The following is a 72,089-nucleotide window of genomic DNA, read 5'->3' as shown; positions in this document are numbered from 1 at the left end:
GTCGGGCTAAATAAGGTGAGAGTCTTAAACAAAGCTGAATATGAAATTAAATGAATAATATAGATGTCATTTCTGTGTTTTATAATTTAATTTTAATAAACTAAAATAAAATGATTTTGTGTGAAAATATTATTTAAAAAAACAGATTCATATATTTTGTTTATTAAGTTTTAAAAATGTTGTTTCCGGCCATCTTGTTAAATAACATTATAATTACAATTTTAATGAATTAAATTTCAATTTAAACAATGTTATTTTAATTTTTCTAGACTTTACTTTCTATTATTTTCTTGAAACACTATAAATTTTGTTGAATACTTAATTAAACAATAGCCTGGAAAGAAGACTGTATCAGATCCTGTTGAATTATGTTTTTTGATAATAATAATTCTCACAAACAGCATTTACATGCCTTGATACAGCTTAACAGTCGACTGATATAGAGCCCTCCCCCCCATCCACGTGATTTGAACCAATGACCTTTAAATTGGTAGATGAGAGCTGTACCTCTACTCCTTTAAGTTTATAACAGGAGAAATTAAAATAATAAGTTAATACTTATATTCCACTTTGAGTTCAGTTATCTACTGTTAGGTTTTGTATATAATATTGGGGCTCCAGTGTTTATCAATTAAAATAATAAACGAAATTTATTGAAAATAACTAACTCAGTTTTCTTCTAATTTAATTTTTTTATATTAAAAGGGCATGATTTTATTTGGAATCGATGGGTTTAAAAAAAAATTGCATTAAATTAGTTTTTTTTCTATGCCTATTTACAGAATAAAATATCTTCTGGTCTGTCAATAGTACTTATCTTATACAGGGTGTCAAAAAATATCTAACTTCTGTTGGTGATTCTTAAGATAAAAATAAAACAAAAAGTTTCTATGAATATATGCCCTAAAATACTTCCCGAGGAAGTTACAACCCTCGAAAGGGTAAATAAAAATAATATACCTACTTTGTTTATTCTTAGGATGTTGGTAGACAGATTTTTTTTTAAATGTAGTCTCTTACACACATTTCTGAAATGTAGTCTCTAATGCGGCCCACACACAAGCTACTTTCATGGCTTTCTGGCAGCTAGCGATGTCGCGTCCAAACCGCTCAAAAATCGCAAGGAAAACGCCTGTGCGTGCTTGTTTGCTGCCGCGCTAGCGAGTCGCCCGGCGTCTCTGGACGTTCGTCGCCGAGATCCAACTTGTTTGATTGTAAGTTGCCTATCTATTTAATATTATAAGTATTTTATCTATGCTAACATGTATTAAATTGAAGGATTTGAAGGACATGTTTGAAAGAGTGACACATAATGCTGTCTTAATATATAAATATTATTTTCAATTTATTTCTGTAATCTGTACATTTTCTGTCTCCTCAATAGCCTGTAAATGTGAATGTAATTACTCTTTGAAGAAAAGGAATACCACCTAAAATACCCACTTTTATGCAAATGCCTAATAATATTATCGTCCCTTAAAATTTATTTAAGAGAAGAAATTTTGAACTTAACCAACAATTCGTGTGGTCTGTTTGTGTTTGCATATTTTGTTCATTATTTTTAGTTATTTACAGTAACTTTCTTAAATTATAAGAATATTCTCGTTGATTATTGATTTGAAATAAATATGATAATGTGCTCCAATTAAAATTCGAGCATAACTCTAATAATTCTAATTCTGACCTAGCAAATGAGCTAGATGCTTTACTTAGACCGTTATTTAGAAGCTATAAATCTATCGATGAAAATATACGTGAAAATGTACTTCCTAGTACACAACCAGAGAATACAATATCAAGTTTACTATAATGATTTTCTAAGCTTTAAATCAAAAGTTTCTTGGTGCTTGTGCGATCCTTACCACTTTTCGTCTCGCTAGCTCATGTGTTTTTTTTCACCTCAAAAATAAGCTTATTTTTTTTTAATTATTTTATTTTAATCCATTTGTTACTTTGTTACTTATTCAAGGTTTAGTATTGACTTAGAGCATAAAATGTGTAAACTACTGACTAGCCTGATTTTAGTTTAAAACTGTTGGGTGAGCTAATAGGCATAAATAAATAACAGGATATATCGCTTTTATTCTATGTTTGTAGTGTCCGTGTGTCGTAGCGCTGCTTTAATTAGAACCAATTGATTTTTATTTATCGCTTGAAACACATTTCGTGTTTAAAGTTTCCAGTAAAAAAACTATTAATGATTTTATACGATAAATTTGCTTTTTTTATATATTGGATTAGACCTCAATAGTAAATTTAACCGGGCCGGCCGATATAACTTTCTATTTCAAATTTACAATTACAATTTTTAATAATAAATTTTGAATTTTGGGGTAGTCAACTTATTTTAAAACAATTTGGACAATAATTTACGAAATAATTGCTTGGAAGTTTTCAATATCATTTCAGATTCGCTGATACCGATAACAGATAAAAATTAACATTCATACGGCTCACCCGTATAACTTTTTTATTTTTTCAGATAAAGAAACGAGATATGCTATATTAGTATATGACATAAATTAGGATTGATTGACGTATTCAATTGTTTTTGGTTACTTCCTGTTTCACCGGAAATTACTACAACTTTTGATTTTTAAATGGCACCATCAGTATTTTTTTACTTTATTCGATAGAAAATGACATTCTGAATAGAATGACACATCATATGTCAACTTTTGAGATTCTCGCTTAATAAAAAATCGTATTTTAAAATTCAATCTAGAGCGCCATGGGTATGTTAAAAACATTAATTCTTAATCAAGAAGCCTTGGAAAAATAGATTTGATCGTCTAATGTTTTAGTGTCTTGTCCTGGCCAGATAGAAAATGCCCGTAAAATCGTAAAATATTTTTAATCATATCTCAATTTTTTCAAATGAGAAAAACGGGGTGGCTCATTAGCATATTTGGAAAAAGCATTTTTTACAAATAATTTGCACTTGGTATTTCAAGTCAAACTTACGTTACGAACCGCTAGTTATAATTTCAAATAAACCATGAGTAAATGGGTATGCAAAAATGTCAAAATTTGATATATGTCATTCTATTCAAAGTGTTATTTTGTATCGAATAAAGTAAAAAAATACAGAGGGTGCCATTTAAAAATAAAAAGTTATAGTCATTTCCGGTGAAACAGGAAGTGACCGAAAACAATTGAATACGTCAGTCAATCCTAATTTATGTCATATACTAATATACCAAATCTCGTTTTTTTTATCTGAAGAAATAAAAAAGTTAAAAGTGAGCCACTTTTGAGACGCACCCGGTATATAAGCTTATTTGTCCGTATCCAGTAAGTAGCTAGCTCTGGATTATCTGGAAACTACTGGTAGACTAGCCCTGGTATAGTAGTGGCACTATGTAAACACTTTTTGAAAACCGTTGACGTTGTTTATAATAGACGTATCTGCTAAAAACTAAAGTGTTCTACAACGGTTGCATTTAGATATTTTAAATTTTTTCACTTTTTACATTTTTTCTTTGTTGTTTGTGTGTTTTTGCTTCCAACGACGCTACGCGGCGACGGGAGGAGATATACCTTCTATATCTCCTCCTATCCTATTTTGTACATTTTCTTCTAGTGGCGAAACACCCAGTCTATATCCGCTCAATACCCAATATAAAGTCTTTTTTTGAAGAACTCAACCCACCACAGAGGTATAGAGATTACTTTTTTGTACTTGCTCCCCTGCCATATTTTAAAACTACTGTAAAATATTTTTATTAAAAAATAAATTAGGAAGAACAATATTAAGAAGATAAGGGTATCAGCTCCTGCCGAATTATGTTTTTTGGTTATGCTCGTAATAGGAAAAAATATTTAATATTTAACATACTTTATCTACGTCAGTGAGTTAAGAAGCTCTTAACCCACGCGTTTTGAGTGAGTTAAGAGCTTCTTAGCTCACTCATTTTCATTACCGCATTCCTTGTTTAAATGACTACCAAAGAGAAAAAAAATATTTTGTAAAACATTTATTTTGCACTAAATTGGAAAAATATGTTATGAGGACCTTTTCGTTTCCATAATTTTTTTCCGGTGGACCATTTCTCATACTTCTGTTTCGATCTTGCTGGAAGCAATCCAGAAATGGCTCTGGATGCCTCTTCTTCAATGTCAGAGGGAATACTTTCCCAATCGCTCATTTTTTAAACTAGTGACATCAATATTATTTACTGTCATATTGCCATGCATGGTGCCATGGTGCCATACATTGCCTGACATTGCCATGCATGGTGTTATTTGAGCAAAGGTAAGGGTATTTGATTTTTAGGATAGGTATATAGTTAAGTACAATAATTCTTAAAATTCATTGTGTGTTTTTATAGTTAGACGTAGATTAAATATCATAAAATAATAAAAAATAAATAAAAATCAATCAAATCATAAAATAGTGTACAATACACGCGAATTGACTCCATTAAGATACTTGTGTGGTTACACAACCCATGCTACGCAGTCGTTGTGCAAGTTTCACACGCGTATCTTAATGATGCTGTTAACTAATTATAGTATAAAAATAGCATGCATGGAAGGCGGAGAATGACGATACTGTCATATACTGGGATACTCCGATTATAACTGTCACTGCGGTGCCCCACAATAAACGGATATAGTAGTTATTGACAGAAAGAATAACTATGGACGAATATAATTTAAGGATTTTATCTAGTAACCCATCTTCTTCATTGGTTCTGTTTCGAGGGGTTGAATTATTTATGTGGGACACAATAATATTTTTGAGCTCTATAGCAGTTTGTTGTTTATGCTTCTCTAGGTTTCTAACCTGTGCAGCTAGATCATTGCTAGGAGTATCAATTGTAGGCGAAGTTTTAGTACTAATAATATTATTTCTAGTATTTCTTGACATTTTGGACACTATAATCAAACTATTGACACAAACTTATCACCATTTTACTTGACCATTGTAGATACTAGCGAATTAAATGTTGGAGCTGTCTGACACACGTGTTCATACAGCGATCGCCATATTCAGATATGATCTTACTTGTACAATATACTTTCTACGTCAATGGATAATTGAAAAAATAACTGTAGAAAATAAATATATTCAATAAAACTGAAAACCCTTTTAGGCTGTTTGTTTTTCCTCTCTACCGCGCTTAAAAAGGATTCGATTTGTTTTCAACAAACGCGCCACTCGAACGCAAAAGCGTAATTGAGAGAAATGAAAAGTTTCCAAGAGGTTACTTGTGAATTTTAAGCATCGGTCGACTATTCTAACTAATAAAAACACCACTTTAAATCTTTATTAAAGTTTTAAGCGTTGTCGAGAAACTATTCAAGTTATTTAACAAGAAAATGTGTTCGCGAATAGAAGCAATGTTTCCTACCGATTGAATAAATTATAAAGCAAGAAGCATTGAAAAGTAATTAAAAACTTATTGTTTCGAAGAAATCGGATGATGGCTTTAAATATTTGTAACATCGCAGGAACTGCTTTTTAGAAATAAACTACTATTAATTTTAAAACTTTGTACAGAAATTCGTCAGATAAAAAATATCACAACCAGAACTCAGTGTATTGCTATTTAATATTCAGTGTTCGATTTTCTCCATCTTTAAATAAATTTCGCTTCAAAGTAAAATTTATTTTTACTTTGACGAATTTTTCGCCTCTGACCTTTTTATTTTTCACCAACCAGATTATTTTGCCGCCGTGGTAACTTTATACCTATCGACAGAGTGATTCTCCAACTTGGCATAAATTCATTAAATCAAAAATGTTTTTGTTCGGATATAATAGTCGCACACGCGATTTTATAGGGTGGATTTTAAATAAGTATAAATATTTTCAGGGCTGGTAGATATCGATAAAAGAAACATATTTTCTCTTTGCCGTTTTTTCAAATAATTCCAAAATAACCGAGTTATTTTACTTTGAAAATTTCCAAACGAAAAATAATATATTTCTTGCTTTCACTGGATATTTTCTGGGTTTTGTAAATTTCATCTATTACTTATGTTGCCATATTATCGAGAAATTATGTTTTTTAACTAAAAATTAAAAAAATCAAAAAATTCCAAATTTTCAATAATTTATTTTACGAAAAAAACCTCATAATCGTGTCGAAATATACAACCCCTAAAAATAGTTGTACTTATTTAAGACTCGCCCTGTATGTATTTAAAATTGCGTACATTTTGAGTATAAGAAAATTTTATACTCCTTGTGTTTATACTAATTTGAGAATTGACGTCGTCAACAATAGTTTTATAAGGCAATTCTATTATTCATAAAAAATGTATCAACATAACGCATATGTGATTACGTATGCATGCCAAATTAAAAATTTTCATTAATATGAAAATTAAGGCAAATATAGGAATAAAAGACAAGAAGGAATAAAACAAGATTGTAGACTAACATCTGCCAAAGTAATTATAAATTTTCAAAATGACTTTTAATTTTAGGTAGGGACGGCACTGGACAGTATTTTGAACATTTTTATTGAGAAAATAACCAGTTCATTCAGTTTTTAAAACTGCATAATAATAAAAAAAATGTTTGGTAAACGTCTTGAAAAAAGGGGAAAGTTAACCCTTAAAGCAGTTATTAACCCCCCTCCCTAACATTGTACATTCTAAATATCTTTTATATGACGAGGATTCTGATACTTCGCACGCATAAGTATCTTGATATAACCCTTAAACACATCTCAAACTTAAATATAATAATTGTATTAAATACGCTTACATGAGCGCTATTTAATATACTAATCGACATGTCAAAATATATTTCTAGACAAAAAATATCTATGACTTACTGGGACAACTACTTGGGACATTCTCTTGTTATGCATTAAAATTACTGTAAAATATTTTTATTTAATAAAAATTTCAAGAATTAATGTTGAATTAATAGAAAAGTGTATCAAGTCCTGTCAAATTATGATTTTTAATTAAAATAAGAAACAATATTTTATATTTCAGGCACTTCTTTAATTCAGATATTTGTTAGATTTTACTATATAGATACTTTTGTAAACAATGTTTGTTTTATTGACAATAATGACAATACTAGATACTAGGCAAGTCAGTTGTGTATTAATTATAAAAAATCGAGGCAAATATCGAGGAATTGAAAAAATAATAAGACGAGAATGTAAACTAATATTTACCAAAAATGTTCCAAATAATTTAAACATTTAAGAAAGATATTGAGTTAAATTCAACTTTCTAGTTAGATAATGATAATGTTTGGTTAAATATCTTTTAATTGACAAGAAATAAAACCTGAAATATGGCCGGCACAAAAAAATTTATTAAACCTTAAAGAATAGTAATAAAAATTTGAATTTTTATAAAAAAGTCTGCTTCCCAAGTGGAAACCATTTTACAGCTGAACTCATAATGTATCATGTATAGTTGTAAGTGTCATCAGTGGAAACTGCCCCACGGGGGTAAACCTTGTGAGATGGAAAATTTCTAACGACGGCTGCTGCAGAGAATGCAGAATGAAAAGAGAAGTCATAGAGCATCTGCTGTGCCACTGTTCGGCAATGGAATACCGATGCTTTAAAACTTTAAGGTAAGGTATTTTGGAGGGACTAGAGTAAGCAGCAGAAGCCAATCATCGACATCGGGAACTTTGCAAAGAGCTGAAAGTGCTTTAACAAAAAGAAAGAATAAGAGGAAGGTTTGGTACAATAAAACAGGGGTATCGCAATAGGCCCAAGGCCTCCGAGGGATCAAGCAATAAAACCCAGCAACCTAACCTAACCTACAGCAGAACTCAAGAACCTGGAAGACTCCATCCGTAACCTGGAATAGGAATCCTCCAACGCAACGGTCTAAAACACTCGAATAATTTTTTCAGATCTTACGACCAAGAAAAATCAAAGATTTTTCCTAATTTAGTGAGAACGATCTTCGGATTGTGTGTCACGGGTTTTTTAACAGGACACTGTCTCCTCAATGAACAACTCAGTAAATTGAAGCTAAAAAACAAGGGCGAATGCAGACTCCATGGTGAAAATGTGGAAACACTAAAATGCCTCATCGCTTAAAGCGCCGAGACGACCAACCAAACCATTCGTGTCACAACCAAACCATTCGTGCCATAAACTTTGGTAGGACTGCAAAAACATCTCAGGTACTAACTTTAGTCACGTCCTGAGTCTGTATCGAATTTCAATTGAATTGTCGATCAAACCAAATCAAACGTCTTAAAGGAGATGTTTTAAACATAAAAATCTGCAGTACATCCTCTACGATTGGTCTCTCAGAGGATATATTACATCATAAAAGCGCGCACATTTTATAAATCGTTTTAAAGTGTACCATCCATTCTTGCACTTAGAGATAGATATTTTGCGGAAATTTTCCGGAAAATATCGTATAATCTAGGAGAAATTTGTATTTTACTTTACATTTATCTTTACCTCGTTGTATTTATAAAGATTTAGTACATTCAGTACTTTTGATATTAATTTTACATGCTGAAGGGAAAATATTTTTAAAGGAATTACACCATAAAATATCCTTAACCTAAAAATAGTAGGACTGACTACTAATCCTTGACGGTGACATTTCTATCTGTCATTTGAATTCACAGGCAAATTGCATTTTCTGTACTTATTTGGGTGTCTTTAGTCGAAATATTTCCTGAATCGTTGTATTCCCTGAATACAAAAAGTAAATTCACAATAAATAGGTCCGATTCTGCTTTGTTTCGTAGTTTTTTTTTTAACTTTTTTTTCTTGTCAAAACTGCGTAGGCCGTTTAATGCCGATTAAAAGTGGTATCTCAATATTGCGTCCATTTCGGTCTCCTTCATGGGATAAACGCAATTTTATTAATTACAATTAATAAAATAAAATTAATTAATTATTTATTTAATCTATTTTATTAGTAAATGTTATTAAAATTTATAACACTGATATTCAGTGCTACCTACAGCAAATTCAAGAAAAAAATAATGGTATTTAAGATAACCACAAAAGCCCTATTTTTAGAGTTTTAACATCCGGTTACTCGCTTACTGTGCATTTCCCCACCTATATTTAATAGTTATTTTTTACACAAGACGATAAAATGGTATTTTATCGTCGATCGAAAAGATTAATTCACGAGCGATGAAATCTCCCCACGAGAAATGGCACATATTTTTTTGAAACACCCTGTATTTATAAAATATATAAAAAATGCCAATCAGTAGATACCCCTTCAATTAAGCAGTATGATTGTAAGGGCCGATTTTTTAGGGTAGTTTATACAAGGCAAGTATAAACTCGGAATAATTATTCTCCGAACATTTTATACTTTATTGAACGGAAATTTTAATATATATATTCCAAGAATTGGTTATGTATTGGTATACAGGGTGGTGACAATTTTGATGCTCAACATTGGCATCTCAGAAACTACGAGAGATACGAATTCGGTTAAATAAGAGCGTAATTGCGTAATTAGAAGTTTGACAAACACCTATGAAGAAAACCCCGGTATCCTAATTAATTTCGGGTTTATGTCAAAAAAATGAAAATAATACGTTTATTTTAAATGACAACATTTTCAGAACTATTGTATCTATTACAACGTAAGTTGGCAGTTCAAGTCTGCCTTGGAAATCCAATTGACACTTTATATGACAGCAAGTTATTTTTTGTTTATATAATAATAGCTCCCGTATATAGCGTTTGACGCCTTGGGAGTAGCAAGGTACAGTTTGCTATACTAGAGCCGTTCGGTATACAAGGAAGGTAATGTGGCTAGCACTACGCTTCAACCGCCTATTATTACCTCAGGGTTGTGAATCCCAAGTACTCATTTAAGGCTGAGTCGACCTAGGTACCCAAACTATTTTTATTTTAATAAAAATAGTCGGCTGATGGAATGCCGGGTGTGGGAATCGAACCCACACCTTGAGATTGGTAGACGAGAGCCTGTACCTTTACGCCACCGGGCACCGGTTATTTTTTGTTTAATTTATTAAATGTCAAATCTGGATGCACAAAAATTGTATATTAGAGTCATTGCCTGGAAACTTATATGGTGAAATTTTGATAAAATAATTTAGTACACACTAAAAACACGGTACGTCGCTAGTGGTAGGAAAAATATTTTTTAGAGGTTACTAGTTTATTGGGTTGCCTGTGAGATATACATATACAGGGTGTTTTGTCAACTTGACAATGACTGCTGATAAATCAAAAAATACCTTTTCAGTGAAAAAAGCATGATTTTCGCAGGAAATTTTTTTATTTTTATTGAATTTGGGCCTGCGTTTGCAAATACTCGTTTGTTTTTTAATTTTCTATCTATCTAAATTTTAAATATCATAGTCAGAAATAGTTTTATTATTTATTAACTGTAAAAATGGTGTTTTCTCGTTGTGTTGCATCTTGCAAAGAAACTAACAAAACTGCAAAAATGTACGTGTTTCCAAAAGACGATAAGGTATGTATCTTAGATAAAAGAAAAATATATGGTATGTATTTGCTGTTTGATTTTTTTTCGTTCGCTTTAAAATCTATAAATCTCGGTCTATTCATTAGACAGCCAGTCGACTTACGATCATTTACATGAAACTCTCTAGAATAAATAAAAAAATAAATTGTAAAATATATATATTCTTATGTTTTATTAAAGTTACGCTGATATACTAATATATCAGTGTAACTTTAAAAATAAATCCTTTGAATTCAAATATAAACATAAAAAACATTTACAGCAGAAAAGGCGAAGGCGCTGGGTTAAACGTAGTCTCCACTAAAAACACGGAGGGGCGCTTTGAACCAAAATTTTACTATTAAGTTTCATATCTATCTTAATAGTAGATTATTTTCTTTTATCTATGATTAGAGTCAATACAGCTCAATACAGAACCTAAAATTTTATTGTCAAAAACACGTTCAAAAAATATTTTATTTGTGGTCTGGTTACTCTAATTAAATGAGGATTTTCTTTTGCATAATAATGTGATTTTTTTCTGTTAAATGTATTGGAATTTGTAAATAAAGATTCATCCATCCATAATATTTTTGTAAGCTCTCTTGAACATTTTACCGAAACCATCTGCAAAATTGTAATCTTCTCTCTTGATCACCAGCAAGAAAAAAATATGTAAATTTGGTACACATTTAAATTTAAAGTTGTGATATTTATGTTTTTTGATAATTTTCCCTACATAAGAATCACTTATACAATACTCGCGACTTATTTTACGGCTAGAAGATTCCGGATTAATTTCAGTCTGAGCTGGCACATTAATATCATTAAGTCTTTTAAAATATTGCTCCCTTGCTTTTAAAGCTACCAGCAACTGCTAAATTTCTTTAAATCCTTGCAAAAATAGTACGATGAGGCTGTGTCCTTTCAGGATACAATGTTCTATAACTTGCGCATGCCATATCGGAATTTCTATTATTTTTTCATACATATCTCGTGTTTCCTCACTTGTAAACATGTTGTTGACTGTTAATACACTTTACACTATCTACTATATTTTTTTGTGTCCAGATTTGACACTTAATTGAGTAAACAAAAAATAACTTGCTATCAGATAAAGTGTCAATTGGATTTCCAAGGCAGACTTGATCTTTTAAGCGAATTTTTAAAAAATCTATTTTTTAGGTGAATTTACATAATAATGAATATAAATCATATACCACCGTATAGATTATTTGTTGCTCTATCTAATAGTATAAAAATTCAAAATGGCGGCCATAAGAAAACAAAAACTTGACTGTTGTTGTTCGAAATCTAGAAGGCTTAGAAATTTTCTGAAAACGGTGGCAGTCAAAAATATAGAACTACCAATTTATGTTGCAATAGATACAATAGTTCTAAAGATATTGTCATTTAAAATAAACGTATTACTTTCATTTTTTTGGCATAAATCCGAAACTAATCGAGATACCGAGGTTTTCTTCATAGGTGTTTGTCAAACATCTAATTACGCAACTTTTGTCCCATTTAACCGAATTCGTATCTCTCGTAGTTTCTGAGATGCCAATGTTGAGCATCAAAATTGTCACCACCCTATACAGGGTTGTTCACCACATACGACACGGAGTATTGTAGCTAAACGATTATATTTTTACAAATTTCAAGTTCTGGGTTCGATGAAGGACTATTAGAGGTACAATTTAAAAATAATTTACAAGATACAGAGTGTCCCAAATAAGTAAAAAATATCAAAGTTGTATTTTTTTAAATGGAACACCCTGTATATTATTACATTTTTAGTTTCTACGATTAAAATAAAGGTAAATTTGATTAAGGTTTATTACACTTAAACCTTACCGTTTTTGAAATATATTCAATTTTGTGAAATTGCAGTAAAAATTTTAAGGCTTCATTTCTCCAAGGGTATCAAAGTTTTTAATACTAAATATGTACTGAAGTTTATTTATTGATCAGTTATTGTGTTGCAATAATAAAAATAATACTACCTTATACAGAGTGTCTAAAAATTTATTTTAAATAATTTATAGCTTTAAACGCCAATAACTTGTTTAATTTAAATGGAACGCCCTGTATATTTTAGGAGAATCAGATGCACAATTTAATTGTCTATCAAATTGTACTATACCATTTTTACCTATCCCTTCAAGTTTTCGTAGAAAATGCATTTTCTTATAATTTAGACCTCATTCATCAATATACCTATGGAATATTGACATTTTATTATTGACACCCATGGAATATTGACATCATATATTGACATTCTAGTAATATTATCGTTTTGCTAAAAATAATAATGTTGTATGCAAAAAGAAAACTATTTAAATCTTTATAAGAGTATACCATTAATTAAATATAGCACCATTATTTCCGCCCGTATACTAATTAATTACATACTTAATTGTATTCGTTAATAAATTATTCTAAATAAATGTGGATTTGAGTCAGAAATCAATATAATAGTAAGTTATCAAAATTAAAGTCTCTGTTGTTATAAATAAGCATTTATTAAAAAATTAAATATCATTTTAAGATGTTACTTTTTATCACACTGTCTAATACCCATACAAAATTCAGTTTTTTTAGCATTTGGAACAATTATTATTAATCAATGCAGTCAGTTAATGTAGTTTGAATACTGGAATCATATTAATTGGTCCTCTTTAACAAATATTTAAACAGTTTTTTTTTATTTTTTAATGAAATAAACGAATTATATCCACAATATTAGTATCTGTACTCTTTAAAAATTTGGTACATCTTTAAAAATAATCTAAAATGTCAATATTCCATGGGTATATTGATAAATAAATTCTAAATTACAAGAAAATGCATTTTCTACGGAAACTTAAAGAGATAGGTAAAAAATGGTATAATATAATTTGATAGACAATTAAATTGTGCATCTGATTCTCGTAAAATATACAGGGTGTTCCATTTAAATTAAACAAGTTATTGCGGTTTGAAGGTAATAATTATTTAAAATAAATGTCTTGAATGAACTCTGTATAAGGTAGTATTATTTTTATTATTGCAACACAATAACTGATCAATAAATAAATTTCAGTAAATATTTAGTATTAAAAACTTCGGTACCCTTGGAGGAATGAAGCCTTAAAATTTTTACTGCAATTTCACAAAATTGAAAATATTTCAAAAACGGTAAGGTTTAAGTATAATAAACCTTAATCGAATTTACCTTTATTTTAATCGTAGAAACTAAAAATGCAATAATATACAGGGTGTAACTTTGATATTTTTTACTTATTTGGGACACTCTGTATCTTGTAAAATTATTTTTAAATTGTACCTCTAATAGTCCTTCCTCGAACCCAAGACTTAAAATTTGTAAAAATCTGATCGTTTAGCTACAATACTCCGTGTCGTATGTGGTGAACAACCCAGTATACTTGCTTTGTAGAACCGACCCTTATAGATAAATAGTTACAATTAAATTCAGTTTACTTTTACATTTTCTAAGTACATTATTAATATTAAGAGTTTTGCCGCTATAATGTAACACTCCAAAATAAATAAACATGAAGAATTTACACTTCTTAAAACAGATCTTAATCAAAAACTCTAGAAAACAATAAAAAAGTTTTCTCCTTACTAAACCTATCATTTTTATTATAATAGTTGAGGCGGATATGCCAAAAGAAAGGAGAATAATTCGCTTAAATGTAGTTGTTAACGGGAAATACGAGAATATACTTTTAACTTTATTGCCCTTCTTTTCGCAGCACGTGCAAAGAAAATAATTGTTCCTTTTGCGAAGGGAAGAAAAGGTAACATTTTTTTATGTGTATAATGGACCGAAGGGAAAATGCCGTCTTTTCGCGACGTTTCTACGGGAAATTTTTTGTTTTATTAAATTTCATAACGAGTCACATAAAACATGAAATGCCGAATTTGCAATATTGTATTTTTATACTCCAGTAAACGGTCTTGTTTGACAAAGTAATAAAACCTGTTTTTTATGTTAAAATTTGTATGTTAATATTTACATCAGATAAAAATAAATTTCACTAAATTACACAGGGTGGATTGTAGCTTTTATGGGAGGGGGAAAGTTAATCACCGCGGCCTTATGGATCTGTTTTGTCCCCCTTTCTTGAGTTATAACTCATCTTACAGTCTCAGAGATTTTACAAAAGCCAGTATCTGAGCCGGTTTTCAGAGGTTAGTTCTCCATCTCCGATATCAATCGTACTAAATGTTAAGGCATCAATGGTTGTCGCTTCGTCGTATTTAGTTGAGGTGTTCTGGTTATTTTCCATTTTCCACATAGAACCTGCATTGGCCTTTGTTCCTTAGCTCCAATCTACTGAGGTATTCATTGAGGAGACAGTGTCCTGTTAAGAACCCCATGACAATCCGAAGATTGTTCTTACTTCGAGTGTTATAGACTGTTGAAGATTGAACTTTTTCTTTGTTGATAGTATTACTCAGAGGTATTACTATTGCAATTAAAAACTTGTATTAAAACAGCGGACGTATTACTGACAACTTTATTGTTCCGCCATCTTCTTTCGTCTTTTTTGACAGACAGACTCTTAAGGTCGTCCCACACGTACAATAACTAAAGGCAACTTTACACATAAAAATAGGAAAACAGAAAACAACAAAAACACTGAATGACTATTAAACATGCCCCCGGCCTTGAAAGAGTCAGCTTTCAACCTCAATCGGCAATACACAAAACTTGGCAAAACTCCGTTTCACAGTTCCACTTGATGTCTTGATAGTAGCTACTCGAGCGATGCCGTCTGATCCTGGATGAAGTAAGACGATTCTACCGAGTTTCCATTGAAGTGGATGAGAGTGGTCATCTTTGAGAACAATAAGAGATCCAACTTGAAGTGCTGCTTGCTGAGTTTTCCATTTGGTGCGTAACTGAAGCTCGCTAAGAAACTCACGAGTCCAGCGGGACCAAAAGTGTTGTTGGCACTGCTGCATCAGCTGGTATCTTGAAAGGCGTGACGTTGAAATGTCTCTAAGGTCTGGATCGGGAAGTGATGTTGCCTGTTGTCCGATAAGGAAATGAGAAGGGGTTAAAGCGGATAGGTCATTGGGGTCTGAGGACATGGGAGTGATTGGACGAGAGTTTAGGATTGCTTCAACCTCTGCCAATATAGTGCAATACTCTTCAAAAGTAAGTTTTACGCTACCGATTATTCGAGTCAAGTGTCTTTTAGCCCACTTAACACCGGCTTCCCAAATTCCTCCGAAGTGAGGTGAGAGTGCGGGTACGAAGTGCCAATTTACTCCAATATTAGATATACTATCTTGTAAAGAATGTTCTTGCGATTTTAAAAATTGAGATAATTCTCGTAACTCTGAATTGGCTCCTACACAATTTGTTCTGTTGTCGGAATAAACATTACTTGGCTTACCACGGCGTGCTACAAACCTCCGGAAGGCAGCAATGAAGGCGTCCTTTGATAAGTCACTCACCAATTCTAAATGAGTGGCTTTGGTCACAAAGCACACAAATAGCGCAATATACGCTTTAGAAACCTAGGCTCCTCTTCCCTTTTTTGAACTCAAATATACTGGACCTGGGTAGTCTATGCCAGTATTATAAAAGGGTGGAGCAGGAGTAACACGCGCTTTTGGAAGATTACCCATGATTGGAGAAGGTTGCAGTGGTTTGCAGCGGTAGCATTTTATGCAGGAATGAACAGTTTGTTTAGCTAAATTGCGACCAGCCAGTGGCCAATAACGTTGACGAATTGAATAAAGCAGTTGTTGTTGTCCAGCATGGAATAATCTTAGATGCTCGTGTCTAAAAAGCAATTTTGTAAGATGGTGCTTGGATGAAAGAAGGATTGGATGTTTGACATCAAAACTAAAATTTGATTGACTAAGACGTCCACCAACACGTAAAATACCCTCATCGTCTAGAAAAGGATTTAGAGAAAGAAGCTTAGAATGCCTTGGCAACGCATGACTCCTTTCTAACGTTTGAATTTCTTTTGCAAAATCATCCTTTTGAGAAATCGTAATAAGGTATCTAGGAGTATCAGATAAATCCTTTGCCTTAAAAGGTTTAAATTGCTTGTCAGTGGGATTTCGACAATTGTATATGAATCTAAGACAATAAGCGACCACCCGTTGAAGTTTCATTAAGTTTGAAAATTTATTAATATTAATCCAATTTGAAGTTTGAAAAGCTGCGAGAATTATTTTTTGTTTCTTAACTTCTGGGAGTTCTCCTTCAAAAGTAGCTGCAGAATAGGGCCATTGATCTTTAGGTTGGCTAAGCCATTGTGGGCCATTCCACCACACAGTACAATCCAAAAGAGCCCTAGGCAAAATACCTCGGGAAAGAAAGTCTGCAGGATTGTCGGCGGTTCGAACATGATGCCATTGGTTAAGTTGTGTTAACCTTTGTATTTGAGCGACTCTGTTTTGAACAAAAACTTGCAAAGTACTTGGAGAAGCACGAATCCAGGCAAGAGAGACAGTGGAATCGCACCAAAGAAATATAGCATCAAAAGTAAAAGTCATTGAATTTTTCACTCGATCAACTAGCTGAGCTAACAAGAGAGCACCGCACAGTTCTAATCTTGGAATTGTTAACGATTTTAGAGGACTAACCCTGCTTTTAGCTGTCAAAAGCCTTACCTGAATCTCTCCGCTGGAAGATAGACTACGAATGTATGGACATGCGCCATATGCTTGTAAAGAGGCATCGGCAAATCCGTGTAACTCCAACTTAACGATTGACGTATTTGAAACAAATCTGGGTATTTTTAAAATGTTAAGTACTGGTAGCTCTTGCCGTAATTGCCGCCATTGATTGTCTATTGTAGCTGGAAGAGATTCATCCCAGTCAAGCTTTAAGGACCAAAGTGATTGAAGAAGAATTTTTCCTAAAATGATACATGGGCCCAAGAGTCCCAAGGGGTCAAAAATCTGAGCTATATCAGACATTATAGTACGCTTGGTAAACTTATTTAAACTGATAAAATCAGCAATAGTGTACATTAGCTGATCGTCTTCATAAGACCAATACAAACCTAGAATCTTGGTTCGTTGATCCTTGCCAATTTTAAGAATAGTAGAAGGATTTTGAATGTGCTGAAGAATTTTGGTACTATTAGTTGCCCATTTTTGAAGTTGAAAACAGCCTGAAGAATAGGTTTCGAAAATGTTTTCTATTTATCAGGGCCGTATCTACCTACGGGCTGTTTGGGCTGCAGCCCAGGGCCCCGCGAAAAACAATAGACCCATAGGTGGGAACTGTTGAATCGTGAAATAAAATTAAAATTCAGGTTAAAAGTTTAAGCCAGACAACCATGCCACTATGATGCTGTCAAAGCCTTAAAAAATAATTATGATGACATTATAAAAATGTTCAAAAGTTTCAGCGAAAAAGAGGATGAGAAAGTTGATTTCCGGAAAGAGGCACGAAATTTATTCAATAAAATGGCGAAACTCGAGACTGCAATTTTGATTATCTTTTGGGAAGAAGTTTTGGAGAGATTTCATTTAGTTAATAAAAAAATACAGAGCCCTGGTTTAGATTGTGAAGGCAACAAGTTAATTGTTTCTTTAAAAGACTTTGTGAACAACATACGACATCAATCAGATCAAATGTTACAGGAATACGACGAAAAAGCTAAAAAATTAAGTACTAGTATAATAATAGACTACAATTACATAAACAAGAGACGCATTATCCCAAAATTTTCAGATAAGTCTACAGGTGAATTCTCAGTATACGGCGCAGAAAGATTTAAAGAGACACGTTAAAAGTTGCGTTGGATAAGCTGATTATGGATTTAAATAAAAGGAGACAAGTCTATGAGACATATAGCAAAAAATTCAAATTTTTAATGGATTTGCAAGACAAAAATATCGAAAACATAGATTTGGAAATTGCACTTCATATTATTGATTACCATCCCGATGACGTAAACGAGCATTTAGTGAATGAGTGCATTCAATTAAAATCGTACTTACTCCAATCTATGTCTGAGTCTTACACCTCTTGCAGTGACATTTTTATGCTCATGTATGAAAATAAACTTATTAACGTGTTCCCTAACTGCTATACCATTTTAAAGATTTTTTTAACATTGCCAATCACTAGCTGTGAAGCAGAACGCTCCTTCTCCAAGATTCCTATGTAGAAAATAAATATAGGACAACAATGTCGAACCATCGACTAAATAATTTATCACTTCTTTCCATAAATTGTGATCTAACAAAAGACTTGGAATTTGATGACCAAATAACTGTCAATTTCTGTGACTACAACCTATCAATTTATTTTAGTAATTCATAATAAGTAAATAAATAAAATTGTTTTATTGTTTTTTTATATTCTTATAAAATATCACTATTTCGGTTTCTCTCTCACCCAAAGTTTACCTGGAAGAGATTGCTACCACAGCAATAAGGTCGCCTTTTGTACAACTAATACTTGCGTAGATTTATAAGTAACATAAACGTTACTTAAATCCACATATCACAAATACCGAAGTCTACAGCAGAATAGGCAGAGAAAGAGAATTGCTCAATATAATAAAAATAAGAAAAACATCATACTCAGAGCATATATTGAGAAATGAAAAATACCACGTCTTACAATTGATAGTTAAGGGTAAGATTGAAGGAAAGGGAGGTCTCGGCAGGAAGAAACTATCTTGGTTGAGAAACATCAGAAACTGGACTTACCTAACTTTTGAAGAACTTATAAGGAAAGCCGAGAATCGTGAAGATTTTGCCAATGTGATCGCCAACCTCCACGAAAGAGACTCCGTAAAGAAGAAGAATAATAATATATCATTATAGAAACAGTTTTTTGATATGGCTATTAGTTGAGTACTTATGTAGGCCCCTAAGTAGTTTCAGCCCAGGGTCCCACAAATTCACGATCCGCCCCTGCTATTTATGGTGTATCGTTTCCATTTTGTGTCAAAAAAAACAGACACAATTATTTAAAATGAACAAACGAAACATTACTAAAATGTGTCCAAAGATGCTACTTGGGATACAGGAGGACCATTTTTGTAGGTCATTACCTAAGCTTTATTTTTTATTCCAAGAAAAATTTTGTAAATTGCACTTTTCGTAGATACTTGTTAAAAACTGATTTTTCAGCCATTTGGGGCCATTATTTCAACCAAAGCTGACCGAGCACGGCGTTACAATATTTTCTCGTAAAACTAGTACACAATTAAGCCGTGGTTCATTTATGGACTATATATATTATTACACACTTTAAAATGAAAATGACTCAAAATCGCGGTCTGATACATCTATATTATAATTATGTGACCCGTGCTTCAGTCATACGAGCATCATCAGATGAAAATAATATTAAAACCCCAGCACACACACGTTCACATTTTATATAAATTATTTTTTGATCTTTTTATTTCTTTGTCTGATGATGCTAGTTTGAATGGAAATCGTGTCACATAGTTTTAATAAATGAGAGATTTTGAGTCTTTTTAGTTTATAAATCGGGTCTCTTTGAGAAAAATGGACGCCTCTTTAAATTAAACTTAATTTTTTTATGAAAGGGTAAAATTATGTGTTTTGTTATAATCTTTATTTGCACACTTTCAACGCGCAGTCTAAAACCTTACACTTTATTTACAAAGAATGTTTTTTTTGCAAACGCTATTTTCTCCCTTTTTAGAGGAAACAAAACTTTTTCTCCTTGAACTCGGTTTACAACCAACAATTTGAGACAAAGTCCGACTGAGCGTCTTCAGAGTGCCAGTTAATCTCCTTCTAGAGCCTTTGGACTTGTATTATTTCCTTTTCTTATTTTCACCCTCTTGTATTAGTACGTTTTTTATTTTACATTTTATGACAGTTGGCAACTTTGAAAAAGAGTAAATTAAAAATTATTTAAGATACGAGAATATTATTTTATTCTTCTAGGTAAAAAGTAGTTGGATTAAATATTTTGTTAATGTATAGGGTGGTCGAAATTGATCTGTTTTAACAGAGAAAACCTATTTCCTGACTAGATAGAGCAAAATCGACATAGATGTCGATTTCTGAGACTTCGGTTCGATTTCTGAGACACGTTTAATGGCGTAAACGGCCTGTCGATATTTTAACTGCCAACTGAAATACGGGGCCTTTTTGAATTGTTTACCATTTGGAAATATTCTCATAACTTTTGTATTTCGCGGAATAATACAATTCTGTAGAAACGTTTTTAAGGCACTTTTTTAAGCACAATCTAGTGGCATAGTCAGTTTTTTTCTATACTTGCTCTTTTTGTCAGAAATAATAAAAATTATAATTTTTTAAATGGAAATCATAGTAGTTGGCTATGAACTTAAAAAAATGCTAGCGTTTAACCCTTTCCAACGATATAAAGTTATGTGTATTTAGTTCTAAAAATGAGAGAAATATTACGTTTTCTATCTTTGTATCGAAGCGGGTCTTGATTTTGTGTTGACCTAGTTACCTAATTATTTTTTATCACAATTTAATAATAGGTTTTTTTCTATATTATTATTTATATATCTGCATAATTAAAGACGCCCAGGGTTACAACTGAACTATTTTCGGAGAATTTAGAGAGAATTGGAAATTAAAAGACCTTATATATAAGAAAAGAACCACTGGGACGAGAGAAGAATTGCAGAAGGCTACTAGGTAAGCTTTTGGACTTATTACACCAGTTCGCCTAATAAATCGTTGTAACTCACTCAACTTGGTGATTTTTTTTAGAAAACTATATTCGTCACTAAAAAATACGTTATTTTTAGTTTTGGTCTTTGTTTATTGTATAGATTTCAATTGTAATTACTAATACTAATATAGAATGTTGATAAAAAATTATTAAGTAAATAGGTCAACAAAAAAGCAAGGCCCGCTTCGATATAAAGATAAAAAATCTAATATTTTTCTCATTCTTAGAAATATATACCCATAAGTTTATATCATTGGAAAGGGTTAAATGCCAGCATTTTTTTAAGCTCATAGTCACCTATGATTTCCATTTAAAATATTATATTTTATATTATTTCCGACAAAAAGAGCAAGCATATAAATGGTAAAAAATTCAAAAAGACCCCGTATCTCAGTTGGCAGTGAAAATATCAGCAGGCAGTTTGAGCTATTAAACGTGTCTCAGAAATCGAACCTATGAGATCTATGTCGGTTTTGCTCTATCTAGTCAGTAAATAGGTTTTCCCTGTTAAAACAGACCAATTTCGACCACCCTGTACAAATCATATATTTGTTTTTACCCAACATATACAAGCAATATGTAGACAAACTGTTTGATGATTTACAGATTTATTTGACAAAAGACTTAATATTATCTTTTTTTCAATATTTGACAGCGGTATGGCCTAGTTTAAGGTCCCTATTAAAAATTGTATAAAAGTATTAAATAAATGTCTCTATTTGCGCCAAATGTATTTATAAATTACATAAATAGAAGTTAAAGACTAACAATACAGTCCTGGCTTTAATAAACATTCATAACGATAACAAAACTAACGATATTAAAGAAAACATCTGTAATATTCAAGTATAAAAACAGAAGAAAAAAATTGTAAAAAATATGCCCTAATACTTTGTATTGCCCCCCTTGATTACTACAACTGCCTGTATACGTCCGTTCACACTGTCATTGAGGCTGCATATATCTTATTGTACTATGCTTTCCCATTCTTCTTTAACTTCTACTTACTACCAAGCGAAGTTCATTTAATGAAGCTGGTACCGCTTCGCGAATTCTAAACCTCCTGCCAAGCATACCCCAAACGTCGAACATGATGTGCAGTTCGTAGTAGTATAGCGTTTATAATAATCACCAAAGCCGTCTTATCATATTGAAAATTAACTTCAAAAAGAAATGATTGAAAAAATTGCAACTTGTTGGTAGCAAGTTCATTTCGCTCTTAAAAATTAACCAAGGCATATATTGACATGATCCAAAAAACAAAATGCTCAGGAGACATGGTTCTCACCCTAAAATTATATTTTAGAAAAATTTACACACGAAATTATTGCACAGGGTGTTTTAAAGTTAGGGTAAAAAACAACCTCTCGTTTAACTCTGTATAATATGCCAAGTACTAAAGTGTATCAGAAACTGAGTTTACGAATAATTGATATAATTATATACAGCTTGCTAAAAAATCATGAAAATAGAGCTAAAAATTACAAAAATATAGCACTTTATATTTGACCAAAAATTTCTCCGTTGCGTTTTTGTGCATCTGAGTTCCAGACAGAGATCCAGACATGAAACCTGGACACTTAAAACCGACATTATAAAGAAACTGCAGGCCACACAACGTTCGACGGAAATGATAAAAACCGTAAAAAATAGAGTTGATACGACAAAAAATCGAGGTAAACAATGTCATTCACAGAATTGAATATCTAAAGTGGTAGTGGGCAGGACATCTGGCAAGAAAGACAAGAATATGGAACAGAAAAATTACTACATTTATGTTACTAGAGAATCCACAAGGAATTAAGAAACCTCGAAGAAGACTAAACCAAAGATGGAACCAGGATATTATTAAATTAGCAGGGATAACTTGGACCCGCATAGCCAACAATAGACAACAATGGGCTCAATTACAAAGACATTATCTAAATATGTGAGGGAGGCTACACAAAATGATGATGATATTCCAAACAACCATAGTAGAAGATAACTTCTTGTGAGAACTTATTGTGAATATTTAATTTTAGAGGATTGCATTTTTATGCAGTATTATACGTTTTAAATTTATTTCAAAAACGCTTCTTCAATTTCTCGTAGTTAAATATTTGCTATAAAGCAGTAGAAAAATGTATAATTATAAAGTTTTACGGCAAACAAGAAAGGAAGATCTGACGAAGAGAAAAAGTAAATAATTTGTTAAATACATAATACTTATACAACATAGAGTATCTTAGATCTTTCCTTATAGCAGACATTTTTAAATATTGACATTGTACGGAACAGTTGTCGCTCCTTTTGTCTCCTTAACAAGGTTCTTCCAAATTAACGTTTAAAAAAGATATTTTTTCTATTTAAAAGAAGACATTATTATATAAGTATAATTTACTCAATACTACAGCTTTCTGAGTTTCAATTAAAATATGGTATAAGATTGTTTTTCTTGTCAGAACATCTGTTCCACTACTATATCTGTGTGCCTCTCAAAAGTGGTTCACCCCCTATAACTTTTTTATTTTTTCAGAAAAAAAACGAGATTTAGTATATTTATAACATAAATTAGGATTGATTGACGCATTCAAATGTTTTTGGTCACTCCCTGTTTCACCGGACTACAACTTTTGATTTTTAAATCTTTTGATATTCACTAAGTATATATGAATCTAAAACAGAATTTATAAGTTTTATGAAATAATAATAAGTTTTAAGAAAGCAAACAAAAGACTTAACTATAAACGAGCAAAAAATAAAAGAAATATCTGAAGGCAATTACCTCGGCATTAAAATTCATAACAATTTAAAATGGGACACGGATTTAAAAAAAGAAAACGCCATAACAACTGCCACACTCCAAAAACTTAAAAACATAATACCACCAAATATAAAGAAACCAATATATCATACATTATTGTCGTCAAGGAATATATATTTAATGAATACGTGGAGTAATACAACACACAGAAAAAAAACTTAAACATGCTACAAAGACAACAAAATAAAATACTAAAAATAATATTTAACCTAGATAAACTAACACCAACAGAAGAAGTATACCAAAATACAAAAGAACTAAACAGAAGACAACTATGAAAATATCATAATATATTACTTCTACACAAAATCAAAAATAAATTAATAAAAACAAATATTTCTTTAAAAACTAACAAACAAATACACACACGAAACTAGGAGAAAATCAGACATAAGAACTGAAAAAAAACTTTCACAAAAACTAACAACAGAAACTACCACAATATATAATATGTTACGAAAAGAATTAACACAACTAAATTATAAAAATTTCAAGAAAAAAATAAAAACATGATATTTGAGAGGAGCGTATAAACGTAGACGACATAGACCAATTTATAAAAAAAAGAACAATGCCTTCGATACCCCCTGCCCAGAGAGAGTCTTAAAAATCTTCAAACTATTGCAGATGAAGATGGACGCACCCAACAACTGTCATGAAGATAAAGCTTAATACTGTTGAATTGTATATTTTTAAACAGTTGTATATATTCTAGTTAATAAATATTATATATGTATATTTGAAAAAAAATGGCACCCTCGCTATATTTCTACTTTATTCTTTATAGAATAAATAATAGAAAATGATAATCTAAATAGAATGACATATCATATGTCAGCTGTTGACATTTTCGCTTAAAAATAAATTGTATTTTAAATTTCAATCTAGAGTGTTGTGGTTGTGTTAAAAACACTAATTTTTAATCAAGGAGACTTGGAAAAATATTTTTAATCGTCTAATGTTGTTCGTGTTTTGAGGCCGGTTAAAAGATGTCCAAATCGTATTTTTAATCAGATCTCAATATTTTCAAATGGAACAAGAGTGGATCATTATATTTATAAAAAGCATTTTTTTACGAATAATTTCATATCACACACTTGGTATTTCGAGTTAAATTGTCATTATGAACCAGTTGTAGTAATTTCCGGCGAAACAGGAAGTGACCAAAAACAATTGAATATGTCAATCAATCCTAATTTATGTCATATACTAACATACCAAATCTCGTTTTTTTATCTGAAAAAAAAAAATAAAAAAAAAGGTGAGCCGCTTTTGAGACGCACCCGGTAGAGTCATTATAGTATGTCCAAAAACCAAGAAAGGCTACAACAGACGACATCAAAAAAAAGTGACAGAAAATAAATATGCCCATTAAATAAAATGACAGACACAAGTGCCACTGTCCTGAATCCTGTCACTGGACAGGCTATATATCAAAAGCACATAATTTATCTAATATCTCTTCTGAGCTTCTGATTTAAAAGCTTTTTGTTTACTAAAATCCCAAAATCGTATATTAAAGAGTGCATATTTTTGTAACTTTATTTGTAAAATATATTTATATTATGTGTGCAAATTATTTGGACACAAATGGGAAAAATGTATGTTTCATCTTATGTCACCTAAAGTTTCCTGTAATTTTATTTTTATCTAGTTAATTTTTTTTCTGTTTTTCTTTCTGTGGATTACTTCCAAAAAAATTCATCCTTGGTAGAGATTCCAAATTCTTGTAAAGCTAAAGATATTTAAGGTGCAACGGGAGGGTTATGTTACTCGTCCCATAAAATATGTTGGTAAAGTTTAATCCATGCAATTTGTCACGTTCAGCTTCGCTTTTTAAGAGCTAAAGCAGGTGCTAAAGTAAGTGATTTTGTATTAAAGAGTTTAGAAGTAATCACAAGAAGAGCTTCGGCTTGGACGTACAAGATGTTATATAATATATTTCTCGTTTAACTTCAACTTTAGTTTTAAAGCTAACAACTTCTAATGGGTGATTTTAGACTAAAGTGTTCATAACTGACAATAATCTATTGATGAACTTCGATTTGGACATACAAGACATTAAATGTCCTTTTCATTAAACAGTAAATTTATCTGTAAAGATTTCAAAAAAATATATTAAGATTTTGATAACAAATTTAAAATACTTAACGATTAAAGGCAAATTAAAAATAGGCAATAATAAATAGAGGAAAAGTCAATCACTAAGCTGTAAATATGTAAAGAATAGACATAATTTAAATTTAAATAAATAACAACTTAAAGTTTCAGATGACTCGCCTATTTAAAAATAAACATATTTCTCTAAATTCAGTAAAACAAATAAAACATTCAGTTTTAAGACACTCTGTATACATAAATCATTATTGATTTTTAAAATATCTATATGCAAAGTAGATAGAGAAAAATCAGACAAAAAACAGAGATGATAGGTGTTAGGTAATAGCTTTGAGACTACCGTTCGAGACGCATTGATGTTATTTTGTTTAAGTTTTGGTTATAGTGACAAATAATGATATTAAAGGTAAAGTAAATAATGTTTCCTCATTATTTAACTACTGTTAACTAAAACATATATTTTATTATTTATTTCATCTGAGAATTATACCGGGTGCGTCTCAAAAGTGGCTCGCCCCTATAACTTTTTTATCTTTTCAGATAAAAAAACGAGATTTGGTATGTTAGTATATGACATAAATTAGGATTGATTGACGCATTCAATTGTTTTTGGTCACGTCCTGTTTCACCGGAAATGACTACAACTTTTGATTTGTAAATGGCACTCCCGGTATTTTTTTACTTTATTCGGTAGAAAATGACACTCTGAATAGAATGATATGTCATATGTCAACTTTTGACATTTTCGCATACGGTTTTTTTGATATTATAACTTGCGGTTCGTAACGAAAATTTTTGACTCGAAATGCCAAGTGTGTGGTGTCAAATTATTCGTAAAAAAATGCCTTTTCCAAATATGCTAATGAGCCACCCTCGTTCCATTTGAGAAAATTGAGATATTATTAAAAATACGATTTGAGCATTTTCTCACTGGCCAGGACAAGATACTAAAACCATTAGACCATCGAATTTATTTTTCCAAGGCTCCTTGATTAAGAATTAGTGTTTTTAACACAGCCATGGCACTCTAGATTGAAATTTTAAGTTACAATTTTTTATTAAGCGAGAATGTCAAAAGTTGACATATTCATGTCATTCTATTCAGAACGTCATTTCCTATCGAATGGAGTAAAAATATAGCGAGGGTGCCATTTAAAAATCAAAAGCTGTAGTAATTTCCGATGAAACAGGAAGTGACCAAAAACAATTGAATACGTCAATCAATCCTAATTTATGTCGTATACTAACATACCAAATCTCGTTTTTTTATCTGAAAAAATAAAAAAGTTATAGGGGTGAGCCACTTTTGAGACGTACCCGGTATTATACATGATCGCTGTTGTATATGGAAACGGTCGATTATTAGGTAAAATATAAGAGGTACCGCAAAAAGTTAAATACAAAAGTTATAGAATCTTTAAATATATATTATCAAGTAATAAATTTCAGTATACAGAGTGGCACATAAAAGTTTTATTTTTTTTTAAATAGAACTCCCTATACAGGGTGTCCCAGAGTGTTTTAAAGGGTGGTAGATCTCGATAAACGAAAAATATTTTCTCTCTATCGTTTTTCAAATAAGTCCAAAATAACGGAACTATTTTACTTTGAAAATTTCAAAAAAAAAGGTTGTTTTAATAAAATTCTGAGAACCACTGGATCTTTTCTGGATTTCCTTTCATGTAAATTTAATCTAATACCTATGTTGCCATATTATCAAGAAATTATGTTTTTTAACTAAAAACTAAAAAAATTTCCAAAAAATTTCGAATTTTCAAAAAAAATTTTTCGCGAAAAAACCTCATAGGCGTGTTTCTGGGGTTAAACTATACTACCAGTTAAAATACTTGCGCTTATTTCTGGGACATCCTGTATATTATTGCATATTTCAATTTTTCCTTCAATTTCATATATTTCTTCATATTTCAACTTTTACTTGTGAATTCCAGGCAGAATACGGCACTCCTTTCATCTCATTTAAATAATAAAAATAAATAGGGCTATTTACAAATTTACCGTTTAATTTGTGTAACCTATTCTCAAATTTTCCTAACATTGCTTCTGTCGAGCGCATCCGAGGTAAGTCGCAATATAAAATATTTTAACCCAACGTAGATTCCTTTATTTAAATTGTTTTTTATGCAGTTGGCCAAAATATTACCTCTTCAACTTTGTTGAACGACCCTGGGCTCTTATATTACAAGTTTTTAGTTAAGAATTTGATAACAATGAATTAACATACAGGGTGACAATTAACGAACAGTATTTAATATTGCCTCTACCGATGATAGTATGAAAATTTTGCGAAACACGTAAATTTACATATCAAGGGGGACAATTTTTGAGGCATTTGTTGTCGTGTTACTATCAACCCCTTGACCCCCAGGGCACCTACCCCTAAAGTTTTAAATAGCAACCCCTATTTCTTTTACCATGTTCGTGTTTCTTATAGAATTCTACATAAACTGCATTATTTTTTTGAGAATTTTATAAGGAACACAAAAATGGTAAAAGAAATAGGGGTTGCCATTTAAAATTTGAGGGGTAAAAGGGGCCCTGGGGGTCAAAGGGTTGAAAGTAACACGACAACAAATGCCTCAAAAATAATCCCCCTTGATATGTAAATTGACGTGTTTCGCCAAATTTTCATACTATCATCGGTAGAGGTAATATTAAATACTGTTCGTTTTCAAATTGCCACCATGTATAATTTAGAACTAGTAGTAACTACTAAAATTTATTATATACAGGGTTCGGCAATAGTGCGTCGGGTATCTGTAGCTCATAGAATAAAAAACTTGAGAATTTTGTTTAAATGCAGACTTAAAGTATGTACCAGGATGTATTTCAGGAAAATATTTTAACTTGTATAGGGTGGCTCAAAAAAGTGTGAGTGGACCTGGATATTTTTTTTAAATGGAACACCCTGTATATTATTGCATTTTTGGCTTCTTTTCAGATCACTTTACATAACCCTAAGATATGAATAAATATATTTCGATAGTTTCAGAGATATTCAAAAATAAATCAAAAATATATATTTTTCAGCCTTTCTTAAAAAAATATTAAAAATACAGGAACTGTTCTGAAATCAAAACTATATTAGGTATTTACTTTAGATGGTCTGTACTTACTTTGCTATAAATATGAAAATCGTAAATCATACAGGATGTTCAAAATTGTACGCCAAACTTTCTATAATATAAAATAATTTTTCATCGTTTATTTAAATGGAACGCCCTGTATATTATTTTTTCAGTAGAAGGACAATTAAAAAATTAACATTTTTTGTGTTTAGAGTATTTCAAAATTTTTAACGGTTTCGCAGATATTTGCGATTTTATATTTCATATGGCATTTTCCACAGTAAATTTTTATCAAAGCCACCCAATGATTTTTCTCTCGTATTTTACCATTGAAAGCGCCATATGAAATAATACTGCGTGTATCCGGAAAACTATTAAAAATTTTGAAATACTTTAAATTCAAAAAATGTTCATTTTTTAATGCTCCATCTAATAAAAAAATAATATACAGGATGTTCCCTTTAAGAAAACAAAGAAAAATTATTTTATATTTTAGAAAGTTTGGCGTAGAATATTGAACATCCTGTATGATTTACGATTACCATATTTATAGCAAAGTAAGAATAGACCATCTAAAGTAAATACCTAACATAGTTTTGATTTCAGAACAGTTCTTGTATTTTTAATAATTTTTTGGAAAAGGACTGAAAAATATATATTTTTTATTTATTTATTAATATCTCTGAAACTATCGAAATATATTTATTCATATCTTAGGGTTATGTAAAGTGATCTGAAAGGAAGCCAAAAATGCAATAATATACAGGGTGTTCAATTTAAAAAAAATCATCCAGGTCCACTCACACTTTTTTGAGCCACCCTATAGACCCATATAACACAACACAATCCTATAGATATCTTGAGGATATCGACCAAAGATATAGTAAATATCTTAGGGATATCCAAAAACCAGAGGAGGATATTTATGGGATATCCAAGTGGGACAAAAAAAGGCATCTTCAAGACATCCCTAGGCAAACCTTTTACGATTATTTAGGATATTTCTAGGATAATACAAGGATGATGTTGGGAGCATTATAGAATATTTTTAGGGCATTATATGAGGACTGTTATTTGACAATACTTACTTCATCCTTAGTTTATAGTAAAAACGTTTGCGATTTAGTTTTATTTAGCCACATTTTGACGTTATTCATTGGATATTTTTATTAACAGCTCTAAAATATACCTACATATTATGTCAATGAATTTTGCGTCAAAATTTAGAAGTTTATTTGTATGAGTTAAGAGCTTTCAATTTATGCTGTACCATCGAAAAAAAACGGCGTTCAATTGGCTTGAAAATTACGATCGATGACATTCCTCCTATAATTTTACGTACAAAATAACAGCAATCTTCATTTCCAAGCCACCTCTGACGCCGTTTTTTTCGATCGTATGGTATTATACCAGATTATACTACCCTTTATGGAGTTTAGCAGTTTATGTCTAGCAGCAGAGCTAGCAGCAACAGTTTACATCAAAGTTAGCACACAGGATACAGGTATAATTTCTAACACCACACATTCCAGAAACTCACAATTTAAACCCAAAAATAGGATTTCTGTTTGAATAGATCAAACACGAAAATGGGTTTAGAGATAAAGAACAAGCGATTTTCAACAAATTTTCACCTATAATTTTGTCACAAATTCTTCATTGTGAGAACCTGAGTTGTTCGTCGTTTTTTCGACATTAGTTGAGGTTAGGATAGAATTTCTGCTAGAACAAGGCTAGAACTATGAGTATAAGAAAAAAACTAAGTCAAACTCAACCAGTTTTGTTAGTTTCAGTCATTTTTAAGCCCATCCAATATCGACAAACGACCGAATTCACCTCGAATTTCACTAAATCAAAGAACTGAATAATACACGATGCAAAAACCATCAAAACTAAACAACTGTCGAGATGGACTGTGGGAAATTTTTTGCGCGGGCGTTTTAAATTCTCTGTATTACTGGGAGTGGCCAACCTCATAAATATCCAGATTATCCAGAAGATACCAACAGGATATTTTGTTGCCTTGACGTAATATATATATATATATCTATCTGTATGGTTTATTGCATTTTATGTAATATAAAAAGTAGTACATTATTTATTTTTCCTAAATATCTAGACGATATTGTTAGGATATTTTATTATCATGAGCATGTTTGGATATCTCAGCTGGATGTACATTAGATATACGACAGAGACATCCATAGGATATTCTATTCTGAGACATCTATAGGATTTCAGGATGTCTGGAGGATATCCTATAGATGTCTTTATAAGATGATCTTATAATGGGACATTCCGACATTCTATGAATATCCTGCGGATATTGTGTGTTATATGGGGAAGTTAAAATATTTTCCTGAAATACATCCTGGTACATACTTTAGGTCTGCACTTAAACAAAATTCTCAAGTTTTTTATTCTAGGAGCTGCAGATGCCCGACGCACTATTGCCGGACCCTGTATAATGAAATATTTATTTTTTACAGCACATCCTTACTCAACTAGTTGACTTAATTGTCTTAATAGACTTAATTGACATAAAAGTCGACAGAATTTGGAATAAAATCACACTGTATTCAACAGAAAAAAAATATTGGTAAGTATGAAAGAAAACTAAAATATATTGTTTGCATTTCGACGATAAACTAAAAACTTTGTTGTTTGAAAATTGATAAAAAAACACGGTGCAGATTGCTATAAGCTACTAAATAAGAATATTTTTTTTAAATCTCGGTTTTTTGCTAATGGAAAATAATTCTACAGAAAAAAAAAGATATTTTTGTAACCACCACTGCATTAGATCCAAAAGATCGCAGCGCAGCACCAGCGCAGCAGTGTCATTCTGTAAGCTATCCAAAAATATTTAGTTATCATACTATAGGCGCCAAAATATCATCTATTTATAGTTGACTTGTTTTGACATTGAAATTCTTGGTTATGGTATGAATCATAGAGTCATAGATTTTTACAATTCATACCAAATAAACTTTTAGTCACGTGATTAAGCTTGACCGGCACAGCGTTGCCCACTTTTATATCTTTTCTTTTAATTAAAATATTTTAGGAAACAAAAATAAATTAATTATAAATATATAAACAGTTATTATTTACATCAACAAAACTCACCTTCTTAACAGCACTTAAGGGACATAAAGGGCCATTACTACCGCTCTCCCGTTCAAAATATTCTAATAAAGTTGCCATGAGTTTTTTACGCCTATTAATCTATCTTGTACACTTCGCACTAAAAGAGGTTCTAAAAAGAACAGTGCTCGACTGCAAGGTCTGCTAAAAAAATGTTATACCTTAAAGTACCACAACATTATTTATTTAAACCAAAAACTCGTAATACAAAACTAAAGTGTCAAAACGTATGACAATGTCAGGAAATAAATAAATATATGCGGCAACTTGACATTTTTTACAGCAGTGCTACCACCTGAACCCCTAACGGGAAATTTAAATTCCAGTTAGTCAGCCCGGCACCGAATATGTCCATGGTTGGCAACAATGAATTTAAAAATCGCGCCATATCAATGATATATGAGATTTTTTGTTTGCTTTTAATTACAACTTGTTATGTTCTGTTTATTTATATTTATATTAAGAAAATTTATGGTCTAAAAGATATTTAAGAATTTATTTACAAAATTCTATTTTTAAAGAAAATACTTTTAAAGAACAAGAACTCTCGTCGACATCCCAAATTAAAGTCCTTCATCAACTACAAGCCGGCGATTATCAAGGAACAAAGAAAACCGCGTATTTGCGCCTTCACAGGACTTGTTTAAGAATATTCCACTCAAAAACAGATTATTTCTTACTCTATCCGCTGTATTCAGCGAGACGTCTAAAAAATGCACGAAACGGACTATCCGTTTACATTTAAAACGAAATAATTTCTGAATAAATTCTCTTTTCCTTTCAGACAAATAAAGTTCTTTTAGTTCTATCCGAAAATCCTATTCATTTGATACATGATGCACTTTGTAGTACAACGTTTAATTATTAGAAACGTTATAAAGTTTTAACGAACGAAATGTAAAATTTATTTTTAGAAAAATAAGTGTAATTTCTCCCTTCAAAATTAAAATACACTCACCGGCATGAAAAACGGGCGCTTTAATATTTTGATCTATTTTAAAGTTTAATATATTTTTTTCCATAGCAACCGTTAAAATTGCCTTGACTTTATATCTTCTCGCGCGTTTTTTAATTGCTTCCATTTTTGAAAAAATTTGTATTCCTTTTCATAAGTTATTCGGAATTTAAATGGGAGTAGTTTGGATATGGCGTTTGTCGCCTCAGCCTGAATATCTGTTGGTAATTTACTTATTTCGTTTTGAGCCATTTCTGGCTCCAATTCAATCAGCAATCGACACGAAAGAGAATTAAAAAATATAGACTCAAAACTGACAACTAAAGAGACAACTTTATTTATTTGTCAAATTACATAGAAACCAACGCCAACCCAGCACAATATTTTTTCTACTCGTAATAAATTCCTTGAAATAATAATCTGAATATTTTTTAAAACTCGCTACGGAAAAAATATCGTTCTATACACGACGATAAAATAGGATTATCGTCGCCCGAAATTAATTCACTCGCGATTTCATCGCTTGTGAATTAATCTTTTCTGTTGACGATAAAATACCATTTTATCTTCTTGTTTAATAAATAACTATTAAATACATAGTAATATACCCCGTTATATACATTAAATACCTTTATGTGAAATCCAGTTTAAAATGACAGCAATTATATTTAATTATTACAAAGAACGTTTTCATAACCAACTTACATCGTGAAATGATTATATCTAACAACTAAATTTAATTGAAAAAGTTTCTTAAGTAAGCACAATATATGCTCTGTTTGCGGGAGTTATACAGCAACTCAAATATTTCGCTATTATTTGAACAGTTAAAACAGAGATATTCAGAGTAGAACCCTTTGCTTGGTTCATACTAGTAGTGGGAACTATCGAATGAATACTATCGAAACATTCGATAGTTGCAATTCATTCGAATAATTCGATAGTTAGTAAGAAAACATTCGTTGAAAACTATTCGAATAAAAATTATCGAATAGATCCGTCATCTGCCTTGAAATATTGTATTCTAGTAATTCGGCAGCAAAAACCATTCATTTATAAAATTCATTCATTTATGAAATTCATTCATTCGTCAGGATCGATTATAATAAAATATTAACTGAATTTTAGTTGTCGCCCGGCGACGTAGGTTTCTTTCCGAGAAACCCGGCAGCGGTCGGTGGCAATGCTATGAAAGAAGCCGGCATCTTTGATTTTGCGGAGTCAGATATAGATAAGGACACATTATATTTTTTTATTGAGGTGCTAGTATTTACACAGAAAATACATTATGAAAGGCGCTGTTGCCATATTTTGGTATTAGTTGATATTAGCAAAGAATTTTATTGTTTGGCTTTAGTTAATTAGGGATAGTATGTCTATATATTCTGCATTTTTTATTAATATTCTGTTGTTACACTGCAATAATACTTGTTATTTTGGATGTAGGAAAATTATTTTAATGTTTTTAGCAAAGACTGGTTTAATAAATAATAATAACAGTAATAATTTGTTATACCTATTAACAACAAAATTTAAAATCATTTAATATAAATATTTTCTTTTAAGTAGTAGCAAAATATAAACAACAAATTAGATGTCAAAATTATTTATATTAGATCCTATTTAAAAATAATATAGTCTCTAAATTTTTTGGCAACGTTGGTTTATTAATTAATAATAATTACAGAACTAATTTTTTATATTAACAACAAATTTTAAAATCATGAAATATAAACATTTATTAATTTTCTAAGCATGCAGTGTAATGGAAGGAAAATATAAATAAAAAATTAGAAATCAAAATTATTTATATTAGGTGCTTTATATTACTATTTAAAAATTATATTTACTTTTACTGGCATTTACTTTAAAAAATAAATGAAATATTTTTTCTTCGCAAAAAACTACATGTAAGAGAATTAGCATAAATAAAATACAAACATCGTCAACTTTTTTTTTTAATTGGCACGTGTAAAACTTTCATTTTAATTTTCTCACCCCATAGTTTGAGTTCGATAACCATTTACTTAAATATGATTATACAACCACATTACTTAAATATGATTATTAAGTTCAACTAATTCATATTATTAAAACATCTAAAATACAAATATGTATTTTTAAAATTAATTGTAAGTTCATCTCATCTCTCTTAAAAATTGCTACTTCTCAAAATTTACCATTAAAAAATAGACCATATACCATATAAAATTAAATAATTGAAAGATCGGACTACGGAAAACCACACAAATTTTTGGAAAAATTTTGACCACCTGCACATGCACACAATCGTCAATAAATAAAATTAAAAAATAACTACTGTTTTAGTATTTTAACTATTTTAATAAACGCAAAAATAGCACAGTATTTATACGGCGAAGTTATAAAAATTTGGAAGAACTAATAATGCACTGACGCATACAAAAATCAAACGAATACTAAATTTCATTTATCAAAAGCATTCGATAGTCGTGGCTCAACGATAACCATTTAGTCGCACGGCGAGGTTGTCACATATGCTTTAGTATACAAATGAATGAATGATTTTATTCGAATAAAACCATTCGATAGTTGAAATCATTCATTCATTAACCATTCGATAGTCTAATTCATTCGATAGTTCCCATCGCTAGTTCATACTGCTTTTACAAATAATTATAATAAAGTTTAGTATTTACTAAAACGATTATTAACTATAATGCTGGAAGTACATACTCGCCGAGGGGACCCGAGGCGCCCCGAGACATTGCGCAAAAACACACCAATAAAATTTTGCAGTACATAAATAAACATATTCTGAAGAATAATTTTGTTAAAATAAAAACAATCAGGCGCTCAACGAAATAAATTTAATAACACTTTTGAAAAAATTTGGGCAAAAATTTTTCTTAAATCTAATAATTTAAAACAGACTTGAAAGTGGAGAAAATAAAAAAAACAGTTAAATCTACAAAATCAAATTGCATATTATTAGTTTCAAACACAAAAAAGATCCGCCTGTGATTATTTTTGTTTTCATAATATTTTTGATATTTTCTAGAAGCATACTCATCTACGCTTTGTTTTTTGATCCTTGGCTGTTGCGTCACCGATTATCATTCTATTGTCCGTGTTTGTCATGAAAAAATCACGAAAACCGATATAATGTCGAAAATGATGACGTAACTGCCAAGGATCGAAACAAACTGTATTTTCGACTTTATGGTGCCGAGGTGAGGTGTATGAAAATTTTGCATAAAATCGTAAAATATTTGCTATTTTACCTAATAATATTAAATTATTTATTAAATTACCTAATAATGTTAATGATGACAAAAAGCGAAAACAGTGTCTAGAAAGTCTGTATCTTGCAATGGTCTAAGACACTCGAAGAAGTTTCTGAGGGCTTATGATCAAGAAAAATCACAGATATTCCTGGGTCTGAGTAAGAACAATCTTCGGATTGTCACGGGGTTTTTAACAGGACACTGTCTCCTCAATAAACACCTCAGTAGATTGAAACTAAGAAGAAACGGCGAATGCAGATTCTGTGGGGAAGATGGGGAAACACCAGTACACCTCATCACTGAGTGCGCCGAGACGACAACCATTCGTGCCATGAATTTTGGGACGACTGATATTGGAGATGGAGAACTACCCTCTATAAAACCGTCCCAGATACTGGCTTTTGTCAAAGCCCTGGGACTGTATGATGAGTTATGATTCAAGAAAGGGGGACACAATGGATTTGTAAGGTCGTAAGTGATTAACTCCCCTCCCACTCATTCTAAATTCTAAAAAAAATTCTAAAGTCTGTATCATAATATTTTTCGGCTCAACTTTCAAACGAAAGTTGAACCAGCTAAACAGCTGAATTTTTATATAAAAAATGACTTTATATGTGCATTCTAGAAGGCGTTAGGAGTACAAATATACAAAAATTTTCCTGCGGAAATGCGTCATTTTCATTGGCTATAGCCAAAATCTGTTACATCAAAACTAGTCTTTGGGGTGTGTTTTAGACATTTTTCTAAACATAAATAATAAGGATTATTTGTAGAGAAAAGCACAATAATAATATCACAATAAAATCACAAAACATGAGGAGTAAAACTATTAAACGATCTCCTCCCTACTCGCGAAGTAAGCCGAAGTAGATTAAAGTCGAATAGTGAAAAGCAGTTAATTCAAAATCAGCAGAGCAAAATCAATCATACAGCTACTTTAAGATTTATTTTAAATTAAGTTCAAAAATAAACCTCTAATATGTACGAAAAAATTTTAAAAATGTATGTTGTAGGAGAGAATGTTAAGAAAATTAGATTTAAGTAAATTAATAACTTGTTTAAAGAATATTTTCAATATCTACTGTTAGCAACGCGTATAAAAATGTAAGCTAATTTTTCTAAATATTTAATATAAACCTCCTTTAATATTTCAAGAATGTATGGAAATATCGCGAGTGTCATTTTCATGAACGTAATTTCATTATAAGGATTTATGCCGAGCTAAAGTCCCTAGTATTTTTTTTGTCGTTAACTTTATGACACATTGATAATCTGCCCACACATTTCTCAATCATTCAAAAAACTTATTTTAAATAGAAGGATACAGATTAATTAAAAATCGATTACATACTATAAAAACAAATCTCTTTTTTGTATTAAAAAAGTAGAGTTTTTTCTTTTAACAATATTAATAAAATTATAATTAATAGTTTTTAATAACCTTTTAACGTATAAATGAATTTTTTTTAACATTTATATAGAATTAATCCATCTATAATTTGAGCCCTCAGTGTTATAAGTTATTAACATATTAGTATAACACAATTTATGAAAGATATTTTTAGTTTTGTTATTCTATTTCTGCCTGTGATCGTCGGTTAGTTTAGCCTCAAATAGAATGCTAATTTGTTTTGAGTTTACCAAATATGTTTTTGAGAACCCAACCCAACTAAACCAAAAAGTATTTACAAATATTCATATTTAAAATTTTTGTTTATTTTAATTTACAAAGTTTGGATGTGACAGTTTGATATTTCTGAGAGCAACGACGATTGAACTTATTTCCATGGCTAACTAAGTGAAATTATTTAAGAATTATAAGAATTGGTTATAACTCAGTATTTTTTCGAAAAAAAACATATTATAGTTTATATCACTGAAAATCTTAAAAAATGGCGCTTTTTAGTAATGGCCAACTATGGTTTCCAATTAAAAAATCATAGGTTTGTGTCATATCGTCAGTGAAACGTGATAACCTGCTAACTCCATTTTTTACGTTAATAAGTTTTTTTATACCATTAGAAAGAGAAAAAAATACTCTATAAATAGGGAAAGCAAACACATTTTTTCCCATTAAAGAAAATTTTTTATTTTAACTCAATAATATCTGCTAACTCCTAGTGATCTGAAATAGCCACCGAAATGCTGCTATCTCCGTAATTTCCGTTACGATAACGCTAAAGCAAAAACACAGATTTTTAGTCGTATGTTTTTTTAGTACAGTACGTCGATCCAGGGTCGCGCTAGGCCAAAGGGGCCCGGGCGGCAATGTAAGGAGGGACCCGTGTGTTTTTTTGCGTATTTTTTCGCCTTACGTTTTGGTCAATTTTTCCCTATTATATACAGAGTGAGTCTTAAATAAGTGCAAATATTTTTAGGGTAGTATATTTCGACCCAAGAAACACGATTATGAGGTTTTTTGCGCGAATTTTTTTTTTAAAATTTGGAATTTTTTAAAAAAAAATTGAATTTTTTTTTAATTTTTAGTTTAAAAACATTCTTTGTTTGTAATATGGTAACATAGGTAGTAGATTAAATTTACAAGAAAGAAAATCCAATGATTCTCAAAATTATAGCAAAAAATTGGAAATTTTAAAAGTGAAATAACTCGGTTGTTTTGGATTTATTTGAAAAAACGGTAAAGAGAAAATATTATGTTTCTTTTATCGAGATTTACCAGCCCTGAACATATTTGCACTTATTTAAGACTCACCCTGTATAGAAATCGGGGAACTACCCTAATGCAAGGTAAACCAATGCAATGCAAATTCCATAACGCTATGCAAAAGCAAATATTGTTAAGAATAAATAATAAACTATAGGGGGGTCCGCGAAGGCAGCCCCCCCCCATAGTTATCTATATAATATGGCCAGTCCGACTCTGCGTCGATCCGTTCTGTAAATACGGGGTATCCGTAAAGGGTAAGGGAAAAAACAAAATTCTCTATATACGAGCAATTCATCGGCGTGCTATAAATAGTTTAAATAACATTTCTTACTTGTACAAGAATTCCCATAATACCTAATCAGTTTTATTTTTTTCATATAAATGAAACATAATTTTTATAAAAATTAAAAAAATAAAGAGAAAAGTAATAAAAATTTAATAAAATCACGCACTGGTCTTCCAAGCTCGGTCTACTGCCGTTGTATAAAAATTAGGATAAGCATGGAAGGATTCTACCATATTTTCTAAGAATTATAAGTTTAATTTTTAAATTATTTTCAACCTAACCTACTTCAGTTCTTGACAAATTTATTCGTTTTTGGACTTGTACTAAAATGATGTACTTGAAAAAAATGACGTAACACGAAATATTGAGTTTTATTGTTCCCCAGCAAATAAAATTCTTATCTCTTTATCATATTAACGCATCAAAATACTTCCTACATGTATACATATTTTTTTGTACCGTTTTTTGCTCTCCTGTAAAATTAGGAATAATGGAGTTAGCAGTTTATCACGTTTCACCGACGATATGTCAAAAATGACAGATTTTAGAAAAAAAAAGTAGAACACAATCTCATTAAGGATGTGATTATCTATAACTTTTATCAGAAAACTTTTTGTCTAAAATAGATTATAATGGAATTAGAGACCATTTTTAAAATAACCGAAATTTGTTTTTTCGAAATATCTAGTAAGCCATGAACTTTTTCAACAATCTGAAAGGCGCATATTTATGACCCCACAAAACTGCAATTCTTTTCCCATTTAACCCAGTCTCTATCTTCAGTAGTTTCCGAGATACTCATAGAGAACATCGTAGAAAACTCACCCTGTATATTAGCAAATATAGTTTGTATAAAAGAATGAACTTTCCAGAAAAATATAAATAATTGTAAAAAATGGGGTTTTAAATTAATACATTTTAATATGATTTTGTTAACATTAATAAAAATTAATTTAATAAAAATCAGCAAGCCAGATGACATAACATATTAGTTTCCGATACACACCTCTTATTAATTGAATACATACTTATGGCGATATTTTTTCAATTACAACTACTAAATAATAAATGCTAATATTAACTTTTTGTTTTACCCAAAAATAAATATATCAAATTTTTATATCATATATTAAATCATTAATATATGATATAATTATTATCTATTTTCTTAAGATATTTTTTATTTATATCAAATATTATTTAATTTTAGAGTACGATGCTTTTAGCTACATAAATATAAAATTAGTCTCTAATTCACAGCTCTATCGAAACAGTATACATAATAATACAGTAAAATTTGTCTCATAAATGGTTACATTTCTGTTTGAAAATTTCTTTGAAATAAAGACAAAATAAAAATCCAATTAACTCCCAAGTTAAAAGAAATAAATATTAAGTGTTTTCTTTGTAAAAAGTTGTTTATGAAAATTTTAGTAAGTTGTCTTAATTATTTTTCTGAGGTGTTTGTTGGATTTACAAGGGCAATATTACGTTTAATGTTAATAATATATTTATTCAAGAAAGTTGCTGTTTTTTTAAAAAAACATATTTCTTGCGTTTTCTTCAGCGTTTTGACAAGTGTGCTGATTAATCTGTATAGTTTGTAACCGTGTGTAATGTTCAGTAAATATTGTTTTGGTGGATTTTGGTAAGGATTTTGTATTTTTTCTATTGGTCTGATGAAAGGTTTGTAAAATCGCTTATTTCTGGGGCTTACTCAACCGGGTCTCACAATGCAAATTCACCTCAAATATCCATTTAGTTGGTCATTGGCAAGCACTCTCTCATTGTACATGAAAATAACAAAACAAACATTTACTGATCTGGATAAAATTAATAGTTAAATAGTAAGACTCACCCGGGGGTACTCCGCCCCTAGCCACTGATATATTCTATTCAATATATCCCATTCCATATTTTCCATCTAATTCAAATATCATTCGGTTATATATTGGTTAATAATCTTCAACAACTAGCTAGTGTCACTTGAAATAGTATAGGGGCTTCTCCCGGACGCAACTCTGCCGCTAAACAGATTCGCATCCCAATCGAATAAGCTAATTGGGGTACCTCACTAGTCTCTCTACCCCAACGCCGCATCGTGTCAATCGAGAAGACAAGGGAGACCTCAAACTCTCTAGACCAACCTCGAAGGAAAGACGTCACCAGAGGTTTTCTTCCGGTCAAACGACCCGTTGCCTTACAGTACTTGCAACGTTTATAGTCAAAAGACTCTCAACCCCCAAATATCAGCTCTATGACAAAACACAATACAACAACCGGCTGGCCAGTCTACTACTGAACCGCCGTAGGCAAGCTAAGCCTCCTCTTACATCACAATTTTACCGGATCGTAAATGTTTACATTACTTGCCAATAAATCATACTATTTTCTCTAATCGACTTTAAAATAGAGTGTTTTAGCATTACTAGATAAATAAATAGAGAGTTTCCGAATTATAAAACCATTATTATAACCAACTTATTTTCCAAGTTTTACAGGTTACAACTTAACTTTATTGTGTTTAATTTTTTAATATGTCGAAAATATCTACTTAAACTTACGGATTTAAATAATTATTTAAATTACACTTACGGATTTTTCTGTAAATTTTTGATTTTTTAGTGATAATATAATATTTACAAAATACAAAAAAAAAATAATAAAAAAAAATTATATAAAAAATAAATTAAATAAAACATATAACATAAAAACTAAAACATAGCTGGAACTTAGCAGTCTCCCACTCATAAATTTATAATTCAGAAATATTACACTCAGGAATCTTTATTCTTTATTTTAAAAGTATACATTCTCGTAATTTTTTACATAAAAATATCTCTTGGTAAAAGTTCTTTTTCTACGAACAACCGTTCTCAAGATATTTAGAACGGAAATAGTCAATACACGTCATTATTGACAAAAAATAAACATGTTGAGTAGACAGTTATTTGACTGAAATATGAATTTCGTAATTTTTTATTTTTTTAAATTAATCATAAATTTTTCTTTGAAAAAATTATGATAAAACAGTTTCTGTTAACATTACAAAAACATTTCAAATTTAAGTCTAATAATTATTTAGGCATGTTTAATTTAGATATCAATGACGACAGGTATTGATAATTTCGATTCCAAATATCTCGAGAATCATTACTCGTAGCGATTTTTACCAAGAGACCTTTTTTACCTAAAAAACGACGTAAATATATATATTTTTTGACAGAACCTGCACATCCCAAGGTTTAGATGCTTATTCAGCTTACAACGCCCTGTTAGTAGACCCACTACACACAGCTTTGACTGTTTTTCTGTTTTTGCTTATTAGGTCTACCGTGAATATGACGAATGTTCTACTGTGAACTTTTTCATCTGTCTCTGCCCTGGTGAATTTCAATATACAGGGTGTTTCAAAACAAATGCGAAAAACTTCAGGGGGTGATTCCTTGTTCAAAATAAAGGGTAGTTTGCTTTATAAACGTTGGGTCAAAAGTCAACCATTAGGGAGATATCGCGGTACAAAGATGGCGGAAAAATAATGTTTTTATTTTTTATCTTGAAAACGAAAAGAGATAGACTAATGAAATTTTACGGAAGCATTACTGTTATGAAAACACACTTTCTGGTACTTTTTTCACTTTTTTAAAATGAGTGGAAGGGGTTGAAATAAACTACCCCTATCATTCTTGTTAATAAAATTTAAAAAAAAATCTTATCAAACACATGCAAAAAAAAATAATTTTGATAGTTTAGTTTATTTAGAAACTTTTTTATCTCTTGTATTTTTTTGATAAAACTCACCGATTTAAAATTAAAAAATAAAATGTAAAGCATTACATGTCAGGACAAAAAACATTTTTAGATAAAGAAGCTGTAATTTTTTTAGGAAGAAATCTAGTAGGCCGCTGTCACTTTTTAGGATGTTTCTAATATTGTTTTATTTGACATTACCCTACTGCAATACGTTATTATCTAGATTATTATTATTATCATTATTATCACTAGATTTTTAATCTAAAAATATTTTTAGTCCTGACATGTAATGCTTTACATTTTATTTTTTAATTTCAAATCGGTGAGTTTTATCAAAAAAATACAAGAGATAAAAAAAGTTTCTAAACAAACTAAACTATCCAAATTATTTTTTTGCATGTGTTTGATAAGATTTTTCTTTAAATTTCGTTAACAAGAATGATAGGGGTAGTTTATTTCAACCCCTTCCACTCATTTTAAAAAAGTGAAAAAATTACCAGAAAGTGTGTTTTCATAACAGTAATGCTTCCATAAAATTTCATTAGTCTATCTCTTTTCGTTTTCAAGATAAAAAATAAGAACATTATTTTTCCCCCATCTTTGTACCGCGATATCTCCCTAATGGTTGACTTTTGACCCAACGTTTATGAAGCAAACTACCCTTTATTTTGAACAAGGAATCACCCCCTGAAGTTTTTCGCATTTGTTTTGAAACATCCTGTATAATATGGTGAAATAGAGAATACTAATTATTATGTATAAAAGATTGAGTTATTGTTTTTCAAATTATTTTTCATAATTATTTCCAAACACAAAACATATTTTTTAGTTTTCTCTTAAATTATAACATTCCTGTATTAAAATAGTTTCCTTAAAACAAGGTAAAAATATAAATCCAATTAACTGTTCAATTAAAAGAAAAATAAATAAAATATTTCCTTTGATAAAAGTTGAGGAAAATTATAGCAAGTTTTTTAGTGTTCTTGGAAAGAATTATTTCTGGAATATTTGTTAGATTACTGAATCAATATTATTAATTGCATTTATTTTTGTTCTGTATATAATTGTTAATTTTAATTGCTTATTAATAAATAAATATTTGTTAACTCTCCAAGGAAACAATTAGTACCTACTTCAGAAATATTAAGCCAATACACATTACTTAGTACCACTAGATATACCATTTTCATTGAATTTTAAGTACAAAGTTATTACTTTATATTCTCGAATCTAACATTATAGATATGCTGATATATTATACAGAATTTATTAAAATAGATTTTAGTACCGTATGATTGAACAAAATGGCGTCCAGTTGGATTGATGAACATCTATGGCATTCCCTATACCATTTTAGATATAAATTGACAGGGATCTTCATTTCATAGCCATCGCTAACGCCATTTTTTTTCGATCATACGGTATGTTTTAACGAATTTTCTTTATTAATTAAATAGATAATCTAATATTTTAATCTGGTGTATTAGATAATAAAAATAATAAAAAACTCAATTAAATTCTTAAATGGCCATATTATAAATATAATTAAACTACTAAATAATTATTTGTGTTCACTTTATTTATATTTTACTGATACATTTTCCTGAAATAGTTTAATTAAAACTTATAATTTATTAAACCTTATGTCTTTTAGATACTTTAATTAATCGATAGCATGTAGAGCTGTCTAACATCAAATATATCAATTAGTAACTCATGATAATACTGAAATGTATAAAATAACAAATGGTTTATAATATAATTACGATAATTATTAAATGCAGGGTTTAAAGGAATAAGTGCTAAAAAATTCCTGAAGCAAATGCTTATTCAAAAATAAAGACTACAAATTAAACCAAAATCACAATATACATGTCAATCTTAATTTATACAAATATGTTCACAAACCAAAAAAAGTCTAATGTTATGTAAGGAATTACTAGGTCAAGATTTTTTAGAATTCATTGTTAGTTAGATTACTACTACTATTTTATTTTTTTAATCTGCTCTATCCTGAAATATTAAACGTTAAGCAGCTTTTGTGAACATTTCGTATATGAAATAACCAGAATACTAATTCCGTCTAAAAACTAAATTTGATAAGTGACCTCCATTTTAATTTTTTTAATGTAAACAGTTTTTTTTAATTCAAAATGGTTACATTTCTGTTTTGAGAATTTCTTTCAAATAAAGACCAAATAAAAATCCAATTAACGCCTGAGTTGGATCAAAAAGTAAATGTTAAGAGATTTCTTTGTGAAAAAAGTTGTTTCTAAAAATTGTAATAAGTTGTCTTAAGAATCAATATTTTTTTCTGAAATTTCAATATTAATATGATTTTGGTTCACACTATACAGAGTGTTTAAATAGAATCAGAAAATATAGAAAAAAGTTCCTATAAACATGAAACCAAAAATGCGTAGTTCTAAAGATACAGGATGTTAAACTTTTAAGAAAAAATTATTTTTTTTATAATGCTCTTAAATATTCTGTAACCGACTTTTTTTAAATATGTCAATATTAGTTTTAGTAATAATGGCCTATGAAGAACTTTTTTCAAAAAAAATAAAACCAATTTGTAACAAGTCTCTGGACCCAATTACAAAGTACTTAAAAATTAATTTCAATTGGCAACCATTGTAAAGTTTTAAAATACTTGATAACAAATTACAATTAAAAACATTAATGTTCAGTGTTACCTACAGCAAATTAAAAAAAATAACGGTATTTAAGATAATTACAAAAACTGAATTTATTTAAAAATGTTAACATCCTGTATCTTTAATATGCCCTTTTTTTTCTCAGGTAAGATTTCGACAGACGGTGACAGAAAAAAAACAGATAATGTCCATACCAATCTATTTATTTCACTATAAAAAAAGTTTCTAATATTTCTTAAATTAACTATGGATGGGTTTATAGATAAATCCGTCATGGCGTCGTCTCTTGTTGTTTTAACCAGTTTTGTTGGTTTATTTAAAAAATGACAGATCATATTTCAATATTATTGGCTTGTTGGAACGATGAACGACAAAAGGACGCCGATGCGTATGAACTCGACTTAATATTTTTGAGAGTTGTCAAACTCTTGCCCAATTATAATCATATTATAATTTATAATTTTGTGTCAAATTATGTCAAATAGAATGTTGTTACGTGTGTTTTATGTTTTTTAAAATTAACTGGAGGAAAACTCGAGGAAAAATTAAGTGTTCACCCAGACAAAAGTTTACAGTTAATATTCGGTACCCAGAGACACGGTTTGCCAGAGACAGAGCCAGATACTTGTATTAGCCACAAATAAAGTTTGTATATGGTACTTAAAACTGGAGTATATGTAAAATAACATGACACGATAGGTAAATAATAAATTTTAGTACTGCAAAGAGATAATGTCAAAAGATACTGGTTTAATAAAATTAAGATTAAAGTCAATTAACCAACTTTTAAAGTATAAAATTCAGTAAGTGATATTATTAATAAAATATTTTGTTTTATTTATGTTGTGTTTTATTTATTCCTTTGCAATATTATTTTTTTTACTTGTACATATTGATAAATGTAATAATAAAACCAGGAAGTTGCTTGAGCTTGATAGTAGAAAATAGTTCTTTTTTATATATTTTTGTATGTGTTGTTTTGTTTAAAATACACCCTTTTTTGTTTTGTATTAACACATACCGTAATTTTTTTTAATAAAATAACTTGGTTAGTTTTTTTTCAGTTTTATACAGTTTTTTTTTACAATATTTTGAAGTAATCACTTGTCCCTCAAATTTTAAATATATTAATTTTCTGCTATGCCTTCCAGTTGTACCAACTTATTTCTTTGTAAAATCAAAATAAACTACTTTAAAATTAAAATGACAGACACGTCTATCACTGTCAAGGATTTTGTCTTTGGATAAACTATACTCTGCATTTCCGAACTCATGTTTGAAACTTTAATATTTTTTTTATGGCGAATCCCTCTAAAGGAGAAAAACCTTCTAAAATTTATTCTTGCATTTTTTGAACACTTTGTATATACAAATATTTTTTCGGCAAACGTCAAGTTCCATTATTTTATACAAAAAAAAATATTATTTTCAAAAAGACATTTTTGCGCATTACATTATGTATACAGGGTGTTTCAAAAACCATGTGCCATCTCTCGTGGGGAAATTCCTCACGTAAAAATAAGGTTTATTTTTCATATCAACATAGGTCCGATTCTGCTTTGTTTCGTGGCTACAGGGTGTTATAGTCTTAATCCCCCCCCCCATTTTTCGATTTATTATAATTTTCCTCCAAGTACTTTTAGTGATGCGAACGAAATTTTGAGGCTAAAAGTTACTATGAATGCTACATATCTTAATGCTAAAAAAGTGTCGATAAATTCATCAAGGACGTCGATATGGGTTATCACCGGAATAGTAAGTGTAGGCCGTTTAATGTCAATTAAAAGTTATTTCTTGATATTTTGTTGAATTCGGCCTCCTTGATGAGATAAACGCAATTTTATTAACCACAATTAATAAAATTAAAATTAAAATTAAATTAATAAATTAATTATATATTTTACCTAATTTAGTATTAAATATTATTACTATTAGTTATTATTACTATTAGTCCAACATACAGCCATTTCAAATAGAAAAATAATGGTATTTAAGATAATTACAAAAAACCTAATTTTAAAAAGTTTTAGCATCCTGTAACTCTAAAACTATGCATTTCCATACCCATGTTCACAGGAACTTTTTTCATATTTCTTTGATAAGGAATCAATGAGTACTTATTTAAAACTTTCGCAAGTTAATGATATTAAAATTTTTTAAATGTTGCTATTAGACTTGGATCAAGGTAAATTAATAAAATTCCGTTTATCTCATCAAGGAGGCCGAAATCGACAAAATATCAAGAGACACTTTTAATCGATATTAAACTACTTATACTATTTTGCTAGCAAGAGAAAAACAAGTCAGTGGCGTAAATGCTTTTTTTAGAAAAATATTCCCATTATAACCCATATGCGCGTCACTGGTGAATATGTCGACACTTTTTTAGCTTTAAAATATGTCGCATTTATAGCAAATTTTACCCTAAAAATTTAATTCAAAACAATAAAAGTACTTGGAAGAAAATGATAATAAATCGAAAAAATATAGACTTTACCACCCTGTAGCTACGAAACAAAGCAGAATCGGACCTATGTTGATATGAAAAATAAATCTTATTTTTACATAAAAAATCTCTCCACGAGAGATGGCACATTTTTTTGAAACACCCTGTATATAGATTTTTTTTCTAAATTATTGTAAACAAATCTAGAGATATACCTCTGCCAGCAAACGACTTCTAATCCCCAGATCGCAAAAAATCAGCCTCGCGCCAAATACCACTTCCGCGAAAACTAGCGCGATAGAGCGATAAAGTCTTCGTAAACTATTCGAGAATTGAGCGTGACAAGTACAGACCGGCGCCGCGTTAGAGCCGCTGGTCGAAGCACAACTGGTCCTCCCTCGCCGAAGAGGGCTGCCGCCGGCCGCCTCCACCTGATGCTTCCATTCTTCGGCGCACTTTGCCGCTTACCTCTGTGCCTCTATCTCCTAAGCTTCTAAGGCCTCTATGCTAATGCTTGGCCGGCTTATCCGGATTTCTCTTATTCCAGAATTAAAGCGACGCGATGTTTGTCTTTATCGTCGTTGTACATTTGTTGCGGTGCCGTTTCTGTTATTTAGTAAAGTCAGTATGCTTCATAGATTACAACTACTTTCGTGTTACACGGAGTTTTTTTACCAGCTATCGTCACAATGTTTTACAGTTGTATAATATGATGGAATTATCAGCTGATTGGAAATTATTTTCACAAAAATATAATTAGATATAATTTACTTATCATAACATATTACTCACCACATACGACGAGGAGTATTGTAACTAAACGATTAGATTTTTACAAATTGTAAGTTTTGGGTTCGTTGAAAGATCAGAGCTACAATTTAAAAATATTTTTACAAGATATTGAGTGTCCCAAATAAGTAAAAAATATTATAGTTGTATTTTTTTTAAATAGAACACCCTGTATATTATTTTATTTTTAGATTCTACGATTGTAATAAAGGTAAATTTGATTAAGGTTTATCACACTTAAACCTTACCGTTTTTGAAATATTTTCAATTTTGTCAAATTGCAGTAAAAAAATTAACGCTTTATTTCTCCAAGGGTATCGAGTTCTTAATACTAAATATTTACTGAAGATTACTTATTGATCAGATATTGTGTTGCAATAATAAAAATTATTCTAAATTTAAATGTGAATCTGACTCAGAAATCAATCTAATAATTAATTATCTGTAGTTATAAACAAGCATTCATCAAACAATGAAATAAAATTTATAAGGTGTTACTTTTTACCACACTGTCTAATACACATACAAAATTCAGTTTTTTAGTATTTGGAGCAATTATTATTAATCAACGTAAACAGTCAATTAATATAGTTTAAATTCTAGTATCATATTAATTGGTCCTCTTTAATAAAACATTTCAACAGTTTTTCTATTTCTTAATGAAATAAGCAAACCATATCGAGAATATTAGTACCGTATGATCGAAAAAAAATGGCGTCCAGTTGGCTGGGAAATGACGATCGATGACATTTCCCATATAAATTTACATATAAAATAACAGCGATCTTCATTTCATAGCCATCGCTGACGCCGTTTTTATTCGACAATACGGTACCTGTACTCTTTAAAATTTTGTTACATCTTAAAAATAATCTAAAATGTCAATATTCCATGGCTATAGTATATAAATGAAGTCTAAATTATAGGAAAATGCATTTTCTACGAAAACTTGAAGAGATAGGTAAAAAGTGGTATAATACAATTTGACAGACAATTAAATTGTGCATCTTAGTGAAGTAAAATATACAGGGTGTTCCATTTAAATTAAAAAAGTTATTGCCGTTTAGAACTAGTAATTATTTAATATAAATTCTTGGACACTCTGTATAAGGAAATATAATTTTTATTATTGGTACACAATATCTGATCAATAAATAATCTTCAGTAAATATGTAGTATTAAAAACTTATACCCTTGGAGTAATAAAGCCTTAATTTTTTACTGCAATTTCACAAAATTGAAAATATTTAAAAAACAGTAAGGTTTAAATATGGTAAACCTTAATCAAATTTATCTTTATTTCAATCGTAGAATCTAAAAATAGAATAATATACAGGGTGTTCCATTTAAAAAAATACGACTATTATAATATTTTTACATAGGTATTTGGGACACTCTGTATCTTGTAAAAATATTTTTAAATTGTAGCTCTAATAGTCCTTCAACTAACCCAAAACTTACAATTTGTAAAAATCTAATCATTTAGCTACAATATTCCGTGTCGTATGTGGTGAACAACTATGTATAAAAGCTCAAAGTTTTTTTTGTCGCTAATTTTTAAATTATATTAGTTTCGAAGGCTAAGTTTTAACATTGAAAATGTTTCTGTTATCCTATATAAGGAAGCCCAAATCGAATTAAAATGCTACATTTGCCACACCATGACGACATATATACAAGGGTATAGGAAATCTCGGCGCAGCGGCGGCAGTCGGCCAGCGCGCGCAAAAACCATTACATCGCTAATTGTTTATTGATATATCTTTATTAGTTTAAAAGCAAAAAATATGGGGTTTGCTTTGATACCTTGTCACGACATAAGCGAAACTTTTAAATTGTTTATTTTTTTTCATTTAGGCCTTCGTTTTCGTTAAATGAAAGTTATATTTAAAAAAATCTATTTTTAAACCAAATTTTCGCATGATAGAAATGATTATTCATGTTTAAAGTTTTTTGGTCATAAGCGCTAATGGAAATGTTTTTTTTGTAAATAATTATAAAAATTACTCCCTACGAAGACTTTATTGTGTAGTGGATCAAAAAATAAGTATTTGTTTTCTCTATACGGTGGTATTAATATATCGATTTTTGATGATAGTGCCCTTTACCCGGTCTAATTTTGTACTACTTTCGGAATAAGGGTCCCCATATCATGTACTGTACTTCCATCCCTGAAAAATTCAGCTTGTGACACCGAAGTGAGAGGTAACGTCAAAATAAGCTTTAATCTACCTACATCATAGGTAGGTGTAGGTACTCTAGGTATATTATACCTAGACAGTAGCTGACAGTAATAATTAATTTGTTATCCGATAAGTAGTTGTCATTATATAAGTTTAATCATCTTATACCTCCTATAATGGCAGGTTTTGGATTTTTCCTGATTGGTTTGTTAAACAAAAATATACTGGGCATATAAATGTCTGTTACAGGTTAATTCGTTAAAGAAATATGTTACACACATATTATTTTAATAATAATAGTATAATAGTAATGGCTATATTATGTTATAACACATACATATGTATTGAATGTACTTATTTTAACCAATGCATTGTTTTGTTTTTTTAATCTCACAAATAAGAAATGTTTTATAGTTTTTATTATAAAAAACAGTGATTATACAATTTATTTACACCCCTTACACTGTTTTCTGTAAGGGGTGTAACCAGGAGTATATTTCGTAACCTCTTACGATATAAGAGGGCACAAAGTGTTTTATTACTTAATGCTTAAAATTTAATAATATATTTGTACATAAAATAAAATAGACTAGAAAGTCAATTAATTAATATTGACGTAATTACTAAATAAGTACAAGATTTTTTTTCTAATTATTTTAGTGTATTTTTAGTCACCTAATTATAAAGGAGAGATATCCAACCATTGCATTATTTTACTCACAAATAAATGTTTTATGGTTTTTATTATAAAACAACGATTAATTTATTATACACCCCTTAACCCAAACACTCCAAGGAGGATATTTCGTGACCCCTTATTTAAAGTGGACAAGCTTTATTAGTCAATGTTTTAATTACCCAGCGTCTTTAATAAAAATCTAATGTAATTTTTCATAGAAATGATCTGACATAAAAAGCAAATTTTATCAAAAAACTTTTTGATTATCTACAAGGAGTAAACCGCTGACAAATGTCTGTATACTAATGCCAAAGTAATGCCAAAAATACAAATTAAATACCAAAATTTCTCATATAATGCCCCACTAATGCCAAGCTGATTCCAATATAATACCACTAATACCACGAATAATATGTAACACATTTGTTTCACGAATTAACCTGTAACAATACTGGTAGGTACGTGCACAGATTTTTTCCTAGGTAACTTAAAAGTCGTTAAAAAGTCTAATTATATTTAAAGAAGATATAATTCCAACAAATTACATTATAAGGCCAATAATGCACAAGTAATACCATTAAAATTTTAGCGTTTTTAACTTGTGTAACATATTTCTTTAACGAATTAACCTGTAACAATAGTGGTAGGTACGCGCACAGATTTTTTCGCTAGGTAACTTATTAAGTCGTTAAACAGGCCTATAAAAGCTATAACAACATAGGTAACTAATATTTATAATTTAATTCGAGTTTTAATCTCAAATAATAAATGTTTTTACTGGTGTATTTCTGAAGTGTTCATTATTAAAAGTAGATATTCTTCAAGTTATGCGAAGTAATAAGTAATGTTTCCGGTGAGACCGCGTATATGTCACCGGATTCTGGTTAGTATAAAGACTTTTTCTATAGAAAGAGTTTTTTCTATATTTTCCTTTCAAAATAAGACTAATTTCTTCTTATTCTTTTAAATATTACAGTGTTTCTTTTTCCTAAAATGTTATACTTAATTTTCGCTTAAAATTAAAAAATCACAAATGGAGGAAAATATACGTTATTGAATAAAGTTTATACAAATCACTTTACCATAACAAAAAAGTAAAAACATGTCATGGCGGAAGATATTCAGGTGGCATTTCACACATTTATCTATTAAAATCGAGATTAAAATAATAAACTTGCGTAACATGTTATACACGAGATAGAAAGTTTCAGAATCGATTAATACGCAATACGCTACGCAGTCAACTTATTCCTATGCGCGGATGAGCGTCTTCAAGACTCTTCCTTCGGCCAGGGTCACGACGCCGCCGAAGAGGAATCGGCCTACGTTTGGCTAAACAGGCTGGACACGGTGGAGTACGATATTGGCGAGTCTGAATATTTATAAAAATTTGCAAAGTAAAATATGTTGGAAAAATAATTAATCCATACATATATAAAAGCTCAAAGGGTTTTTTTGTTGCATCCATCCCGCCGAAACCGCTTTACCAATCTTGATGATTCTTTTTTTAAATGAAAGGTATATATGTGTAGATTTGTTATGAAGTATTTTTATAGTGCTTAATGGCTATTTCTTTGTGTAAAACGACTAAATACTAAAACATACCTGAAAAACACCTACACACAATACCTCCAGAAATAAATTATTTGTCATTGTCAGTGGTGTGTCAGTTAGATTATATATTACGTTTTTAGATATTTTAGAGTGAGTTCATGCCGCCAGCTTTAGATACATAAATATTAGCACAAAGGTTCGTTTAAACGACATTAGTGAATTAGCTACACAAAGCGATTTTAGGAAATTCATCCTCTTAGAGAGTAAAATTATCTCGGAACAGTTTGTTGTATGAAAATTCCTTACTATTTGGTCTAGAAGAATGAAATCCTACAAAAAGAATTAGAAGAAATTTTTGAAATTCATCAACCAAATGGGTAAAGTTAGTAAAAATTTATATAAAACTTGGTGACCTCTGGATTATACACACAAAAAATTGGCACAAAGGTAAAGCGAATTTATGAAATTTATACCCTTAGGGAGTAGAATAGGGAATGAAAGTTTGCTGTACGAAAATGCAATATTATAACATTATAAACCAGACAGTATTAAATTTTATACAAGGGTTTATTTAGTGACATCATAACGAAATATATCTTCCTCAATTATCCTTCAAAGAATAAAAAATAACCTATAAAGAGAGTATTAGTGCTCTTAATAAATAAAAAAATATGAAAAATAAAAAACATCTATATGCTCACTAGCTCTCTATAAAGAAGTAAAAAATCATTTAAATCAATGCATGAACGATTCGAGGTGTAACGCGAACGTAGTCGCGAGAACTTTTAATTTTCATTGAAAAGGAATTTTTGTAATTCGCCACTATATTAGTTAAAAACTAACAAACTCATATCAAATTTAAGTTTTGCGATTTTGACCTATACTTTTTACAAAATCTGAACACATTTTAAAAGAAAAAAAGTTTTTGATAATATTTGTGTAGATTGACTACAAGTTGTATAACATAAATTTCTACGACCGGTCTACCTAGTGGTCTGCAGCATCGCCTTGTGGTGCAAACGTGGGCCTGTTAATCTGTGACGTGACGCACAACAGCCAAGAAAAACAGAAGCGTGGTTAAGAATTTAGTAATTTAAAAAAAGTCTTTTAGATACAGTAGTAGGTATTAAAAAGTTTTGTGTTTAAATGGGGTTTGCCTTTAACAGTTAAAAAACTATATCGTAAAGTGTAACTTTCCGTAAGAATTCTTTATCTGTCATTGATCATGATCTGTCATCATGTTAACCTGATGTTTTGTATGTTATTTTTGTTTTTTCGAGGTTTTTTTGCTTGCTTGTTTTACGGATAGGTGCGATCGCATAATTATTATTGATAATGTTTTATTTAATGTTAACATTACTACTTTTTCAGTGAATCTTTAAATCTGTTGTTTTTTGTTAAGTTCGTTATTTAAACATATGTATGTAATACACTCATATTAACACTAATCATATTTTTACGTTTTTATTCATCATTTTCAATGCCCCCCCGGTTGCATCTTTGTAAAGGACTGTGAATTTTTTTTTAATTAAAGGTCTCTATGCCCAGATAAATAATCAAGCATTTTTATAGTGTTTAATCGCTATTTGTTTACGTAAAACGAATAAGTATTTAAAAATATATAAAGCGACATCTTCACCAACGCCATAGTGTTATGCAAATGCAAAAATCCATAATAAATCTGTAAGGTCGCAGTGATTAACCCCCCTCCCACTCATCCATTCTAATGATATGTCAGTTCAATTATAATGTCAAGCTTTTAATTATTATTGTTTTAGAGCTTATTTTATACAGGGTGTTTCAAAAAACATGTGCCATCTCTCGTGAGGAGATTCTTCACCTAAAAATAAGATTTATTTTTTATGTCAACATAGATCCGATTCTGCTTTGTTTGATAGCTACAGAAAGATAAAATTTTCATTTTCTTTCCATTGTTATAATTTTCTGCCAAGTGCTTTTAGTGATTCGAATGAAATTTTGGTGATAAAAAATATAATTTGTTAATTTTACTTTTATTTTAATTTTATTAATTGTCATTAATAAAATTGCGTTTATCTCATCAAGGAGACCGAATTCGACAAAATATCAAGAGATAACTTTTAATTAGCATTAAACGGCCTACACAATTTTGATATCGACAGGAAAAAGTCAGTGGCGCACATGTTTTTTCTTTGAAAAATATTCCAGTGATAACCCATATACACGTCCCTGATGAGTTTATCGACACTTTTTTAGCATTAAATATGTAGCACTTATAGTAACTTTTACCCTCAAAATTTCATTCGAAACTCTAAAAGTACTTGGAAGAAAATTATAATAAATCGAAAAAATAAGGAGATTTTAACACCCGCATCAAATTGCACTTTGCTTCGATTTAACCGACCTCGTATCTTTTCTATTTTCAGAAATCTCATTATTGAGTCTCGATTATGGGACACACTGTAAATAATACTTGCATGCAAAGAGGACATTTTTAATAGTCTCGTACTTAGCCAAAATAAAATATTTAAATCAAATACATCATCTAAATGTTTCTTAGTATGTACATTAATATATAATAAAATAATACGGTAGTGTAAAATACGATAAAATAATTTATATATATATTTTTTATACAATACGATGGATTAACCTCAAGATGGAATATATGAAAAACAATTAGTTAAAACTCGAGTTACACTGTCAACATGCTGACGTTGTACCGTAAGTTTGTCCATGCAATCCCGTTTGCAAACATTGTCCGAGCATATTAGGCTGAGAAAATTGAGTGTCAAATATTTAGTTTGCTCAAACTAGGCTTATGAGATAAAGCATCAGGTTGTAAACTATGTCCGGTATACAATAACGATTACTCAGTCAGTGTATCTTCAATCTGAATATAGGGAATTTAGGATCACCAACAATGTCTTTTTGGTTTCTACTTCTTTTCCGTGATGAAGTTTAGAAAAAACCTATCTAAAGATATAAATATACAGTTCGATACAATCACCCAATATATTATACTATAATATAATAAGGGCCATATAAAAGGTACATATTGTTTTTAAATAGGAATATATAGAACTTCTTACTACTAATTCCAAATATATTTTAGTGTATATTTTAATATTGTCAAAAAATTAATTATATTATTCAAGTTTTGGCGCTAGTGACAACAACCGACACAGATTCGAATTTTGTTAATTTATTGCCAACTATTTCAGTCATTTTTTTTTCAGGCATCGATCACCAGGATCATTAGCCATATACAACTCGTTATACAACTCGTTGTTGATCTCAATATCCTCAAGGGATTCAATCTTACAAGGGCAATTCATAATTCACAAAATCACACTGACACATACACTTCAAATTGAGTGACAAAAGGATAAAAAACCAAACACAAAAAAAATAGACAACAAAAAACAAACAATAAGAAAAATAGGTTAAAAAAAACTATCACAGTATCACAGTTGGATTTAAGTATCACAGACGAGTATCACAGTTGGTGGTATATATTAATATCTTTCCTAAATTTCAAAACATTTTTAGTTTTCTCTTCTTCAGCCAAATTATCACGAATTTCACCACGTATATCGAATCTATTTCTTTCTACCGTATGTTGAGTATGTTGTAATGTGAATTACTGTCAACTCAACATCACAGACTATACACATTGGGGGTATTTCTCTGTTAAGCAGATATGCATGAGTCACCGCAGTATGCCAAATGCGAAGACGATGCACTCTGGATTCATCCGCTCGTCCTAGTGCAAGACGTAAGGATGGGGTTGACGGAATCTGTTTTATTGCGCAAAGCTTTGAAGGTGTACCTGCCCACTCATCCTGCCATTCCCTTTCTGTTCTTTTATGCATTAGAGCTTTAAGATCATATTTACTAATATAATGGAAATCAATGGTATCTCTTCTAGCAGCTTGCTGAGCAGCTTCATCAGACATTGTGTTGCCAAGTATATTAGTGTGGCTTGGGACCCATATAAACGTGAGTTTGTTTCCTTTTTCGCTGCACTTTCGAATAAGCGTCTAAATTTTTTGTTTCAGAGGATCATGGACACATATGTCATTAATTTTAGACACAATCTCTAAAGAGTAAGAAACAATTAAAACTCTAGATTGGTTGTATTCCTCGATGACATAGGATAAGGCTTTTCCAGATCGCAAAATGTTCTGTGAAAAAAGCTGAGGCTTCATGTCTCAAAGTCCATTGGAAAGCTGACCCGTTGGTAATAATTGCACATCCAGCACCAGTTTGTGTTTTGGAGCCATCAGTATAAATAACAATTCTTTCGTCGTATTGGTCTAGTATTTTCTGGAACTTTTGTTGATATATTTCAGGCGATGTGTCTTGACGTTTTAGTTTATTCAGGTCTAATATTACTTCAGTTTCAGGTATTAACCATGGATGATTTTCGAAAGGGATTTCATTGATTATCATAGGCAGATGTTCTTCCATATGACGGGATAGCATTGTTTCTCTCACTATATGGCTAGGATTTGCTAATGCCGACGCGACGTGAGGTTGTGAGGTGATTGCGCTAGCTTCCTCCTTCTGTATTTAAGGGGCTCTATTCCCGCTTCAGCACATAGGCTAGTTGCGGGGCTTGTGTAAAAAGCTCCAAGAGCTTGCCTTAAACATGCATTTTGTACGCGGTCCAGGAGCTGTAAGGTTGATTTGCAACCAGTAGAGTATACCACCAAGCCATAATCTATCTTTGAACGAACCAAGGTTTTATAGAGCTGGGTAAGTATTTCCGTACTTGCCACCCATGTTGTATGGGAGAGACACTTAATAAGATTTAGAACCTTCTTGCACCGTAACACTAATCCATTTATATGTGATTTCCACGTAAGTTTTTCATCAAATATTAAGCCTAGAAATTTAGTTTCAGTTTTAAGTTCAAGAGGACAATTGTCCATGAAAAGCAGTGGACGATAGTGGGGCCGACGCAACTTGCAGAAATGCATCACATGGGTTTTTTGCTTGGATAATTTAAAACCATTAACACTAGCATTTTTTACAACTTGGTTTATGGCATCTTGTAGATATCTACTGCTTTCTCCAACAGTTTTGGTGGCACATGTTATAACAAGATCATCAACATATATACATTTTTTAACATTTTTATTCATTCCTTCGACTAGATTTGATTGCTATTAGAAACAGATTATTGCTGAGTGTTGATCCCTGGGGGACACCATTTTCCAATGCCTTTGTTGTAGAGAGAACACTACCCAGACGTACCTTAAAAGTCCTTCCAGTTAAAAATGATCTGATAAGTATTGGTAAGTTTCCACGAAAACCCCATTTGTGTATCTTACTCATAATTCCAAATCTCCAGGTCTCAAATGCCTTTTCTATGTCAAAGAATACAGTTGTTGAATGATTTCGTTCCCTAAATGATTTGACTACTTCATTTTCGAGAAAAATTAAATTATCTAACGTTGATTTTCCCTTTCTGAAACCTGCTTGGCAATTATCAATTAGCAATTCAGTCATTGTTCATCGCTCAGTAGTAGTATGTTAGCAATTAATAAGTTGTGCAGTCTAGCATAATGTACCCATAAATCTACAGTTAACTGTTAAAAAACAAAATTAACTTTTATTTATAAAAATTAGAACTTATATTTGAGGTCTCCTGTAAGCCCATTCTAGATTTACCAAAAACTAATAATACTCTGTTTTAAAAAATTCTCGTAGGTGTCTACCTTACCCGAGTATAAAAAATAAATATGTTGGAGTATGCCATATGCTTTGAAACAGAAAATTAAAAGAAAAATAAGTTAGAAATATTGTAATCATAATATTGTATTATCACACAAACTCAGCTTGTGTACAGGGTGTCCCATTTTAGTTGAAATCATACGGTATCTCCGTTATTCGTGAAGATAAAAGGGTGCGGTTTGCACACACCTGTGCCACTTTTTTGTCAAACGGAAGATGCCGTAAACAAAATTTTCATAGCCATCTTCATCTCTGAGCTACAGGGTCTTTTTGAAAATTTTTCAATTTGGCACACCCCCTGTCTCTCTGGTATTGTTAAAGATATCGAGATGGTGAAAACTGTTTATTGAAGAACTTTTTACGTAAAATACAGTGGCGTAGTCTGTTATTCTACGAAAATATTATTTTTGAAGATATGAACTATAGTTATGTTTTTTTTTTAAATGGAACACCCTGTATATTTATAAATTATATGATCTGGCTTGCCATATGCTTCTCAAAAATATATACCACTCTATATTTATTTTCACTATATAGTGTAATATTTAAAAAAATATATTCAAAGATCATATTTATTAGTAGGCCATGATTGATAATAAAAAAAATACAGAATTATTAAAAATATATATTATACTGCTATCTGTCTCGTGTTTTATTTTGAGGGCCACTAATAAGTTATTTATATATTAGGGAAACTTAACTCTTTACCGCTATTGGTAAATCTTGGAAGCTATCATATCGGAATTTTTAAATATCCCTTTAACTAATTTACGTGAAATATACTTTCAGTAAGATGGGGCTCATCCCCTTCACAACTTAACTTACAACGAAAATAATACTGGAATTTTGTGAAATTGTTATTTCTCAAATCAATAAATTAGAACCAATTGATCCATATGATAACCTCCCTGATTCCCGGATTTCTCTATTCTCGATTTCTGATTTTGGGGATTTTTGAAATATGAAATGTCTCGTGGCAACTAACACAATGTCGAACACCTGAAAAATGCTTTAATAACGCAAGCTAATTATGCAAGCTTTTAAATATTTGAAAATCTATCCGTTATAATAAATTCCGTTATAAAAAAAGAAAAATATATCAATTCCAAATAAAATTTTAATATGTGTATAACTATTTTAGTAAATACCATTTCGATTTTTTGTTATTTATCAAGGCCTACAAATAAGAAAATGATATATTTTAAATATTGCTGTAAATAATGAAAATAAATATAGATTCATATATATTTTTGAGAAGCGCATAGCAAGGCGGATCATATGATTTATAAATATTCAGGGTGTTCCATTTAAAAAACATAACTTTAGTTCAAATTTTCAAAAATATTTTATTCGTAGAGAAACAGACTACGCCACTGTATTCTACGTAAAAAGTTCTATAACAATCAGTTTTCACCTTCTCGATATCAGTCATAATAACGGAGATACGGGGGCTGTCACAAATTGCAAAATTTTCGAAAAGACCCTGTAGCTCAGAAACGAAGATGGCTATGAAAATTTTGTTGACAGCATCTTCCGTTTGACAAAGAAGTGGCACAGGTTTGTGCAAACCGCATCGTTCTATCTTTACTAATAATGGAAATACCCTATGATTTCAACCAATATGGGACACTCTGTACTTTATAATTAGTGATGGGATCACTCGAGCGAAATTTCGCTCGAGTACTCGATTATTGAAATAACCGTCATCGCTCGATTATGAACGAGCGATGCAAGTGACGAGTACCAAGCGACGAAAGCAAGCGATCCTAGAATGAAATAAATTGAAATCCGATTTTAATGTGACATACTCGATAAAAAACCGAGCGAATTTTCTACATACATTGCAGGTAGCAAATTTATACGACGCCGTAGGTATATATATTTATCCGTTGCATATCTGAGAGACAAAATTTTACGACCTACATCGACAATGCTTTGAAATAAACTAAAACAAGCGAATCTCTCGCCGCTTGTTACTTGCCATTCATCACCGAAAGAATATGTGCCCTGCGCACGCAACTTACTGCTTGCCGCTTGGCGTTAACGAGTACTTACAACAAGCGACGTGTAAAAACGTATTTTTAAATACGAGTGATATTTCGCTCGAGCGATCACTCGGTTATTGCAATCGCTTGAAACTCGAGGACTCGATTATTGAAATTAATCGATTTTTTCCATCACTATTTATAATTATCATAGGTAAACATTTTGAAATAGAAAACTTACAAACATTACAAGTCAATTAAAAATTGTTAAAAATAATTCCATTTTCACTAGAAGATCTTCACACACATGTTCTTTTTTCTAGTCGAGTTCGTAAAGGATAAACAAGAACAACAAATTGCACTGCAATAAATAAGTCTAGATAGGGCAAAGCCTCCTCGGATATATAAACTTTTTCTTCGTTTCTTACGTCGGACATAGAGTGATTTAGTAATACTGGAGGTGTAATCGAAAAATATATCTAGACACTTCAAGATTTCCTATTTCTTTTGTCTGTATAAATCCGTCTGGACAAATAAAGAAGAAAAGTTAATCGTAGATTTAAGAGTTATGATTAGGCCATTGAATGAAATGATTAAAATAATGAGCTAATTAAATAGTATTTTTTTATTCATATATTAAAAATCGACATGTCATAATAGCCTTTTTAATACGCTTTTATTTTTATTTACAAAAGTTAGTTAAACAAACTTTTGTAAAAATCATTAGATGGCTTTCATAAAAAATTATTGTTGAAAAACCTATATGTAATATAATATTAGGAATATCAGCAAAACCCTTAATTTTAAAATACTTTAAATACAAAAAATTTTCATTTTTTAATTATCCACCTAACAAAGGAATAACATACAGGGTGTTTGGTTTAAAATAACGGAGAAAAACTGTTTTATGTTAAGACATGCGTCGAATTAATCATTTGTAATGGTGATGATAAAGTAAAGCAAGAATTTCCATTAACATACAAACTGGATAAAATTTTCTCACATTTTATATCAGCATGAGAAAAAAACAATATGGCGATATTATTATATCGCCGGTAGTTTCATCTCGTTGGAATTTGACTTTCGAAAAATCCGTTTGCCAAAAATAAGCTTTTTACGTCAAACAGTTTAAGCAGAATCGTGGTTAATCAATTACCCAACCTATTGGAACACCCTGTATGATTTTTTAATAAATTTCAAAATATGTAAAAAAACAAAATCAATTATGCGTGTCCAAGCGTTTTCCCGAAAGACTAACCGTTTTTAAAATAACAAATATTGTAATATTTGAGGGGCGTTTTCACCCTCTTGGAATTTGAGATTCAAGAAACCCCTCCTTATCGAACCTCTACACACCCCACAGTGTCCTCTACACCCCACAGCAATCCGTTTGCCAAAAATCAGCTTTAGACGTCAAGCAGTTTAAGCAGAATCGTGATTACTCACCTTATTACCCTGTTTAAATTTTTAAAAAATCTTAAAATATGTAAAACAATAAAATAAAATATACGTGTTTAAGAGTTTTTCCTAAAAACTTACTGGTTTTTAAATAAAAAAATATTCTAATATTTGAGGGGTGGTTTCGCCTCCTTGGAATTCGAGTTTCGAAAAATCCTTTCTTATCGAACCTCTACACCCTAAAATCAATCCGTTTTCCAAAAATCAGCTTTTTACGTCAATCGCTTTAAGCAGGATTGTTGACTAGATTTTTCGAAACACCCTGTATACATTTTTAAAAAATCTAAAAATATGTAAAAAAACAAAATAAAATATACGTGTTTAAGCGTTTTTTCGGAAACTTGACCGTTTTTTAAATAAAAAATATTGTAATATTTGAGGGGTGGTTTCACCCCAAAGTTTCACCCCCTTGGAACTGGAATTTCTAAAAATGCCCTCTTATCGGATCTCTACAGCCTAGAATCAACCTGTATGCCAAAATTGAGCTTCTTACGTTGAGTGGTTTGAGCAGGATCGTGATTAATCAGTGAGTCAGTCACTTAAGGATTTTATATATTAGTATAGATTAGTTTTTTATTTTTATATTTCTTGCTATGCTATATCTAGTATTAAAAATGTAGAAATTTTACATAAAATTTATTTAAACGGCAATTTATATAACTGTGATATATTGGACCTGAAAATATACAATTCAGTTTAATCCGATATTTATCCATTTAGATATAAAATTAATTTATTTACCTAAACGACTCTGCTATGTTATAGGACGGAAGTAATGCGAGCGCTAAAAATAACTTAATATCGAGTCAAATCGAACGTTTGCATGACCTAAAAGCTTTTAATTCAGCCACAAAATCAGCGGAGGATACAAATCTTTATTTCAACGGTTTACGATCCTTTCAAATTCTGTTTTAAATAAACTCCACAAAAGATATATAGACGGGTTGTCTATCCTATCCCTCTAATGGTTAAAGTTTCCGAAACTGTAATAAAACTAAGGTTCTAAACTCCGAGAAAACGTAATTTTGAGTTAAGTACATATGTTTACATCTCTGTGTACTAGAGTCTGTCAGTATAATAAAAATAATAGACAATATTTCTTAGTTGTGTAATGACTTTTAGTCTCAAAGACTGAGGAAATCTTAACATTTTAAAAACTGAGAAATATGATTTAGTAATTTTACCTCTTTTGTAAAGAATTCTCACTAATACTTTTTTTTTCATAGCAACCGTTAAAATTTCCTTATATCTATCAAAAATAGTACTTTAACCGCAAGGGTAGATTAAATGATATAAATAATAATAATAAATAATAAATAATGTTTATTCAAACTGATCCAATTACAAAGTATATACAAGACTTATACATAACTTACGAATACAAAATAGTGAATAAACATAATATCCTCTTAAGGTAGAACCTTGTCTGAGGAGTTTTATTTTTACAACAATAACTACAATATTTTATACTAAATTCTTAACTATATCAAAATGTATCAAATTAATATATTTCATTGTCCAACACTTAAGCACGCTAAAAAACAAGTTATTACACAGCGGTCTTATCTCCTATATCTAGTATTTTATAGGAATAATTTAACGAACATTTTATAAGTACTACTACTCCATCATTTTTATTTAGACTTCCTTCATTATATATAATGTTGTATCCCGGTATCCTATATAAATCAATATTCCAAATTTTAAAACTTTCAGTAAGTACTATACAATCAAATTCAAAATCTATTCCACGTAAAAGAACAAGAAGCTCATCAAAATTGTGATCTATGCTACGAATATTATTATGAAAAAGTTTAAATGATGATAATTCAATGTCAAATTTACATATATTAATGTCATCCACCACATCTGCCTCAATCAACCTTGTTTCAAAGTCCCTAATATATGAATTCATTGTTATCTTATATGTTAAGCTTTTAAATATTTAACTTGCAATCTGACCCATATCGGAAACACCTAATTTTTCAAAAGAGAATAAAAGATAAAATATATATTTTTTTGTTTTACAATATACTCCAAATACCTTTAATAAAGAAACAAATAATCTATATTGGTTTATAAACGTCCATGTATTTACTATATATTTAAATATTAATAGTCTATTTATTTTTAGCCCAACACCAAATTAAATTTAAACATATAGTATATTTTAATTATTTAAAAGTCCCAAAAGTGCAGAGTCAAGTCGCGATATATGCTTATATCTCCAATTAGACTAAAATTACAAGGAAATTGTAGCCGCGCACAAACGAGCGCCATCAATGTATATAAATAATTCACTAACGTTTTGTTTAAAAAAAAATGTCTCTTTACACTTGACGACATCTTCATTTCTATACCGGCTTCGAGTAACTTCTTGTTGCTGGTCTTCCCTTATTAGTTGAAGGTAGGGATGCGGTTATAAGGCCAGCCGAACCCCTGCGAGTTTGCGTAGTCGATGTCCCGGATTAATGGTAAATTCAATAGTACTGGTCGGCTTAGCTTTTGGATCCGGATAGTGAGTTTCTTGCTTGTGACGCTCTATAGGTTGTACAGGTTGTTCGTTGACGGGTGTCCCCGGAGCACTTAGGGATGGTCTAGATGGAATATCGGTAAAGACTTCGCAATCAGATTCGTTACCTTTATTTCCTCTCTCCACCAATTGTTCGTAATTATAAGTTTCGCTGCCAATTACAAGAGTATCCCTTTTAATGTACGCCCTTAAACCCTTTTCCTTTGCCTCTTTTAAATTTTGTTTGAGTACCTTGTTCACCACTCTCTCTTTCTTGGAAAGATCGTGGTTAATAAAAATGTTCTTTCCCTTCAGCTTATAGGCGCTTCGAAGAATCAATGCCTTTTTTAAATATGAATTGAGTTCTATACGTAGCGGTTTCGTTGAGTCGTTTCCTAAGTAGTATAAATTGTTTATATCGCTTATATTTATATCTACTTCTAACAGATTTCTTAGTTGCTCGGTTACCCAAGTAGCTAATTCAAAGTCCTTTAGGTTTCTGTGGTCCCGTAGCCCAAATATTATCAAATTGTTCTTCCTAGCTAATTTTTCTAGTGCTTGTACCCTGTATTCTATATCGTTTAATTTACTTTGTATTACAGTAATACTCTCCTTTAGAACTTCCGTTTGAATTGACAAATCCTCTCTCACCGTTTTAATGTCTTCTTTTAATTCTTTTTTGCTGTTCTGTATTAAAGATTTGATTTCTTGAAATTGTTTGAATATGAGCGTATCTACCATTCTTACGGTGTATATTATATATTATAATATCTGTTACTCAAATAAAAAATATTGCAATTGGCAACGACGTCCGCTGTACTTGTCCAAAACTAGGTCAAATAATTATTGTTAATCGATTTATGTGATGGTTCAAAGTCCAAAGTTATTGACCACGGCGGGGCGTTTTCTAACAAATTTGCCTTTTTAAAGATGATTAGCCGTTCTAATTATAGCACTTCTTTATTTAAAGACTAAAGACTTACTTTGTCAACTACTTGTAACACTGTATTTAATTTATTCTAGCTAGGAACCACAAAAAACTCAAAAAATTTCTCCGCGATTACAACATTAATACTTATTCACTGCGCGCCACCAATGATACTTTAAAACTTTATTTCTTCTCTCACTTGCTTCCATATTTGAAAATATTTGTATTCCTTTTCATAAGTTTGGATATGGCGTTTGTCGCCTCAGCCTGAATATCATTGGTAATTTACTTATTTCATTTTGAGCCATTTCTGGCTCCAATTCAATCAGCAATCGACACGAAAGAGAATTAAAAAATATTGACTCAAAACTGACAACTAAAGAGACTTGATTTATTTGTCAAATGACATAGAAACCAACGCCAACCCAGCACAATATTTTTTCTACTCGTAATAAATTCCTTGAAATAACTAAGTAATAATAACTCGCTATGGAAACAAATTGGCACCGGGAGGCACGTATAGCCGCCCATACGAAAATATGTTAATAAAAAGTTGGTAGACAATTCTTTTAGTTTCTAGAATGTCTTCTCCTCGGGTTTCCCCTAGCATAGAGAAGTTCTGGCTCCTGTTTGACTAAAACTTTATTGTTGTAGGTTCTCACTGCAGATTTTGCTGCGGCAATATCAATCATATCTTTAAATTTAGTAGACTTCTTTTCTTCCATGAGCCTATCTTGCACTGACCCAGGATTGAACCCCACTACAAACATGTCACGCAACACTAACTCTAGTTGCCCTGCTTCAAAGTCACAAGGTGAAGCTAAACTGCGTAACCGGGCTGCCCACTCACGGGAGTCTTTGTTTTGAGCTTTTACGGCACGATAAAATTTGTATCTTGCAGCAAAAATTGACGAAGGAGGCTTGAAATGTTCGGTGATTAATTTTACAAGCGCATCGTAACCTGTTTTCTCTGGTTCCTCAGGTAAACATAGATCAAACACCAACTTGTAGGCGTCTTCACTTAAAGGTTTAATAAAATTGCCCTTTTCCTAACTGCGTCTTTAATTTCGTTAGCCGAAAAATAATTTTCAATGCGTCTTTTATATATTGACCAGTCGGAATTTAGAGGATCAAACTCGCGCAAATGTCTGACATTTTCGGTTGATGTTGGCGTGGTAGTTGTCGCAATTGTCTTCAGAAAAACACCTCGAAAAACACTAATCACACTTTATCGACACAATCGTGGGTTTTTCAGATAAAATCAGACTTTAATACGAAACCCGATTTTAGGTTCTCGTCGCGACTGTAATATTTTAAGCAAATTCTCTAAAATAATACAGTTTCAAAGTAAAGGAATTTTTCAATTTTTTTTTATCTCAAAAACTGCGACTTTGACTGATTTTGATGTTATTACAAATTTTGTTGCAAATATTATTCCTAATCTTAAATTGAAAACCGCGTTTCGCTAGCTGCTGTAATTTTGGAGTTACGATTTTTTAAAATTTTTAACCCCCTCCTATACCCCCTTTCCAACGCCTCACCCCCACCGAAAACTAATGGCCAGATTCTCGGGTGCCACAGTATTTTTGTGCCAAATTTGGTTAAAATCGGTTTAGCGGTTTTTGAGTTATCGTGTTACAAACGGACAGCCAGACAGACACCATGAAAATATTTTGTATTTAGGTCATGTATGACCCAAATTTTAAATGAAATTAAAAAAAAACGTTTTTTTGCAGATCTTAATAGCCACCATACCTATTGGTATGGTTTGGTTTGGTTTGGTTTTTAATTCACTCCCGATTTCATCGCTCAGGAATTATTTTTGTCGGTCAACGATAAAATACCATTTTAACGTCTTGTATAAAAAATAACTAGTTTTTTTTTATTAGAGTAGACTCATACAACGTACTACACGTACTACAACTAATTAAGAATTAATTTAAAATTTGATTAACCGTTTGATTAACGATGTTTTTTGTTCGCAGGTTTTTATATACCTAGCCTGTCAAAAACACATTCTCCATTTCTATACTCTGTAGCAAATGCAATACCTCAGGTTCGACCAGTAATAATACATTTTCAACATTTCATACCTCAGGCACAGCCTCAAGCAAAGATATTCAGGAATGATTTCAATTGGATAACTCCCAAGACTTCCAATATGCATAAGTAATTAATTTTATGTTACTCAAATAAAAATACTCTTTTAAAAATCCTGTAAAAAAGTATTTAAAATATTAATTTTATTTTTTTTATCCATATCAAAAACGCATTATCCTTATAATTCATTTAATTTCCTCATTCGTCTGGTTTATAAGCTACAAATTTATAAACTTACTTAAACTAAAATTAAATTTTTACCCAAAAATAATTTAACAATAAAACTTAAATTAAATATGATAAACTAATTGTGTTTTAAATGACTGAAAATACGTAAATATTCAAAATATTTAAATATTTATTGCATGTTAATAAATGGGCAGTATAACTAGAATTTAATATATCTACGCATCTAAATTTTCATTTTATTTTTCTGGTCTAGACCAACAAAGAAAAGTGAATCATAATTTTGGTAGTTATGTTCCAAATAACCAAATAAATCCATAACGCTCATGAATGAGCACAGTTAATAATAAAATAGTCATTAAGTCTAAATAAACGGTTACTTTGATGGGAAAGCATATACTTACTAAAAGCCACAATAAAATTAATATTGTTAACGTTATATTTAATGAACTAAAGCTATACAATGTGATACACTGAGGTCATTACCATTGATTTATTTACTTAATTTTTTTTACCAAAATTTTGACAAACCAAAAAAAAGAATTTGTTAATTTCCAATTACCTATTAGTAAAAAATCTACATTACACTTTTTTATTTCTTAATTTACCATAATATATTTTTAAATTAAAAGATTTAAAAATTATCATTAATTTTACTTTAGTTTGTGCGGTTTACGATCCTTTCACATTATGTTTTAAATAAACTAGACAGAAGTCATATGGAAGGGTTGCCTATCCACTCCCCTTAATGTTAATATAAACTCCCCCGACTTTCTTGAGCCATCTAGATACCAGATTGTCTCGGCTTGAATGGGTGGGAAAATTATTTTTTCAGTTTTTATGGCTGGTATAAATATTTTAAATTTATTACTATATAGCTATACCTTAATATTTATTTACTTAATTTTTTTACCAAAATTTTGACAACCAAAAAAGTAATTTAAATAATAATCATTTTTTATTTTATCTTATTGTATTTTTTTCGGAAAGAGATTTCCGAAACGTTAAGCATTTTTTTCTTTGTTCAAAGGCAAATTTGTATAACTGTAAACATAACTTCTGACAAGCAGTGTCCGTTTAGCTTTAACGCAGAAGTGTTTACAAAAAATAACCATTTTATTTTGTAGATTTTCTTGCAGAGCAGTGGCGAAATACCCATAAAGGATTTTTTTGGAGAGACATTTTTTATAGCTATACCTGTTGCATCTAAATTTATAATATAACTATATTTTTTGCCTACTTGCTTGCATATATGCTAGATGCAAGTAGGCAAGGTATTGAGCTTGCCTGCTTCTAGCTCTTCTATTAGCTTCAGATTTTCAGCACTATGCGTCAGGCAGTGCGCATTTTCAGCGCTATTTATTTGCAAATTTTCAGCACTATGTGTCAGGTGTAGTGCTGAAAATGTGCAGCTTACCATGAATTAGTCTGTGTATCATAGAGCTGGCTTTGCCTTGTATGAGAATGTGTAGAAGTGATAGATTTAACAGGACTTCTATCGTATTTGTGGAAGTGGAGTTCATGGGGGTCCCATTTACACACAGACAAGCAAATCTTCGTGTAGAACTTAACAGCCTTAATGCCAACTACTATATGTTTGTCGCTAAAGAGTATTTGACACGCATCAGAAGATGGTCACACAAGGCTTTCAAATAAGATTTGTTGCCTCTTTACTTTTTGGTTGTCGCTGTTCACTGAGTTCACAATTCTTCTCCATCGAGTTCTATTGTGAGCTGCGTCTTCCCACTCATTCTGCATATTAATCCCCTTTAAGTTTTCGTGGAAAATGTCCTTGTACCTTTTGAGTTGTCCACCCAGTGTCCTTTTGAGTTGTCCTCCTCTTACCGTCTACAAGCTCACCGAAAAGCAGAGATTTTGGTATGCGGTTTCCTTGCATTCTGCATACGTGACCAGCCCATCTTAAGCGCGATTTTGTAACCATGGCTTCAATACTCTCGCAATTAGCTTTTTCAAGGACCGATACGTTTGAGACACGATGGAACCATCGGATTCTTAATAGTTGTCTAAGGTATCTCTGTTGCAATTTGTTTAATGCGTTCATGTGTCGGCGGTACAACACCCATGTTTCGCTTCCATGTAACATGGTGAGGATTATAATTGCTCGGTACACTGCAAGTTTCGTTTTTGTACCCAAGTCATGATTGCAGAAATCCCTGTCTTTTAATTTCCAGAATGCTCTTGAGGCGCTTCTAATCCTGTGCTGAATTTCAGAGTCGATATTGGCCTTTTCCGAAATCAAACTGCCGATATAATTAAATTCCGCTACATATTCCAATTGTTCTTCTCTGATTTTTATAGCGTTGTTGTGATCGTCCGGGTGAGTGCACATGATTTTGGTTTTGTCGATGTTTAGCTTAAGGCCCAAAGCCTCGTATGCCCAGGTATATGTGTTCAACATTTCTTGTAATTGTTGTAACGTTTTTGCAACTACAGCCAAAAATGTAATAATATACTGGGTGTTCCATTTAATATAAGAAAGATGCTACCATTTTCGAATGAAGCTGCAATACTGTAACGCAGAAAATATTTTAGAAAGATTGGGCAGGCGCATTTACGTGAAAATCAAAATTTTATCCATTATTGTATTATTTTATATTTATATAAATATATTTTTAATTGCCCTATACATATATCAAATTTTTTCGGCGTACGAAAATTTAACTACAAAAGTTTAAACGTAATCCTTATTAAATTTAAATTTAAAAAGAACCTTGATTCGAGCAAAGTCGGATATAATCTGTCTTTTAATATTAAAGACTTGTAGAAAGTACCGGCGAAAATAGATCGTTTCTTCGAAACGATATGAACCGAAACTTCAAATACACTCGTAGCTAGCATATTTCCGCCCTTGGTTGGGTCTCGACTCGGATTTTAACGAAAGATTAATAAAGCGTAAGACGCCCAATTTAGCCCGGATTTATATGGCATTTATTCCTCTTTGTCGAGTTTATATTAGGTCTTTATCGCTGAAATGATTTTCAAGTTTTAAATCAGGCTACGTTATATATAGTCGGGGTGGATGAAGGAAACCAATCATGTCGGGGAGGGTGGCAGACTTGACGCTTAGATGAATTTATTAACCCTTGAAAAAATTTTCGGTATAGGGTGACGCCCGAAAAAAAATGTTTATTAAAAAACTTCGAACTTTCGTAATAAAAAAAATGGTATCTTATGATATGGTCGAGACTAACGAAAACTAACTGATGCCTTTCCTTGTTTTTATTTTTAGTATTGGAAATACTACTGGGGTCATTTTTATATAAAATTGACATGGTTGTCATGGCCTCGACATGGCAAATCGACCCCGAAACAACGATATCGGTTGAGGTAATGTAATACCTTATAATAAGACGTATCTTAGGAGAGCGTGGTAAACGAATAGTTTTGTTGGATGATTAATAATAATTTGTGTATACTCTAATTGTTTCTTCTTCTTCTTATCACGCCCTCTCCTGCCGAAGGTCCAAATGGCAATTTTAGTTCTGGAAACTGCAGCCCGGAAGATTTCCGCAGACGAACGTTCAAACCATCTCCTTAAATCTTTTAGCCATGAGTTCTGGCGTCTTCCTAATGATCTTTTCCCTTACACTTTGCCCTCTATTAGGAGGCGCAATATTTCGTATCTATTACCTCTCGTCACATGACCCAGGTATTGCATTTTTCTTTCCCTGATGGT

The 72,089-nt window shown here is 30.7% G+C and overlaps 1 protein-coding gene across 1 annotated transcript; it reads right to left on the bottom strand.

The window, feature by feature from the left end:
- Positions 1–15,105: 15,105 nt before the first annotated feature.
- LOC115878029 lies at positions 15,106–57,440 on the bottom strand. The gene is made up of 4 exons (XM_030894385.1): positions 57,314–57,440; positions 16,639–17,570; positions 16,062–16,476; positions 15,106–15,908 (listed from the first exon to the last, which is right to left on the bottom strand). The coding sequence occupies exons 1-4, from the start codon at positions 57,438–57,440 to the stop codon at positions 15,106–15,108; spliced, it is 2,277 nt and encodes a 758-aa protein (XP_030750245.1).
- Positions 57,441–72,089: the final 14,649 nt, after the last annotated feature.

This window comes from Sitophilus oryzae, unplaced genomic scaffold, assembly GCF_002938485.1.
Source record: "Sitophilus oryzae breed Bouriz unplaced genomic scaffold, Soryzae_2.0 scaffold_149_pilon_pilon, whole genome shotgun sequence".
Lineage (NCBI taxonomy): Eukaryota > Metazoa > Arthropoda > Insecta > Coleoptera > Curculionidae > Sitophilus > Sitophilus oryzae.
The sequence above is the reverse complement of the archived record's forward strand: the minus strand, read 5'-3'. Positions and strand labels throughout refer to the sequence as shown.

Bases quoted from the DNA above. Each gene is read 5' to 3' on its own strand.
- LOC115878029 (XM_030894385.1), bottom strand. From the start codon at position 57,440: ATGTCTGATGAAGCTGCTCAGCAAGCTGCTAGAAGAGATACCATTGAT. The intron at 16,477-16,638 runs GTTAAGAAACAA...AAACCTTTTAAG, and splicing joins TTGAAGGAGAACTCCCAGAA to GCAAAGGATTTATCTGATAC. The intron at 15,909-16,061 runs GTAATCTTCCAA...TTGTGACCAAAG, and splicing joins GCAACCTTCTCCAATCATGG to CCACTCATTTAGAATTGGTG.